This window comes from Pediculus humanus, genomic scaffold, assembly GCF_000006295.1.
Source record: "Pediculus humanus corporis 1103172108194 genomic scaffold, whole genome shotgun sequence".
Taxonomy (NCBI): Eukaryota; Metazoa; Arthropoda; class Insecta; order Psocodea; family Pediculidae; genus Pediculus; species Pediculus humanus.
The window spans coordinates 439,594-504,035 of record NW_002987764.1 but is presented as its reverse complement, the minus strand read 5'-3'; the positions used below and the strand labels follow the sequence as shown (position 1 = coordinate 504,035).

The window sequence follows — 64,442 nt, the reverse complement described above, 5'->3', positions numbered from 1 at the left end:
CGTTTATTTTTCTATGAATATAAGATGGAAAATTCAAAACTTTATTGTTATTATTATTATTGTCATCGTCATCGTCGTCGTCGTCATCGTTGACGTCATCGTCGTCGTCGTCGGTTTATCGTTATTATATTACATTTATTTAAAACGAAAAAAATTTTTTTTTTTTTTTTTGGAAAAAATTCGTTCCAGGTTTTTGATTCCTCCCACCCCGAAAAAAAAAACTTTTCACAACAGTCAAATCTCTACCGTCTTGTTTTTTATCCCCTATGCGGTATGGACCTTATCACCTCCTACCCCCACCTCCTTATTGTTATCACTCACTTTTTTTTATCATTCTATTGTCGTTTTATTTTAATAAAATTTAAAAAGGTTTTCATTTGAGTTTTCGCAACGAGAAAAAGGAGAAAAAAAATGTACGGTTTTAACATAACCTTTTTTTTATTTTCTCTCTTTCTCTCTCTTTTCGGTCTCTCTCACTCTCCTTTAGGTCTCTCTATCGTTTTGGACTCTCACTCATTTTCCTTTTGGTCTTTCCCCCTCTCTCTCTCTCTTTCTTTATCTTTCTCACTAGAATAAACAGTTTCAGTCATGAGGACACCGTTTAAGATAAAGATTATTATTATTATTATTATTAACTTAATATTAGTTTTTAAGAGATTTCAGTACGCTTTAGTGCCATAAAAATTAGCACACTAAGAATAAGATGAAATTAAATTCCTTTTTCTCTCTTTTTCCCTCTCGCTCTCTTCTCTCCCCTCCTCTCTCTCTCTCTTTCTCTCAAGTTTACGACGTTTGCTTGAGTTGCAAAAAAAAAAAAGAAAAAGAATTTTTTTTATTTTGTGTTAAAAAATTTTTTACACGTGAAACATTTTCAAAATACATAAAAAACTCGTCTTTCAACACAATTTAATAAAAAAAAAAAAAGAAAGAAGTTAATTAAATTTTAATTACGATTTTAATAATAATAATAAAAAAAAAGAATAGCAGACGACAACTACGGTTAAATAATAATAATAATAATAAGAATCGGTTAAAGAGTTAACTTACCTTTAAAAAAACTTTGTCATTTTCACGTACGTAAATATTTTACATTTTTTTTTTTAATAAAAAATCTTATTTAACAATTATTATTATTATTATTAAAAAAATTTACACACGCACAGAGATGATGATGATGATGATGATGACGTTACACAAAAAAAATTTTTTTTCTTTTTTTTCTTTTACCACAACGTATTAAATCCGAATAATTCGAAACGTGTAAGTAACACATTCACGTGATTTTATTGCCGGTAGCTAATATAAATAATTAATTTTTTTTTTTAAATAAATAAATAAATAAAACGTTACGAAATAATTGGTTAAAAATGTTTTTTTTGTTTATCCGCCCCCCCTACCCCGACGACAGCAGCAACGGAAACGTCGCGCGAATTTTAAATATCGCGGAAAATTCCCGGAAGAAAAACCGACGACGGTTACGATGAAAAACCTTTTTCTCGACTAAAAGAAATTTTATTAAATGTAAATAAATATTTAAAAGCATGCGCGTTGGTTAGAAAAAGGGAAAAATTTTATTTTTCCGGGGGAGGGGGGGAATCGGTGTAGTAGTTTAAACCCTTGGCGGCGCTAGTGTTTTTGCAACCTTATCAGTACTTTTTTTTTTTTTCCTCTCGTCATCATCCCTCGAGTGTACCCGACGAGGTTATAGTGACAATAATATGCTTTTAGCATTAAATGGTTTGAGTTTTTAAAAAAAATTTTATCTCATAACATTCATTTTTTTCCCCCCATCATTTCCCTCCACCCTTTCTCCCTCTCCTCCCTCTCTCTCTTTACATCGTTTCGTATTTCCATCCTTTTCACCACCCATTAAAAAAAAAAAAAAAAAAATTTTTTTCAACGTATATAAAAACGTTTTTTTGTTGATTTAATTAATTTTTTTTTAAAAAAAATTTTCAATAAATTTTTTTTTATTTTTAAAACATTTTATTAATTAATTAAAAAAAAAAAGCATAACATATCGTACGTTAAACGTATTTTCAGTGTTACCAACATTTTAAAAATAAATTTTTAAAAATTGTTTGTTAAAAAACCCAATTTTTTTTTTCCCTAAGACTATATAATTTCATTTTGTTTGTTTTATTTATTATTATCATTATTATTATCATCATCGCGGATTTTATTTTATATGTTTTTTCTTCCCTTATTCGAATCTGTTTTTTTACGACCTTTTTTTCTTTTTTTTTCGTCTGCTACTATATAACTAACTTTTATCTAACGTTTGTCAATAAAAGGATTATATAATACGTTAACTAAAAAAAAAAAAAAAAAAAAAAAAAAATTGTATGTTTTATGTACATAAAACGCATCCCTTCAACAAAAAAAAAATGGTTTCTTTATAGACTAATATAGCTTATAGACTACATAACTATATTTTTATAGCACGGGGAAAAAAAATAAAATAAAGACGCGAATCGACTTTGGAAAATTTTAATAAAAAAAAAAAACCGAATTACGAATTTGTTTTTTTTTCTTTCGAAATAATTATACTCTCCTAATAAATTAATATTAACGGGAGGGGAAATATTAAACTCCTCCCACTTTATAATACAAATATTTTTTAATTCGTTCTCACTCCCCTTTTTTTTGTCTTCTCTTCTCACTCTAATTTTTATCTTAACCCCAACAACACCCTTTTTACCCCTTTAGTTCTCCTAATTTCATTCGTTCTCTTCATCTTCCCCCACCCTCCCCCTCTTTACATTTCTTCTCATTCTCTTTAAATTTCTCCTCTCATCTTTAACTCACGTATTCTTTTTTTTTTTTATTCTCCTTAACTTTTTTTTTCCAATCCCCTTTTCTTTTTTGATTTTACCCCCTCTCTCCCCCCACCCCCCACATTTCTCTCCTCCTTTAAATTTTTTTTTTTTTTTTTTTTTTTTTAATAGTCAATTTCGGTCGTGAGAGTATTACGTAAAAAAAAAAAAAAAATTTTTTTTTTGTGTCTCTTACCATTTACGAAGCATTTTAATTACATGCAAATTAATGTAACCTTTGGTTTTTTTTTTTTTTATGGAAAAAAAAACACGAATAAGAATTTTTAATTTTTCTGGAAAAATGTCAAAAAAAATTTATATGTATTATCATTCGACCCTGCAATGATAATGATGATTATGACTGTTTGCTTGCTTGCCTGACTGTCTGCAGTCGTATTTGTTGCGAGTGATTTGATGAGTAATTATGACATTTTTCCCGTTGTAATAAAAAAAAAAAAAAAATTTCGATACCTGGATTTCATCCAAATTCACATTTATATTCATATGAATGTATGACAAAAAAAAGTAATAATAATAATAATAATACATATTCCGCATTATGAATAAATAAATTTTTCGTTTTTGTCTTTTTTCGTTATTTTCCAATGGTTATATTAATAATAATAATAATAATAAAGGGCATCGTCATCGTTTTTATAAAAGTACCCATTAATGTATCGAGTTATTGTTTAACCTTAATGTATGTTTTCAACCATTTTTGAGCAGCGAAAAAATCAATGAAACAATAAAAATAAATTTCATTGCAGTCGCATATGGGAAAGGAAAAGGAAGCAATGCCCCATAATTCGTTAAATCTTATCAAAGGACTTCCGGAAACTCCTGGACAAAGGTGCGTTGTAGATTTTGTTTGTCCTAAATCGAAGCAATACATGCTCGGAACGGCTAAAAAATGCCACAAACTAACCATGAAATTTTCGCGTGTTTTTAATGTTAGTTTTGTTTCATCTTTCGTTGAATTGAGCGCGAAATATAATGTCGTGCAATTTCGTAATTCTTTCGTTTTCCCTGAAATCAAATAAATTATTATCATTATATTCTTATCGAATCGGTAATAACTTCCGGTATTAGCGAAACACACATACGCGCACACACGTTAAAAAGAAAATGAATAAAATCGCATTGAAATGGAACCCATATAAATTAATTATATTAACCGGATGTTAAAAAACCGTTACCGGAAACTCATTTCCACAAAATTAATAAACATTCACGCGAAAATCATTTGAGTTTAAAAAACGTAGGAATTTAAAAATTAAATTTGACAGATAGAATGCGGAAAAATAATTTTGACGGTTGTCGTGGTCGTGGTCGTAGTCGTCGTCGTCGTCGTGGAAACAGAAGAATTCAAATGAAAAAGAAATTTGACAAAAAAAGACAATGAGAAGTAACATAATTAAAAACGTAATAAAAATTGAAAACAATCGAAATTAATAATAATAATAAGTATTCCTACAAACTCGCGGGTAGTCGCGGGTATGACGATGATGATGATGATAATTACCATAAGACATTTTGGGTAATTCATTTTCTTTAATGTCAAATGGATGATTCAATTTTATCAATACGAGATCGATATCTTGAACTCTTGCGAGATATTGAGGATGTAAATAATATTCTAAGCTTCTTCTTTCTTCCACGTTCGTCATGTTAACGGATTCCTCGAACGGTTTTTTCAATCTTTCCTTTAAATATTCCGTGAACGAGGACGTGATTTTAACGGCAAGAAATTTTTCATCGTTTCTATTTACTTGTACATCCAAGCAAGATGCCGTACTTATAACCAAATCCGGCATTACTATACATCCCGTACACAAAACCATTTCCTCCGAGAACAGCATGATCAGGTATGGGGGTACGACGTTCGTTTCCATTTCTATTTTACGTAGCGTCGGATGATCTTTCGAATCCGTTTTCGGTGGGAGTTCGTTTACTCTTTTTAAATTTGGCATGACTTGTTTGGATTTACACGATACCAAACAAGTAAATAATGATAATAATAATAAATTAAACGTCATGATTTCGGTTTGTTACTCTACTGTTTTTTTATTTTTCTATTAAAAATTGATAAAATTTGATAATTTTCACTGTGATTAATAAAAACATTAATTTCTACAAAGTCATTTTAAAAAAATTTTTACGTTTATAAAAACAAAACGTGTCTGCCTGTGTTTTTGTGTATGTGAAATACAAGTGTTTGCAAAACTGCGACAAATTTCCCCTTATCGAAAGAAAAAGAGAGGGAAAAAAATTCCCCGTTGAAATATTTGAAAATTTTTCGAATTTATTTGATTAAAAGGAGCATTTTTGTTGTTGTTATTATTATTATTGATTGATTGTGACGTAAATATTTTTTTAAAAAGGTTCAAAGGTCAAGCTTTAACGGGTAAATCGTTAAAATAATGAAAATGATTATAAATAATTAATTAATTAATTTTGTTTTAATGTTTTTTTTCGGTTTATTGTTGTTTGAAATTATTTAAGTTTTTTTTTTTTTTGCACTTTTACGATACTTTGAATTGTTGTTTGTTTGTTTGTTTGTACCGTAAAAAAGAATATGATGTTATTAAAGAAAAATAAAATTTTTTTTTTTTTAAATTTTACGATTTTCCAATAAAATTTTTTTTAAAGAAAATCAAAACGAACGATTGGAAAATTTTTTTTTTTTAAAAAAATTTTATCGATTTTTAATCAAATCTATAAAATTATTATCATTATTATCATCATTATTATTATCATTACTGATTTTTCCCACGTAAAGGAGGAATTTTAAAAAAAAAAATGATTTTATTAAAATTTGTTAATTAAAAGTTAAATTAAAAAAAAAAAAACTTAAATAAAACTAAAATAAGGTTTTTTATATAAAAAAAAAAAAAAATTATTCGTGGCACCATATGACGATGTTTTTAAAACGAATTTTTTTTTACCCACCATCGAAAAAGATTAAAAAAAAAAAAAAAAAGAAAAAATTTGCAATTCAATGTTTTTAAAACAGAAAACACTCGGCAAACAGACCATCAATTAAAATTTTAAAATTAAATTACTCGAAGCCGTTTTGAATTTTTTTTTCCTGTCGTCGTGAATCGAATAAAATTTGATCAAATGCTGTTGTCGTCGTCGTTACTTTATAAAATTTTGATGAGTTTTTTTTTTTTAACCCATACCCCCTATCCCCCCTTTCAACTCCCCATTTAATAACATGGTAACGTTTTATTCAAACACGTGGTGGAACGAGTAAGAGAGAGAAAGAGAGAGAGAGAGAGAAAGGTTAATTATTAAAAATAAAAATTTTTTTTTTTAAAAAAAAAAAAACGAATTTATTTACAGATTCATGTACACGATAATAGAAAGAGTAATAAAAAATAATAATAATAATAAGAGTATTTGGTATTTATGTTTATACAAAATCCTTTTTGATGTGTTGGAATGGCGGCGAAAAAAGTTTAAAAGTTTTTTTTTTTTCAAATGAAAAAAAAATATTTAGAAAAGGAGGTTGAAGTGTGTGAATGTGGGTGTGGGCGCGTATGTATATGACGAAAGTTTGATTGAGAGAAGGAGATCATTCGACGGTTAAAACGGTCGAACAAACGGATGTGCAGTAGTAGTAGTTACCGGGGTAATAAATTACCACCAGCCGCCACCGCCACCACCACCCAATTTCCATCCTCCGCTTCTGTATCCACCACCGCCTCCTCCTAATCTCCATCCTCCGTGACCACCTCCGTAACCACCACCGAAACCGCCACCTCCGTATCCGCCTCCGAAACCACCTCCGTAACCGCCTCCGAATCCACCGCCAGATGATTTAACAACGATTACTTTAACGGGGCCTCCTAAATTAAAAATGAAAATTTTTTTTTAAAATTATTTTTAATCGATTCGTGACTTCTTCTTTTTTAAATATATGTAAATTTTTAATGTTTCGTACCGAAACCGCCTCCACCGAATCCGCCGCCACCATAACCACCATGTCCTCCTCCGAATCCACCGCTGTATCCACCGCTATAACCACCACCGAATCCACCGCTGTAACCGCCTCCTCCGAATCCTCCGCGGTATCCTATTTTTATTTAAAATTTAAAACATATAAATAAAATTGCCGTCTGCGGGGAGGGAAGCTGGGGAACCGGGGGAAGGGAAAAACTTTTTTCTACGGTCAACTTACCACCAAGAGCGACGTCACAGACGACGGCAACAACAACGAGAACGAAAAGACCCTTTAAAAAATAAAAAATAAATAAATAAAAATAAAAACTTTTATATATATATATAATTAAAACAATATTTACAACGATTTATCTAAAACCACGACATTAAAATTGATTAACGTGTAATCAATGAAATCATTCACGACAGAAATCGGATCGCGACCCCGATTTTTTACTTGGATTTTTACCGGTCGAACGAGTTTTTTTTTTTTTTTTTTAATATGATAAAAACCACATTTACCGGTAATGTCAATGTTATTTAAATTTATAACTTTTTTGATAATAAATAACCTACGACACCATTTTGTTTTTTTTTTTTTTTTTTAAAGGAAAACGACGAAAAATGACAAAGGAAACAAGAGAAAATTTTTAAAAAACCAAATCGCGAATTTTTCAAAAAAAAAAAAAATAAAACAAAACGTAAGAATTTAAAAAAGGTCGGAGGGAAAAAAAAAAATGAAAAACAAACGTGGTTTTAGAATTTTTCCCTCATACGACGATTTCGTATTTTCACTTGTTGCTATCTGTTGCCACTAATTCGATTTATTCCCTCTCCCTGCTACTACCGCCACCACCCCAATTTTTTTTTTTTTTTTGCGTAACCATCATGTTTGTCTTTTTAACGAACATTGATACATTTTCCGTCCGTATAAATTTTCCAGGATTTTCCCCCTTCCCTCCCTGCCTTCCTTCTTCCGTCCCTTCCCCTTTTTTTCACTTTATCATTCATCTCGACCTTTCTTTGTTTTTTCATTTCTCCTTCTCCCCGAAAGAGAGAAAGAGAAAACAAAAATTAAAATTCAAATTTTTTTTTTTTTAAAAACGCGCGGCCATTTTTAAAATCGTTATCATTATCGTCGTGCTTATCATTATCATTATTATTATTATTTTTTTTTTAATCGAGAGAGCATAAAAAAAAAAAAAAAACTACGTAAAACACGTGAAAAGCAATTTCTATAAACGAAAGAAAACGAGAATTATTAAATTCTTTAAATTCTTGAAAATTTTCCCTATACTTCTTCTTCCGTTTCCGGCCATTAATTTTCTTTCGATTTTTTTTTCTTACTTTCTTTACCCGTCTTTTATTTTTTCACCTACTCTCTTCCCTCTCCCTTCTTCCCCCTCGTCGTTCGATATTCCCACACTCGTCTTTTATTACCCCTTTTCGACATTTCCGGTCGCGACTGACTACCACCACCACCACCTAGTATCACGTTTAATTTTTTCGAATAAAAAAAAATTCGTGGTAAAAGAAAAAAACAAAAAAAAAAAAATACAAAAATATTAAAAAAAACCCTTTATACTTATGCCTTAAAAAACAAACAAACAAACAAACAAACAAACAAAAAAAAAGAAAAAAAAATAGTTATTAAATAACTAACTAACTACCTTCATGGTTGGTTATCAAATGTTCAACTGATGATCGGAAAATGGTTTCTTGTTTATTTATACCATCGATACCACTCCTGTCTGGGTACCCGAAACCAAACATCATCAACTACCACCACCCATTTCGATGATCCCGCACAAGGACGTTTAAAAAAACAAAAACAACTTTTGCTAACATACAAACGCGCACACACACGTACAAACGGTTTGGGTTTTTTTTTTGTTTCTTTTTTTCGTTTCGGACGACGTTGCGAAAACAAATTAATGATAATGATGATAATAATAATGATGATTAGAGAAAAATAGAAAAACTTTCGTTTTTACCCCTTCCCTCCTTCCTCCTCCGTCTCCTTTCCTCTCCCCTTTATTTTTCATCGTAAACCTATAACCACCCTACGAAAATATTTTCTTCTTCCCTTATTATTATTATTATTTGTTCTCATGCGTGTTCGTGCGTGTCATTTTTACATTTTCTATTATTATTATTATTAAATCGAAAACATTTTTTTTTCACTCTCTCTCTTTTTCTTTTCTTATTGAATATTTATTCGTTTGTTTATTTGTTTGTACGATAGAAATGTCAAATATCATTATTATCTCATTGTAGAGATAAAACAAGTCATTCAGAAAACGTTTTATCGTTTTCACCTGATTTTAGAATGTTCTAGAACGTTTCCTTTTTCTTTCTGAAAATCAACGAGTTTAAATTTTCCAGATATCGTGAAGAAAAATTTTCAAAAATTTTCTTTCTTTTCTTTTTCTTCTTACTAACTATAATAATAATATTCTACTTGATTGATAATAATAATAATAATCGATAAGTTAAAAAAAAATTACGTAATAATTAAAAAAAAAAAAATTTTTTTTTTCAAAAATATCAAAATAATAATTTTGAACGGACGCCATATTGCAAAATCACTTTTTTTTTTTTTAACCATGTCGCATATATGATTTTGGACTCGTTTCCAGGTTTGTTAAAAAAAACCCGTCTTTAAAAAATTACAAAATTCATTGTCAAATCGTTTGTTTTCATAATCATTATCATCATCATCATTTATTTATTCGTATTTCCGGTTATGAATAAGAAGATGAGTTTTTAAACGTTTAAAAGAAAAATTATGCCACCGCCTGCTATGATTGAAAACGTTTTGGAATTTTTTTTTTTTTAACATTTCAATATTGCGCAAATAGCTTATTTAATTATTTTGACACGATTAATCGAGTTTAAAATAAAATTTCCTGGTTTTTTTTTTTTTTTAAATGGCGGACGAACGATTTGAAATTTTTTTTTTTTTTTTAATATTCGAAAAGGTCTTTTGTTTTACTACTATTTCGCCATTTTTTTACTTCTACCTATTTTCCTCCCTCCTCCCACTCACTCCTCGCTCCCTTTTCTCCACCCCCTTTATCTTTTCGGCTTTTCTCTTCACCAATCACCGCACCGCTCTCTCTCTCTGTCTCTCTTCTTTCGCAAAAAAAAGGTTAAATTACGTTTTTTTTTTTTAAAAAATTCAATTTTTACGTGACCCGTGACGTAAAACAACATTTTAATTAAATATAAATTATTTTTTTACAAAAGGGAAAAAAATCCCGATTGCAGAAGAAGGAGAGAGAAGGAGGGGGAGAGGGAAAAGAGGAGAAAGAGAAGAAGAGAAGAGGGGATAAATAATTTTTTATTGTACGTTTGTGTCGTGTGTGCGTGTGTGTATATGTTTGAGTTTGATTACGCATAAAAGTAATACAAAATTTCAATAAATTAACATAAATATAATAATAATAATAATGATAATAATAAAAATCCAAAGACGTAATGATAATAATAATAATATTATAATACAATGAATGAATTACGTGTGTGTATATATATATATATTACGTGGTAAATTTTTTATTATTTTTTTATTTATATGATTTTGTAATTATATAAAAATACACAAAAAAAATTTATGTGATGTTACAAAACGCGTGGAAAAAAACAAAACAAAAAAATAAACAACCAAACAAACGAACAAACAAACAAACAAACAGCCCCGTAGATTTAAAAAAAGAATAATAAAAAAAAAAAAAAGAAAAATTTCTTAATTTTTCTCGCAGCAAACAATATAATTGTTATTAATTTATTTTATTTTATTATTCCTTATTATTATTATTATCGTTTTGAAAACGTCACTAAAACCTAAATAATAATAATGATGATATTTTTGAGTGGAAAACAATTTTTTGTGCATAAGAAACTAAAAAAAAAAAAAATTAATAAATTAATCGATCGATGGATCGATCAAAGAAGGTCGATTAACGTATATAATATAAAATTAATGCCAACGTTTGAAAAAAAAAATAGATAAATAATAGTAATAATAATAATAAAAGTCACGCTTTAATTAGTAATTATCAACCGCGGGGAGGGAAAGGGGGAGAAACAATTTTTTTTTACAAATCGAGGCAAATTTCATTTTACGCTAAATCGAAAAAAAAAAAAAGAAAAAAATAAACGCGAATGATTACGTCATCAACGATGAAAGGGAAAGGATGATAATAATAATAATACTAAACATTTCGAAATATAAAAAAAATAATAATAATAATGTCGGGGAGTAAATGGAAAGAGAGAGAGAAAACCTTAAAAAATTATTCATTTATGTTCGTTCGTGTTTGTTGTTGTTGTTGTTGTTGTTCTCTATAAAAATTTTTTTTATAGACTACAAAAAAAAAAAAAAAAATTTGTATAACGAGTTTAAAAAAAAAACTCCTTTAAGGTATTTTGCCACCGGTTGCCACCGGGTTAAACTCAATAAAAAAACGAAAATCAGGTTTTTATTATCACAACAGGAAATACACGAGAATTACCACCGTCGCTACCACCGCCACCGCCACAACTTTTGTGTCCTAAATAATTAATGCCATCTTGCTCAATTGTCAATTTTTACGCATTTTCTGTTTTTTTAAGTAAAAAAAAAAAAAAAAAAACGATGACGTCATTGATAACATTTATTATTATTAAAACGTTTAAAAAATTTTAATTTTTATCCGTCGACGCCATTTTAAATAATTTTTCGGCTACCGTTTTTTTTTTTTTGTCATATTCTTGCATTTTAACGAAAATCTTGTTTTATTACGCGTAATAAAAAAATTTGTAATTTTTTTTTTAAATTTATTTATTACGTAATAATTTTTTTTTTGTCTTTTTTTTTGCAAATTTGCAAATTTTTCTTAAGTTTTCTTAAGTTTCGTAGATAATTATCATTGTTATTATTATTATTATTATTATTATTATTATTATTATTATTATTATTATTAATTTTATTACGGGTAATTTTACGAGTAATTAAAAATATTTGAGTGCGTATAAGAGTGGGAAGAATGGAGGTGGGAAGAGGAGACGTGGGAAAAGGTGGTTAAAGTTACAAAAAGGGTCCGTGAAAAAATTATTATTACGTAATTAATTTAATAAAATTGATTAATTATTTTTATTAAGTAATTAATATATTTTAAAAAAATTACCGTAAGGATTTTTCCTTTTTTCCGGGGAAAATTTTTTTAAGGTTGGCAAGGGTGATTAAAAAAATTTTTTTTTTTTTTACGTTTTTATTTATGTACTTTTTTCCTTTATGTTTTTTTTTCTTCTCCAGCGTTTTCCATAAATCTATCAACAAAATAGACGAAAAAAAAAAGTTTTTTTTTCCAGAGTTTTTCCAGTTTTTTTTTGTTTTTAATTTAAAATATTGTTGATAAAGAAATAAATAAATAAATAAAACGCCGCGGAGGGTTTTTTGTAACAACAACAAAAAAAAAGTTTTTAAACAATTTTCCTGACAAAATAATAATTTTCCCCCTTTTTTTTTGTCCCATAATTTGCGTTTTATTATCATTTCTTATCATTTTTTTCTCCCCCTATATTTAATAAATATATTTATTTCCGTACCTTCAAATGACATCCGGAATGGAAAAAAAAAACGCGCGAAAAAAAAAATTTTTGAAATTTTTTTTTTTTTTTTTGTTTTAAACTTAATAATAATAGTGAAGATTTAATTATTATTATTATTATTATCAATATCTTTATCATTATCATTATTATTACCATTATTATTATTACTATTATTATTATTATTATTATTTTCCAATCTATTATTTATTATAAAGAAAAAAAATTTTGGAATTTTTTTCGTTTTTGTTTTTTGTTTTTTTTTTTTTTTTAACTTAATAATAATAATAGTAGTGACGATTTTATTATTATTATTATCGTTATTATTATTATTATTATTATTATTATTATTAAAATTATTACTATTATTATTATCATCATCATCACCATTAATTCAAGGTTTCTGGCATCCGTTCTGGCAAATTGGAATCCCATCTTTAAAAACGCACACACGCACACGCACACGCACGTATAAAAATTCTTTATAAATGATTGATTATTAGTACATCGGCGGAATAAACGACGGTCAAAATGGCGGCAAAAATGGCGGCATAAACGGCGGCGTATCAATTAAAAAAAAAAAAAAGGAAATTTACGAAATAATGTTTAAATCCCTCCGAAAAAAAAGAAAGGATATCGTTTTTTTTTTTTTTTTTTTTTTTTAAATTTAGCAACAAAGTTTTGTCATGCAATAATAATAATAATAATAATAATGATAATACCAGTTTTTCTGAAATCGTCAGAGAACGTAAAACAAAAAAAAAAAAAATGGAGGACGCGAAAAAAAAACTAAAAAAAATTATTCATTATTCGCATTCTTTTTTTTTTTTTTTAAATATTTAAAAGTATTTAAAAGAGGTCATAATCATTCAGACTGGACACACACAAAAAAAGGTCAAATTCATTAAAATCATTATTATTACATTATCCTTATCGCACATGTGTTTGTTTGTTATCACGTGATCGACAAAAGAAAAATGACGAAACGATGGTGAGACAAAAATTTGTAAAAGAGACAAAGAAGATTTGATTCCATCGTGACTTCTCCAGGGTAAAAAAATAAAAAAAACTCTTGCGAAATTTTAATAATAATAATAATAATAACCTCCGGGAATCGGTACCGGTTATCGAAACTACCTTCCCTTCCCCTCACTCCCTCCCCTCCCGTACCTGAGTAAACGCCCGATAAGATCCCATTTTTATGTTCGCCACGATGATAACGATGTAAAAAGGAAGTAGGCGGATCCCTTAGAAAGGTTGCAATCGCCATTTTTTTATTTAATAATAATAATAATAATAATAATAATAATAATAATAATAATAATAATAATAATAATAATAATAATAATAATAATAATAATAATAATAATGATGATAATAAATAAATATAGAACTATAAAATAAAAATTGTTTTTTTTTTTTTGTTTTTTACGATTATAGACACAATATTTGATACTAAAAACGAGTTTTATAGCTTACATATATGGTCGCGAATTATTATCATTATTATTATCATCATTATTATTATTATTATAAAATTCGAAAAATCTTATTTAAAAAAAAAAAAATATATATAGGGATTTCGTAAGTTATTTAAAAAGTTTTAATTACGCGTTAAAAATATAGCGCGAGAGCTATAAATTAATTAATTAATTAAATTATATAACAAATTACATGACTCGATTTTACAAAAGACAATTATTTATTATTATTATTAGTATTATTATTATTATTTAATTAAAAATTTTTCTTTTTTTTCTATTAAGAGACGTGTAATTAAATTAATGCATTGCTTTTAAAAAATTAATAATAATGATGATGATAATGACGATGATGATGATGGTGATGGTGATGATGATAATGATGATGGTGATGATGATGGTGATGATGGTGATGACGATGGTGATGATGGTGATGACGATGATGATGGCGATGATGGTGATGATGATGGTGATGGTGATGGTGATGATGATGGTGAGGTTGACGATGACGATGAGGGTGATGATGATGATTTGATTTTTGCCGAATTCTAATGATGATTTTCGTTATGTTTAGCGCTATAAATAAATTTTTTTATAGTTTGTCAGAGTAAAATGATAGACAAAATATAGCGCGTGATAGTTTTTTAATTCTTATTATTATTATTTTCTTTACCGTAGATAATAATAAAATCTATAATTTGTGATAATAAATGAGAATAAAAACTGGAATCGATGAGAAGAGAAATGTATGTATGTGACCGGTCAGTTCAATCGGTTAATGACCTCATTTTTAAAGTTTCTCGTGGTCTTTACGTAACGAAAAAAAAATTGACTGGGCGGTTTAAAAAAAAAAAAAAAATGTTGCAAAACGAAAAATAGCATAATTTTTTTTTTTTTTTGATGACCTGTTGGCGGCGATGGCGGTGGTGGTGGTGGTGGCGGTGGTGATGGTGTCGGTGCTCTTTTGCACTCTCGTGATTTAAATTTAAGAGACCTTGTTTGGCTTTTGTAATCGGAGATAATAACAAAAGAAAAACGAATTTTTTTTTTTTTTTCTTTAATGTGAATCGACGAGGATATCAAAAAAAAAAAAAAAAAAAAAAATGAAGGAGGAAAAGGAAGGTGAAAGGGAACAAAAAAAATTTTCTTCTGACACGACAAAATTAACAATTAAATGGGAAAAAAATTTTGTTCCAAAACTTTTAAAATTATCGTACTGATGATTGACTAAATGATCACGATCGGTAACAATAACTCCCCGTAATAATAATAATAATAATGATATTTTCTAATGAGTAAACGTAAAATCACGAGACGTCATAATACGTTAAACGTGTCACTTTTGTTTTTTTTTTTTTTTTCATTTTTCTAACGTTTTACTTGCCATTAAATTTCCGGCCAAGGTTTTTCTTTCTTTTTTTTTTTTTTTTTTGTTAACCGAAAATTTAATGATAAAAATTACAAAAGATATCGTTTGTTTATTTGTTTGTTTATTCTAAAACCACGAAAAAAAAAAAATCTCATAACGTTTTTTTTATTATTATTATTATTTTTTATTTTTTTATTTTACGTAAATTAAAATAAAATAAAACGAATGAAAAAGGGAAAAAGTCGACGATTTTATTTATTTATGAATAAAAAAAAAAAAAACTTTCATAACTTTTTTTTTTCTTTCTTAACAAATTCAAAAAAAAAAAAATTTTTTTTTCATAAAACTTAAAATGTTTAATGCATGAGAACAAAAAAATGGAGTCAAAAAGTTTTATTTCGCTTTAAAAAAAAAAAAAAACTAAAAAATGTGATGAAAAAAAAAAAAAAATCAACGCCACGAGCTTTCATTTATATATATATATATATATATATTAATAATAAATATTTTCTTCTGCCACGTTTTTCTTTTCCCCCCCTCCTCCAACGCGAAAAACTTTTCTTTTAAAATTTTTAACGTTTAACTTTCATACAAAAGGGATGATGATGACGACGATATTCTCACAATTTTTTTTTTTTTACGCGTTGATTTTTTTATTGCGTGAGTGCGTGCGTGAGTGCGTGAGTGCGTGAGTGTGTGCGTAAGTGAGTGTGTAATTTTATTTTTTAAACTAACGTCTGAATTTTTTTTTTTTTGGGCAAACAATGACCTGGTGTGTGAGAAGACGAAAAAAAACGCACCAAGGATACTCTCAGATACTTTCACGTAATGCTTGCTAATTTTCTTTCATAAAAATTTTCATTATCATTATCATGATAAACCCTCTTAAAAATATTATTATTTTTATTATTATAGCGCTATATTTAATGTAGAGTTATTAAAAAAATATCTCGATATATCCATAATATTTTCATCGTCGTAAATTCGTTATAAAAAAAAATTGAAATAAATTTTCTTTTTTTTTTTTCGTTTGTTTGTTTGTTTGTTGGCCGATTCCTTGGGGGTCATAGCAGACGACGATGAGGGAATCATTTCCAAAAGGGAATGTCACTTAAATTATCCAAAACAAACAAACGGAAATTGAATTATTAATTTTTTTTTTTTTTTTATTTTAAAATCATCGTCCTTGTTTGTTTGTATTATTCTTATCGTCCATCGAATTAACAAAATTTTATTATCGAATAAATAATAATAATAATAATAATAATAATAATAGTAATAATAATAATAACAATAATAATTTTATTTAAAAAAAATATTACGCGGTTATTTGTGATTAAAAAAAAAATTTATTTTATTTTATAGCGCTATAAACGGTAAATTAATAACATAATCAAAGTTCGTTTAGATAATTTTTTCATCACCTTTTATCCTCTCTCTCCCCCCTGTCTCTGTCTCTCTTTTACCTTTCAAAATTAATTTTTTATAATAATAATAATAACTATCCGTGTCGATTTCGAGATTTATAGTTCGAGAAGTAATTTTATAGTTTGAACTTATAACCTTTTTTTTTTTTTAATTTAATAAAATTATAGCAAAAAAAATTTTTTTTTTCTTAACTAATCGTAATAATCGCCGGTGATTGTTTGACAAATAAAAAAAAATATTTTAAAACTATATTATAGCAAACTATACTATAATAATATAGCTCTTTTGATCGAGCCAAATCGAGCTATAAATAAATAAACAAAACGCACGTGCAAAATTTAAAAAAAAAAAAAAAATTTATCGATTTTTAATTTTTGTTTTTATTTGTTTGTCTATTTTACAAAAAAGTCGAAATATTAAAAAAAAATTTTATAGCGCTATAAATTTTATTATTAATAATAATAATAAATAAATAAAAAATTGATCGAGTGATATTCACGAACATTGAGATTTTAACTGGAAACTTACCAATGTGGTCAAGGGAGGTCAACGTAAACCTTGGCCTATGTTTAATTACGTAGGTACCCAATTAAAGCGCCAAAAAAAACATTATCATTATTATTATCATTATTATTATTATTTTATTATTCTTCTGCTTTTTTTCAATTTAAAAAATTTCCATAGAGTAAATAAAAATAAAAAATTTATCACGTTTTATTTATCAATTTCAGAATTTAACGAAAAAAAAAATTATATTTAATACTGGAGAATTATCCAGCGTTCGATACTGGAGAGAAAGAGAGAGAGAGAGAGAGATAAAAACAAAAATCACCCTTAAAAGGATTTTTCGGTCAATAAATTCGTTCCAAAAAAAATTTTAAAAAATCCCCTCGAGGTTAAGCGTGAAAATGTTGATCAATCAACGCGGAAAAAAAAAATATTAAAAAAAACATTCCTTGACCTTTTTTTTCCTTTTTGTTGTTGTTTAATCATTTTGAAATATAGCTCGTTATATAGCGCTATATCGTGTTTACAAAAAAAAAAAAAAAAGTTTATTATAGTTTTAGATAAATTTATAATAAATTAACGGTTAGAGGCCATGAGAGAGTTTTTCCTATAAAACATCATCTTTCGTTTCTTCTATTTTTTTAATTTATAGCGTTAAACTCTATAAAAATATAGATAGAGTTATTTATATAGATGATTCTAATAAAGTTATAGTCATTGTCATTGGGAAAGAAAAAATTGTTTGAAAATACCAAAAAAAAAAAAAAGGAAGTAAAAAAAAAATAATTTTTTTTTCTTCTTCTCCTTTTCCTCCTCTCCTCCTCTTCTCCGCTCTTCCCTTTGTTTCAAGGTAAGATAATTAATTAACGGGTTAACGTGGAAGAAGAATAAATAAAATAAAAAATATGATATGAATCTATCAAGGTTATTCATTCATTCGTTCAATTTTTTTTTTCGAAGTGGTTGTAGATTTAACACAAAAAGAAAAATTGTTATGGTTTAGGAAAAATCGGCGATCGCCATTTTGTTTTTTTTTATGTGTCTGCGGCCACGTTCGCGATAAGAAATTTTTTTTTTTTACGAAATAGATAAAATAATTATCTCTATTGATTAGATAAATTTTTTTTAAATATATATGAAAATCTATATTATATACTCTATATTTATCTGACGCTATATTATAGTTTATTTATAGCATCGTTAAAATTTTTTTAGAATTTTAATGGAAGATAAAATTTTTTATTTTAAATTTTTCCCCGGTAAAATATAAATAATAATAATAATAATTTCGGATGTGAAATCATCGATGCGTTATTCCAGTTATAGCACGATCTATAAAATTTATAGCGTAAAAAAAGTTTTTTTGTTACTTTTCTCCGTTTATTGTAGTTTCGACAAAAAAATAAAATTTTAATTTTAGAGCGTTGTTTTTTGTTTTATTTTAAATTTTTTACTTATAGCTCTATAAAATTTTAAAAAATGTTTAACGAGTAAAAACAAACAACAACAACAACAACAAGGACAACAGAACCAACAACAATACCAACAATAACAACAATACCAACAACAATAATAAAAATAACAACAACAAGAACAACAGAACCAACAGCAAGAAAGCAAAAACTACAACAACAACAACAATAACAACAACAACAACAACAATACCAACAACAACAGAACCAACAGCAAGAAAGCAAAAACTACAACAACAACAACAATAACAACAACAACAACAACAATACCAACAACAACAGAACCAACAGCAAGAAAGCAAAAACTACAACAACAACAACAATAACAACAACAACAACAACAACAACAATACCAACAACAACAAAAAACAGATAAACTTATTTACCAAAAACAAAAAAAAATTAATTTTTTTCATCATAATCATATGAATATCATTGAGTCTAATGACACGACAGCTTTTTTTTTTCAAATCAAAACATTTCACGTTTTCACCTTAAAAACGCTATAAACTAATTTATTACTATTATTAATCAAACACAAAAAAATTATAATTACGTAATATAAATTAATTTAATAAAAAATATATTTATGTTAATTAAATTTTCCCGAGTTTTTTTTTGGGCGTTTTTATTTACTCGTTTATTATAAACCGGATCGTATCATAAGAAACTCGCTATAATAATTATCATTATTATTATTATAATCATTATAGTCGTCGTCAGTCACAAAAGAATAATACGTCAAAACCGTTTTTTCCAAACCGACCCAATTTAATTTATAGTAAACGAACAAAACAAAAAAAACAAAAATTTTCATTCTTGCAAAAGAATTTTATAGCGCGTTAATATCCTCTATAAAAATAAGATTAAATCAAATAATTGAAATTTGATAATCGACTATATATTAAAACATAAGAACAATAAAAACTCTATTTTTTATAGTCTATAATCGATTTTTTTAAAAAAATATATCGAGGAACGTAAACGCGCGTTGACATTTTTCGTTTTATAGCGCAGTAAAAAAAAAAAAATTATAGTTCAATGACGGATTCGAACCCGTGGATTTCTTATCATCATCATTATCATAATTCAAAACAAAAAAACAAAATAATAATGATGATGATAATGATGATTAATTTTTTTTGTGAGAATTTTACTTTCACAATAATCCATACAACTATAACTACTAGTTCACCTCGACTCTCTTGTCTAATAGAAAAAAAAATTTCTCATTGTGAGAAAACTTCTTCTTCTTCCCCATCTTACATTTATAAAAAATGAAACTATATTAAAGGCTATAAAACTATAGAGGATTTTATAGCGCACTACAAAACTTTAGATTTTTTGTAACGAATCCGCGCGGTCAAGTTTTTCTCAATTTTTTAATTAAATTTTTTTAAATAAAATTTTTTTTATAGCTTATAGTTTGTTTGCTTAATAACTATAATTATAGACTATAATTCGCGTTTTTCGAATTTTATATAATCGATTAATAAGAGAAAGAAATTAATCAATGATGATAATAAAACGTTTTTTGTATTTTTTCTTTACAAAAAGTCGAAAATGTTAATCGCTATAATTTTTATAAAGAGTTTATGTCGTGTCGAATGACTATAAACGCTATAAAAATCTATCTCTTTTTCTCTTTTTACCTCTCTCTAAAATTTTAACCTCTATAAATTTATTTTTGTTTATTTTTAGAAAAAAGAAAAAAAAACGGAATCACACGTGAAATAATTTTTTTTTTTTTCGTTCTAGACAAACAACCATTTCCGGTTTGTTTGTTTTCTTATTTTACCTTTCAGACATTTTCCTTTTACTTCACTATAAAACGTCTTTTTCAACTCTTTTTTTCTTCTTCTATTTACGGTTAAAATAATAATTATTATTATTATTTATTTTTTTATTTTTTAACTTCCGGTTTTCAAGTCTTTTAAAATTTTTGTTTTATCGCGATCATTTTAAATTGTACGTTCTACTACCAATTATAGTCTATATAGCGCGTTAAAAAAATTACGTAATAGTTAAAAATAAAACAGGGAAAGGGCCGATTCGTGTCGGAATAAAAGGCTTTTGTAAAAAAAAAATTTAACGTTCTATATAAGCGCTATAAATTAATAACAAATCTCTCTCTTTCTCTCTCGAACGCGCTATAACTATTAATTATAAAAATCACGAATTAAATTTATTTATAGAGATAATTAAACGCCATTTTGAACGTTTTTGAAATGTTTAATTGGGAAAATACGAGGAAAAACTTACGCACGATTTACCATTTAAAAAAAACAAATTCATTTTATAGCAATATATAGCGTATAGTAAAAAAAAAATTTTTTCCTCTCTCTCTCTCTATAGTCGTGTTAAAAGCGTGATATATATTTTTTATTCCGACCGGATTTTATAAAAACCTTCAACCATTTGTATGTTTCATTCAAGAAAAAAAAATTGCATTCTCATTTGATTTCTAGCGCTATAAAACAAGGAAGTAAAAAAAACCATTTATACTATAAAACGAAAATTATTTATTTATTTAATTACGCGTGATGAGAATGAGAATTTTTTTTTTTTTTTACAAATATGAAAAGAAATTTTTTTCTTTTTATTTAATTTCATCATGTAAACTATAATAAAACTCTATAAAATATAGTAAATTCGTCCTTGAAATAAATAAATAAAAATAAAATTAATTAATTTGTCGTATTCGATCGTAAAAAAAAAAAAATCTCAGGATTTCACGTTTGTTCATTTCTTTTGTAAATTATTTGTAATAAAAAGTAAATAAAAGAATGAGAAAAAAAGAGAAAATTATAGTATTTTATAGCGAAGATATTTAAATTGTCGTACGGTGGTTGATTTATAGTCTAAAAAACAAATTTAACGTGTAAATAATTTTTTTTTCTATTTTATTGTACGATATTATTAAGTTTTATATTTAAAAAAACGACAAAGTGGCAGATGAAATGAGAAATTTTTTTTATAGCGCTATAATAACTTTCGATTGAATTTCTTTTACTTTATTTTTTTAACATTTAAAATTTTCGAGTTAAAAAATTATAAATTCATTTATTTCTCTTAATTTAAAAATTAACGATAACTATATCGCGATATAATAACGCTATAATAATTTTTATATAGTTTATATTTACTTTCATTCGTAATAATAAAATCGATTCGATTAATTAATTCAAACTCATTCATTTTTACTATATAATATCTCTGAATAAAATCATTCAATAAAAAAAATTTATAGCAGCTATAGCAAAAAATTATCGCGCTATATAAAATCTCAACCCTAACGGATAAAAATTAATTTATTAAATAAAAAGTGTTTAAAAAAATAAAATTAACCACAAAATTAAAAATTCATTCGTTTGTTTTCATTTATAGATTAACGCTTACTATATCGCGCTATAATGACGCTATAATTATTATTTTATAGTTTATATGTACATTCATTCATAATATTTAATCGATTCGATTAATTAATTCGAATCCATTCATTCTTAATTAAAACTTTAAAATGAAATCTTCCAAAACAAAAAAATTTATAGCAGTTAAAGCAGAAATTATCGCGCTATAAAAAATCTCTACCATAATAAAACAAAAAAAATATTAAAAAGTCCCATCTTAAAAAAAGAAAAAAAATTTATTCACAAAATTAAAAGATTTTCTATAACCTTTATAGTGTGCGCGTGCGCGTGTAACTTACAAATAATAATTATAGCAATTTTAATAATTATAGCATTTATAGTACAACAAATTTCAAAAAAAAAAACCGTTAAAAATTTTTACAACAAACATTTCCATTCAAACGATAACGATTAATTTAAAAGAAAAAAAAGAAAATTGTCATCTTTCTTCGACACTTTATTTTTATAGTCTATAAATTTAAATTTTCTTCCTTTTCAACTAATAGAAAAAGTTGCAAAATTAATATTAAGATATGTCAAAGTGTAATAGTCTCAATAATAGTAATAATAACGATAACAATGATAATAATAATATTAGTAATAAATGACAAACAATTAATTAATAAACTTTCAATTTCCGGGTGCGTCGTGTTAACGAGTTATTATTATCATTATTATTATTATTATTACCGTAACATTTCGATTGAATTAGTGCCACGATTGTCGAGTATTAAATTTAATTTTTAAACGTGAGATTCTATAATTTTATAGCGCTATTATTTATTTATTTTTATTTTTTTTTACAACAACAAATTTGTTGTCCGAGAAAATTTTTTTTATTTATTAAAATATTTATGACGTCATCAAAATAATTTACGTTAATAAAAAAAATAAAGAAATCAATGAAAAAACAAACAAACAAACAAACAAACGTAATAAAATTTAAAACCACAACCATAACAAACAAACAAACAAACGAACGAAAAAAAAAACAAATCGAAAAAAAAATTATTACTCCGCCATTTTTTTTGTAAATTAATTAATTAGTTATTATTATTATCATTTTTTTTGTTAACGTAATTATTACTTAATGATTTTCAACCTCGAACTCGATTTCCGTTTCCTTTTGTTTGATTATTACCCCATTTTTAATAATAATAAAGGTAATAAAAAAAATCTTTTTTATTGAAAATAATAAAAAACAACAAACGAAGGAACAAACCCACCACCACCGCTGCCGCCACCTCCTCCTCTCCCCACACCCCCCCCGTGAAAATCTCATATAAATTTAAAAAAAAAAAAAAAATTATTTATTTATTTATTTACTTTTTCTTACGGGTAATAAAAATAAAAATAATAATAATAATAAATTTTAAATGTTAGTCGGTAATAATTTTTTTTCCCGCCATTTTTTAAAAAACTTTTTTTTTTTTTTTTTACAACGCCTCACGGCAAATAATAAACAAAACTTTTAAATTAAATATATGTATATGCATAAACCCGATTATCTTCTGCTTTATTATCATTATTATCATTATCATTATCATCATCATCATTATTATTATTAACACATAAGTTTATTTAAGAAATAATATTACTTAATAAAATTTTTTTTATTTATTTCCTTTACGTAAAGTTTTCAAACGTGATTTTGTAAAAAAAAATTATTATTATTATTTTTTTTTTTTTATAGAGTAATTCATGAGTATGTTACTATATAGTTGTAGCGTCAAAGAAAAGTGAAGGAGAGAGGGGGGAAGGGGGTAATGGGATATTTATGAAAATTTTGGCGCGCGCGATTTCTTTTTTTTTTTTTAAAAAAAAAAAAAAAAAATTTCGTGACGTAATTTTTCGTTTTTTTTTGGACGTGAAAAATGTTACGAAGTCACGTGGGAAAAAAAGGAAAAAGTTTTTTTTTTGATAAGTGATAAGAAGAGATGAAATGTTTGTTTCGTAAAAAAAAAAAAAAAATTGTTGTTGTTGGTTTGTTGGCAGTAAAACATAAAATAAAAAATAAAAATTCATAACGTGAATCGTGTTTTTTTCCCCCTTTTAATTTATTACTCATGTAATTTAAAAATTTTAATATTAATAATAATAATAATAATAATAATAATAATAATAATAATAATAATAAATACAACAAGGAACATAAAAATTATTATTATTATTATTATTATTTTTTTTTTTTTTAAAGTGGAAGAAGAATTAATTTTGTTTCTCGTTGTTTTAAAAACAATTTAAAAAAAAAAAAAAACTTACCTTTTTTCCCGATCATCTTCGTTTGTTTTCCTCGTTTATTTTTATTTAACAATCAAAACAAAAAAATTTTTTTTTATAAAGTTGGCAATACTAAAAATATTTTCCACCATTTAAAAAAAAAAAACGCGCGAAAAAAATAAACAAACGAATAATGAACGATTTTAATTTTTGTTTTTGTACGACAGGACGCAGGAAAAAAGACAAAAGAAAGGGGGAAAAGGAAAATTTTCATTTTATTTTTTTCTTACGTCGTGGAAATAGATACTTTTGAACGAAATGATAAAAAAAAAAATTTTCTTCTTACACGAAAATTAAAAAAAAAAGAAAAAATCTATTTATAATGTATGACGTGACCTGTTTTTTTTTTCTATTTCTTCTTGGGTCATGCAGAGAAAAATAATGAAATGTCAGAAGCGATACGTGAATTATTATCATTATCATCATCATCATCATCATCATCATCATCATCATCATCATCTTAGACGGTCATGTTTAATATGATGACATAATCTTAGAAAAAAAAAAAGAAGAAAAACCTAAAAGAATATTAATACGATTTTTTTTTTTTTGAATGCAAACTCTTTTTTTTTTATTAAAAATGTTACATTTATGTTATATGCAACCTTTGTCATTTTTCTCTTTGTCCGGATGATGATGATAATAATAATAATAATAATGAAAATATATTATTCTAGAACATTCTTTATTATTACAAAAAAAAAAAAATAAAGAAAAATTCCAGACGACGTGATAGTACTACTACGACGACAAAAAAAATAAAAAATGGACGTCGAGACGAAATTCATTATAAAAATCATAATTTTTTTTTTTTGCGGACGCGCGACAACGCGCGACATCCTACAAAATTCGTGATCGTTTTTAAATAATAATAATAATAATAAAGTAATTATTTTTATTTTCGAAAAAGAAACAAATTAAAGAATAAATTGGAATGGTTGGAAAAATTTATGATGTTAGGTTTATGAAAAAAAAGGGAAAAATTGACCGACGCGTGACCGATCGGGTCGTGACCTTTTTACCAATAAAACGTGATGAAATTTTAAATTATAAAATGATTCACGTGTTGTTAATTAAACAATATCACAACATACAAAAAAAAAAAAAAAAAAATTTTCTCAGGTTAATAATAATAAATCAAGGTACGACACAAGGTCGCCCACACACACAAACACACACCTGATCGTCATCATTGTTATTTCACGATTGTTTATAAGCCAATGACAAAATTTTCATTTGTTTATAATAATTTAAAATGACATCTAACGGATTTTTTCAAAAACTCTTCTGCTAAATAACAAAGCAGAAGAGTTTTTAAAATTGTTTTTCTAAATTTTACTGTTAGATGTCAGTAAAAGAAAAAACAATTTTTTTTTTTAAATTGGAATTTAAATTTTAAATTGAAAATTACAAAATCAAAAATGTTTTATAAGTCGTAATAAATAATAATGATGATGATGATTGTGGTGATTGCAATAATGGAAAATTTTTTAAAATAATTATTTCATAGTATAAAATAAAACTTACAAAATTTTTCTACACATATATAACCCTATAGTCAAACTTGTTTTATTTATTATTAGTTAACAAAAAAAAAAAGTAGAATTAAATTTTGCCGTTGGTTAAACATGGCCGAATGATTGTTAAGGAATTGTTGCAAAACACAAAATAAAAATTAAAATTTTAACAACGTTATAAAAAAAAAAATTTATTTTTTTTCGTCGTCGTCTGTAAAGAAAAAAAAGGATAGTTTTCACTTGACTAAATTGAAATGTCCATCCATCCAACGTATTCCCAAAAGGAACGTAAACCTTTTATTGCTAATTAAAATGATTAATTAATTACTCGGGTAATTTACCTTCTGCCTTCGGTTTAAATTTATTACTTTTACTACGTGCATACACACAACACACAAACACACAGACAGACGTGGAAAAAATTAAAAAAAAAAAAACATTTTTTCTTAAAAGATTTAAAACGTAAATAATTTTTCATTTATATTAAATTTTTAAATGAAATAAATTCTCACGTGTAAATATTATTATTATTATTATTAATGATAAATTACAGAATTATTTTACGTGAAAACAAAACTTTCAAATAAAGAATTTATATGAAAAGAAAAATAGAAATACAAAGAGGGAATGAGGGAGACACAGATAGAAATGGAGACGAAGATAAAGAGTTATAGGGGAAGAAAAAAGGAGGAGAGAAAGAGAAAGGAGGGGGGGGGCAAATAAAAGTGAAAAAGGTGAGAAGGCAGGAATAAACAGAGAGAGAGAGAGAGAGAGATAGGAAGGGGAAGAGAGGGTGAGAAAGAAAAAGGGAGAGACAGAGAGAGGGAAAGAGGGACAGAGAGAGAAAAGGAAGCAAAGATAAAGACTTGTAGAGAAAAAAAAGACTAGAGAAAAAGAGGAGAGGAAAAGAGAGAGGGGGGGAATAAAAGTGAAAAAGGTGAGAGAAGAGAATAAAGGAGAGAGAAAAATATAGAAAATAATAGACAAAGAGACGAAGAGAAAGAGAGATAGAGAGAAAAAGAGGAAAAAAGAGAGGAAGAAAAAAATTGAGAGAAACAGGAATAAAAATAGAAGAGAAGGAAATTAAAGAGAAACAAAGAGGAATAGCCAAAGAGAGAAAATGAAAGAAAAAGAAAGAAAGAAATAGGAAGAAACAGAAATAAGAATTAAAAAGATAGAAAAATAGGAACTGACAGAGAAGAAGAAGGCAAAAAGTAAGGAGAGAAAAATTAAAAGAAACAAAAGGAAAATAAAAAAAGCAGAAAAATAAAGACAAAAATAAAAAGTTAAAAAGAGAGAGAGACAAATAAATATCGGTCAATTATTTATTAAAAAAAATTTTTTAATTTTGTCACAAAGGTAACAGAAAAAAAAATTCAAAGGAAAATTAAAATAAAATAAAAATTAAAAAAAATAAAAATTAAATTTTATTTCTTTTCTTTTTTGTCTTTCTTTCTTTCTTTTTTTTTTCCCATACACAACATAAACATTTAAAAATCAATAAATCAATAAATAATCAATAAATAATTAATAATTTTTTCTTTTTTAAATACAATAAAATAATATATATATATATATATTCGAAAAAAAAACGAAACAATCAACACATTTAATTTTTTTTTTTGTTCCTCTTAAATTTTAAAATTTAAATAACATTTATTTATTTATTTATTTAATAATAATAATAATACATAACATAACATAACACCTATATTTATATATATAAGAAACGTGCTCTTATTTATTTACATAATAATAATATTATTACGATAGTTAAATTATTCACTCAGCAATCACAGAATGAAAAGGTACTCAATCACTCACTCACTCGTCTCTCATATTCTCTCTCTCTCTTTTTCTCTCTTCTATCTATTCCTGTATATAATGATGACGTAATAAATCGTTACGGTATTAAAATGACGTCAGATAATTTTTAAAAAAAAATAATAATAATTTATGGTCCCTTTATAATAAAATTTTTTTTTTTTTTTAAATATTTGTTAATGAGAGTGAGAGAGAGGGAGGGGGAGAGAGAGAACGTTCGTTCGTTCGTTTCGAGTACCCGAAAATAAAAAATAAGTTTTTTAGTAAAGATGACGTCACAAATAAGAAAAATAGTATTGATTGATAAAGGAAATCTATTCGATTAGTTTTCCTTTGAAACTCTACTAAAACGATTGTCTTCCGGCAAATTAATCTAATTATTACTTATTAATTAATTAATTAATTTATTTATTTATTATCATTATTATATAAATATATATTTATTTATTATCCGAGCAATTTTTTTTTTTTTTGCGATGTTGGTATCTCTGTACCGAACCGTTAAAATCAACGACGACATCGCAAAGAAAAAAAATTTACAAGAGAAAATTTCGTCGAATCATAGAGTAAATAAATAAAAATGTCGAACGAACAAATTTTCCTTTCATTTATTTAATATTTATGATTTTTTAAATAAAATGGCGGGAAAATTACATTTTTGCTAAATTGCTACGAAAAATTAAAAAACAAAATGACGGCGGATTTTTATTTATTTACTTATTATTATTATTTTTATTATTTATTTTAACTATATTATTTTTATTATTTAATTATTAATGATTTTACGTATGTGATAAATAATAAAATTAAAATAAAAAATGAGCAAATAATAATAATAATAATAATAATAATAATAATAATAATAATAATAATAATAATAATAATAATAATAATAATAATAATAATAATAATAATAATAATAATAATAATAATAATAATAATAATAATAATAATAATAATAATAATAATAATAATTTTTTATTAATGTTTACGGTTGATAAAATCACAGAGTACAAAAAAAAGGCATATCACGACTAAACTCTCGACACGACTTCATTAATAATAATAATATTAGAAAGGAAAAATTTTTCTTTTTTTTAAACTGTTGTTTTTATTTTAAACTTTGTTATCATTCTTATCATTAATTATTTTGACGAGGTTGTTGTTGTTATTATTATTATTATTAAATTAAAATTTACGAAACTTAATCATAAAAAAAAAGTAAATGAAAGACATATAGAAAAGGTAGCCCGGAGTGGTGGGTGGTGTACTCCGGATTTCTCTCTTTGGAAACTCACAGATTCAACGGAAAAGGTAGGAACGAAGGTGGCAACTTGGGTCTGTCTCTCAAAGGGTAAAAAGAGGAAGTTCCGGGATTTTCCTCGAGTGGGATGGCTTAGGAGAGGATTGTGGCTAAAATGCAGGTTGCACTCCCACTAGTGCCTCTCCCTCCAGGAAAGAGCAGGATGAAACACGCCCAGAAGTTTTAGTTGGGTAGTAGCTTCCGCTAAGTCCCACACTCTCCCTGTTACCGGGTGGAAAATTAGTGCAAAATTCCGCATTTCTCCCGGATTAAAAAAAAAAAAAAAAAACTAATACAAAAGTTGGGAAAAAACGTGGCGGAAGATAAACCTACTTCCGGTGGAAATAAATATATCACGTTACGAATTTTTTAAATAAATTTACGCAAAGTTAAAAAAAAAAAAATGAAAAATTTTATGCTTTTCGTATGCGTAAATTTTCCCTGTTTTTTTTTATTGCGTGATTTGTTTCTACCATTATTATTAATTTTATCATTTTTTTAAAATTCCTCGAGTTGATAATAAAAAAAAAGAGAATTTTTTTGCAAAAATAATAATGATAATAATAAAAGAAAACATATTACGCAAACGCACACGTACGTTATGATATTATCTGTATTAAAAAATTTGTTAACAATTAATTTATTTTATTTTTAAACAAAATATCACGTGTCATAATAGATTGTCGTAAAAAAATTTTCAAAAAAAAAATAATAATAATAATAATAATTTTCAAGTGATTGTCATTGTCACACGCACACACACACGCCTACAGAATCAATACAAATATAAATATTATAATTTTTTTTTTAAAATAATAAAACAAAAAGGTTTCGTTAAACCGGAAATCAAAAAAAAAAAAAAAACAAAACAAAACAATAAAAGAAACAATAATTGTTTTCCTTCAAAAATTCAATAATAATAATAAAAAACAAACAAACAAACGATAGAAAAAATAAAAATCAAATGAAAGTTTTCTTTCATTTTTTTTCTCCTTCTCCTTCTTTTTATCCTCTTCCTTCTCATCCTATTCCTCTTCCTCTTCCTCCTTTTCTTTTTCATTTTCCTTTTTTTTTTGTTTAAAAAATCCAAAAACAATACAAACAATACAATGCAAAAAAAACACACGCAAACAAACAAAAAGTAAAAGTAAAAAAAAATTTATTAAAAACAATTCGATAAAAAAAAAATTTTCATAGAGATATAAAATAAAAATATTTAATAACGAAATCCCCGTTTCCGTTTTCATTTTTTTTTCACGTTTTCAAAAAAAAAAAAACAATTTAAACTTTTTTTTATAAATTTATATATATATATATATATATATATACAAAATAGAAGATGAGAGAAAGAGAGAGAGAGAGAAGAAAAAGATTGTCAGAAAAAAAAAAAAAATTTTCTTCTCATTTATATACATAATTCTTTACTAGGACGCCATATTGTTAAATTCTTAAGTGAAGAGATGTGAGGGGGTTGTGGGGAGTGGGGAAATCGTCTAAATTATAATTTTATTGTTACATAAAGATTGTCTAAATAATTTTGTATATATATATATATATATATATATATATATATAAATAAATATTTTCTATTTACACGTTTACATTTCAATCATTTCGGAAAAAAATTTTTTTTAAAATATTAATATTAATAATAATGATAATAAAACAATTATTATAATTTTTAAATAACAAACAAACGATCTCTTTTCATACATAATTATATATTTTTATGTACATAATTTATTTATTTATTTTTTATTTTAAAACAAAAATAATTTTTTAAAACAAACACCTTCTTTACCGTACAACGGACATTTTTCAAAATATATATATTGTTATGATCCCGTACTCAATATTCACATTTTCAACTTTTTATAAACAAAAGACTGGCGACGAACTCAAATTGTTCTTCTTTAGAAGCGAAGCTTCTAAAGACTCCTTCTTTTATTTTATTTGCAAGTGTTTGCTCGAACATTCGAAACAGTTGACTGACGAAAGACAAAAGTAATATAGGCAAGCTACACAGCTTGGCGTTGGTTCATTTGATTTTTAGTCTAGCTGTAATAAGTTCTTGTTTATTAATATTAGTTTTGTTATAGTGATAGTTTTAAGTGCTTGTTCATTACTTACAAAATAAAGAACGAACCGAATATAACAATATATACAAATAAATAAATAATTTATTATCATTATTATTATCATTATTAATAATGATACACATACATAATCAATAAATAAATAAATAAATATATATATGTATATATATAAATATACAATATTTATAATGATGATTGTACAAACTGGAAAATTCGAAAATAAAATAATAAAAATTTTTTTTTTTTTGGCGACGTGGCAATAGAACAATTTTTTTTTGTTAACGACGTTTCATTCGCGAACGATTCAAGTATGGACGTGCGAGTATATATATATATATATATATATATATACATACATACATATACATCTAAAACAATAAATTTTTTTTTGTTCTTTGGTTTTGTTTTCCATTTTATTCCATTTTTTTTTTCTCAAGTTAAAAACTTATCAAATTATATTAATAATAATAATAATATATATAATATATATGTATTGGAATTCTAAGATCTTCCAGAAAACAGCTGATACTGAAAAAATAATCAAATTAATTATTAGTAAACATATTGAAAATTTTCTAAATAATTAATGCGGTTTAAATTTAATCAAGTTTAACTTTCTCATGTATTCAATAAATAAAAAATTTTAATTTTAATTTTATTACGTTTAGGTTTTTGTTTTATTCGAGCGGGGGAGCGGGTGGGTGGAAGGGCAGGCGGGGGCCTTAATCGTTTACTACGAATAATAATAATAATAATAATAATAAAAGAAATTTTTTTCCGGTGCGATTTGAGAAAAGTGTGTGTACCTGAAGTGTAATTTTTTTTGTTTAAATTTTCCGCTAGTAGTGACATCTATCGTGAGTAATTACAACTAAAGAAAAATTCGAAAAACGAATATTTAAATTTAACGGTAATTTTTTTTTTTTAAATGAATTCGCGAACACATTAAATTTCAATTTATTTCTAAAGTTTTATTTTAAAATTATGATTTTTATACATAAATTTAATTTGTTATTGATTCGATTAATAAGAACAAAATAAATTAAATCAATCGATTTATTTATTTATTTCAAAAAAAAAAATGTCGGTCGGAACGCATAAATGAATAAATAAATAAATAAAAATTTATTCAAAAAGTTTTTTATATTTTTTGCGATAAGAAAATAAATATTGAATTTGATGAATTTCCCCTTTCTCGCCAGCCCCCCATTTATCATAACGCATTAGTGAATTAATTTTTTATTTGTTAAAACCACGACGAAAATTTTCTTATTGACACGAACAAACGCGTTCAATCGCGCCTACGTTTTTAAACGTTCGGGTATATATTTCGATTCGTTTATGTGAAATTTACAAATCGTAAATAATCGACATAAAATGTTGAGAGGCAACAAAAAAACAGGCAGCAACATCCGGAACACAACAGCATTCAAGAGAGGGGAGGGAAGGTGGAGGGAAAACCCGTGATAAAATGATAATAAAAAAACAAACAAACGCATTTCTTAATCCTTTCGGTAAAACGTATTGGGAATATATATATATTTTGTCGTAATTTTTCTTCCGGGAAATCTGTTGCCGACAGGAATAAAATTTTTAAACGAGTCGAAGATATACGATTGATTTCGTTTACGACAGCACAACACAGGCACACACACACACAAGTACGTGTATACACGTAATCGAAATCGAGAAAAAAAAAAAAAATTTTTTTTAAACGACCGACAGCGAAAAAATTCAACAAATGCGTGAAAACGTTTTTGAATGGAGAAGGAGAGGGGAGAGGGGAGGGAGAAAGAGTCAAAAACCATCATTATTGTCATAATTTCTAGAAAATTGAAATCTTTACCGCAAAAGTTCAAAGGATTTGAAATCGTGCGTCAAAGGAAACAGACACCCATCTTGCGTGAAAAGGTCTCGCAAACGCACACGCATACACGCACACACATTTACAGATAAAATTCGGTGAAAACAACCACAGAACATTTCGACAAACGTTTGTACTAAAATTTATTTCTCTCCCCCACTTAAATTCAAAATGACTCTAAAGCCAAAAACCCAAAAAACCTTTTTGAAAATTTTTCCTGTCGGCGACCATTTTTTTTTCCTTTTTTTTAATCCGATGCCGCTGCTGTTGTTTGTTGTCGCGTTTGTTTTATAAGCAATAAATACGACAGGTAAAAAAAAAAAAAATATAATATCGATTACTACTAACGCGAACGACAGGAAAAAAAATTTTTTTTAATTCGTAAAAAGGGTTAACAAAAATTAAAGCTTTTTGTTTTAAAAAATGACACGTCATTGTTATGACGTCACGAATATGTTCCCGCCCCCTCCACTTCCCCGATAAATTATTATTATTATTTATTTTGAAAAAAAAAAAAAATTACCACTTAATTAATTAAGAAAATATCAACTAAATTATAACTCACACTACAGGTATCAAAAAAAAAAATCATCAATAGTAATAATAATAATAAAAATTAAATTTAAAAATAATGATAATAATAATAGGTAGATCATTGAATGAGTGAGAGAGAGAGAGAGATGCAAAAATCACTCAAGTTCACCAATGTAAGGATTTCTCCAACAACAGAATAAAAAAATATATATGTAGTCATAATACAGCGAGAACAAAAAAAAAAAACTGTCTAATAAAGCTTTTTTTTTTTCCTTTTAAATATAGAGCAGCTCAAATAAAATTTTTCTGTCTAAAGCAGCAAAATAATAATAATAATAACAAGCCAAAAGATTTAGAATGAAAGAGAAAGTAAAAAAAAAACAAAAGAAGCAGAAGAAGAAGTAGAAGAAGAATGACTGAATGAATGAAAGGAAAAAACTCAAGGGAAAATTATTAACTTAAAACCGTTGAGAAAGAGAGAGGGGGGGGGGTGTTAAACAACAGCAATTGTCAAATTATTAGAACCTTCTTAAACAGAAAGAGGGGGAAATAGAAAAAGAGAGAGAGAGAGAGGTAGAAAAAATAGATGATAGAGAATAAGAGAAAAAGAAAGAGATGTGAAAGAGGTAGGAAAGAGATGTAATAGAGAAGGAGAAAATGGAGCGAGAGAGAGAGAGAAAGAGAAAAGCACAGAGAGAAAAAGAGAGAAAGATAAAGAAAAATATAATGAGATGAGAAAGAGAAAGAGAGAGAGAGAGAGAGAGTGGCAGAAAAAATAAAAATAAAAAACGAGAAGACGTCAGAAAAAAAAAAAAATTTTGGCAAAATAAAATTTAATAAGCGGATCGTAAAGCTGGACAATTCCTTACATTGCTGTTGGGGAATGACCGAGGCCCGCCACCGGAACCTGGCGGGTGATGGTGAAGTGAGGAACCTGACCCCAGTGTGAGTTGCCTTACCATGCCGGAGCCCAGCTGTTGGAGTAGGCCTGAGCCTTGCGAATTTGTCAAACAGGTCGACGGTCGCCGAGAGCGCAGTGACGTCATGCTCGAATTCAGCAGGAATGGAACGCTGCTGCTGGTATTCGGCATGCTTCCGCCCTAAAATTCGAAAAAAAAAACATTTATGTATTTAAGATTGATTTTTTTCTTTTTTTTTTTAATAAAACCGGAAAAAGAAAACAAAAAAAAAGAGTGGAGGGGAACATTTAAAAAAAAGCGAAAGTGAAACACTGACAACATTAATAATAATAATAATAATAATAATAATAATAATAATAATAAGCAAATTTTTTTTTTAACGTAAAAATTTTCACTTTTTTCTTTTTTACCAAAGGTAATTTAAAAAAAAAAAATTATTAATAATGATAATAATATTAAAAGCAGGCGGAAAATTTTTTTACGTAATAATAATAATAATAATGATAATATTTTTTTTATTAATTAATTAACAAATATGGCGAACATTAATCATGCTTAAATAATAATCGCGATAATGAATATTACAAAAAAAAACAAAATTTTTGTTTTTTCTTTTCTCTTTCTCTCTCTCTCTCTCGCTTTCTTATTTTTAATATTGACGTCATCTAAAAACTTTTAATATATATATGTATACAAACACAAACAAACGCAAACAAACAAACAAAAAAGTAAAAAAAAAAAAACAAGGAGAGAAAAAAAAAGAAAACGTGGGGCGAACCTGACAGGTAATCATTAATCGAAATTAAATGAATTCAAAAAAAAATCGATTAATTAATGATAATGATAATAATGATGATGATGATGATGATGATAATGATAATAATAATAAACAAATTTGACGATACTCACTATCATGCTCCGTGCAAGCTTTGAATGAAAAGAAAAAAAGCGACAATCAGTTAATTACAAAGCGATGATCCTCGCCGAATTATTTAAAATTTTCATAAATTTTTTTGTTTTTTTTTATTCTTTTCATAACTTTTCATAACTTTACACATTTTATTTAAACACTTAAAAATATGTATATATAATATCGATGAATTTTTTTTTTTTTTTGTATTTTTGCGACATAAATTCATAAAAATACAAACAAAGACAAACAAAAAAAAAAAAAACAAATAAATGAGTGACAATTATGTGAAATGTTTTTTGTTGTTGTTTTCTCTCTCTCTTTTTGACGAATCGACTGTAATTGTAATGGTGATAATGATGATAATGATAATACAAAAAGCTGAGGGGGGGAAAGGGGTACGAACGTGATGAGATGAGAGAGAGAAGAAAAAATGTTTGTCTGAAAGTAAGACGTGATTGTTGTTTAATTTTTTAATATCGATCGATCGATCGATAGATCGAAACGCGATTGACCAATAAAAAAAATTTCCAACTGTTGTGTTTGTTGCAATGGGAAAGAATGGAACAACCAACGATGAGGAAAAAAAAACAAAACATAATTTTATATATGAGACGACAGCGAAAGACGAATACACGATATTGTTCGACACAAACAAAACACCGTCAATAGATAATAATAATAATAATAATAAAACAATTAAGGCGAAGCTCCATTAAAAAAAAAAAAAACGGTCTTTCGTAACATTTCTTTATGTCTTGCACGTTCTTTTTAAAAAACGACAACAACCGTCGACATATCGTCGATCATCACCGTTTGTTTAATTTCGCGATATTCGACGGACACGACGGAAAAAATAAAGAAATGTTACAAAAGTTTCTGTTTTTTTTTCTCTCTTTTTTTTTTTTTGTTGTTGTTGTTGTTTGTTAAATTATTTTTAAAACGTGCACATCGAGGGGACTTACATACGCCGATGGCACCGAGAGGGTAGAGCCCTCTTGCGATCCGCCGAGCCGTAGACCGAAACCCTGCAGGGACAAGGAAGACACTTAGCTAAGCTAATCAATCATATTCAAAAAAAAAAAAATTTTTTTTTTTTGTCGTGGTAATAGATAAATACCGGAAATGATAACTATATTTTAAAGAGGGGGAAGAGGTATAAATAAAACTATATAAGTCGTGCTTAAGAGTTTTTTTTTTTTTTTTTAATAATAATGATAATTATAACGATGAAAAGTTTGTTTTTAACTAATAAAAATTTTCATGCCAAAAGCCTAAAAATATTTTTTGGTTTCATTGCCGGTAAAAGGGGAATGATCAATCAATCAATCAATCAATCAATCAATAATAATAATAATAATTACCAGTGGGTTATAAGCGCTGAGCAAAAATATTTAAAAAGCCGGTGACAAAAGAAAAGAAAATTTTTTTTTTTTAATTATTCGGGCGGTTGCGGGGGTGGGTGAATGATAGTAGGGGGGCGGGATGGGGGGGGGTTTGCGTAGCATTAACGTCATGGAAAAATTATCATCGTAAAAATAAAAAGTCTGACTTACGGTCGGTGGTGACAAATTGATCGTCGAACCTCTTCTCTCCTGCGGTCCTATGCTCGAATGACGACGAATCGGAAGACCCCCACCGGGCGTGCCACCGGGTGAACTCGCACAGGACGGAGCTATACGTATCTTCGGCGGCATCATGAGTTGGTTGTCGGACAGACGTCGATTCGGGAATGCGTTATGCACCCGAAGGAAATTACTATCCGGAGACGAGGGACTCGCACCGAACCACCATCCTCCTAACACCCCAGAGTCTGGAGTCAAATTTTAGTAGTTTTTTACGTCACACATAACATTTAACACACTTTAACAAACGACGCCGTTAACGACGAATTTATCGACTTAAAACTTTTTTATTTTATTTTATTTTATTCTTCATCGTAAATTAGTTAAAAAGAAGTTTAAAAAAAAGAAAAATCGCGGAGGCATTCGAAACGAAACGTGGCAGTAGTAGTAGGTCATCAACATGTAAACAACAAAATTCAAAATGTGACAATGTTTTTATTTTTTTTATTTTAATTTTTTTTTTTTAATTTTATGTAACTCCTCGATTTATTTATTAACAACTAAATGTAGATTTTTAAATAATGACGATAAAAACTAGTAAGTAATAATAATAATATTAATATATAATAATAATAATATAATAAAATTATTAACGGTGACGTGTAAATACGATGATAAAAATGATAAGGTGCGGATCGATGAACTATCATCATCGTCATTATTATTATCACAATTATTATTATAACTAATAATAATAATAATAATATGATTGAGGATGGTAGTAAACCAATCACTCACAGGAAGGATTCATCGGAATCCTCGACGACGGCCTCATCATCATCATCGTCGTCGGGTTTTTTAAGATTCAGAAGAACTCCAGATTGCGAAATTATGACGTCGATACAAACGGCCATAAAACAAACGGTTTCTTCCGTCGATTTAAAACCATCCCGTGATTTATTGATCGAAGATTTTATGAATTTCGAAAGTATAATTTTTCAAAACGATGATGGAACGACAACGACAAACACAACAACCACAACAAATTACGGTAAGGAATTTAAATTTTACGATTATGCACCCGTTGCATTTAAATATTTCCGCGGTTTGTTCAACATAAAAACAATCGATTTCATAAGGTCGATGTGTTCGGAACCGTTGAAACAATTGGAAACTTCCGGTTCTTCGGGTTCAATTTTTTACGTCACGCACGACGATACGTTCATATTGAAAACGGCTCAGCAAAGGGAAAGCGATTTCTTACTCAAATTATTACCCGGTTACTATTTGAATCTCACACAAAACCCTAAAACTCTCCTCCCTAAATTTTTCGGATTTTACAATTACAGCGGGGGTAATAAAAACATAAGAATATTAGTCATGAACAATTTGATACCGACAAACGCAATAATACATCAAAAATACGATTTGAAAGGTTCGACGAACAAACGTAAAGCAACGCAATCGGAATTGAGAAAAACATTTCCGACTTATAAGGATTTAGATTTTATCGAACATTATCCCGAGGGTTTACTCCTCGATCGGGATACTTATGCGGAATTTTCCCAAGCATTGCAAAGAGATTGCAGAGTTTTGGAAAGTTTTAAAATCATCGACTATTCCCTTTTACTCGCCGTTTATTACATGGATAGAAACGAATTGAACGCCGCAGAACTCGAAACGGGAATACCCGCGAAAACCCCTTCCGGTGAACCCTTGCTCCTTTTCGTGGGCATAATAGATATTTTACAGAGTTACCAACTTCGTAAAAAATTAGAACACACTCTCAAATCGATTTTTTACGAAAAGGATTCCATATCCGTTCACCGTCCGGATTTTTACTGTCAGAGATTTCAAGATTTCATTTTGCAAACCGTTTTTCAACCCCCTCCCTCATCATCGAACAAAACGAAAATTTTTAACGCGAAAAATAAATTGAAATCCGAACCTTGTTCTTCGTCCCGTAATATTAAACAACACGAAGATCACGAATTGTCTCTCTCGTGGACCGCTTCCAACTCCGTGAAATTTACCAATAAAAAATCGTCGTCGCATTCTCTCACGGATGAGGAAGAGGACGACGACGACGACGACGACGACGATGACGATGATGATGATGATCGGATCAAAGGCGGCGGTGGTAAAAAAATAAAAAAAACGACAAACAGGATGATATCGATCGCGTGTGACAAAATCGACGAAGAAGTTAAAAATGATAATTTGACTAAAACCCTCGTCGTCGTCGGTGATGTCGAGGATAAAAATCCTTTGGATAACGTCAATGAAAATATTTCATCTATCGATTCGAAATTATAATTAAATAATAATAATAATAATAATAATAATGATAATAATGATAATTAATGATAAGGTCAACAGATTATTGTTAGAATTAAAAAAATTTTATATCCGATTAACGACCTCCTCCTGCTTACTAATTTCCGCCCCCTCCTGCCCTCCTCCTCTCACTACAATCAAACGTATTTGCGTTTGGTAATCATTAACAAAATACAATAATAATAATAATAATAAAGATATTTTCCAGTGAAATTTTAAAATAATCGTTACTCATTTTCGGGCGAAAAAAAAAAAAAATTAAGACGGACGGAACGATCCGACCAATCAGAAGAGAGAATTTTTTTTCTACGTAAACAAAAAAATATTTACGCTTGTGAAAACCGCGAGTTAATTTTTTTTTTTTTGTTATCATTCAATAACGAATTATTCCTTATCAAAAAAATTACAGCAGACGACATCGAATCACAAAAGTTTTTACAGCTGACGACGTCGAAATTTTTAACGAAAGTGTAAAAATAAATAAAATAAAACCGAACGTACCGAAAAAAAAAATTTTTCGCAACATGAGAATTTTTTAGAAAAAATCTAAATACGAAATCGTCCGACGTAAAAAAAAAACGATTATAAAATAATAATAATAATAATAATAATACATTCTCACGTTACAATTAAAACGGAAAAAAAATTCACTTTTGTAATTCGAATCCGACGACAACAAAAAAAAAAAAGGAAAAAAAATGTTTGTTCGTAAATAAAATAAAACGACAACGCGAATAACACCGTCGGCGTCGTAATAAACAAACAAACGTAGCAAACAAACAAACAAGCAAACAAACAAACACAACTTACCTGTCGAATTTTTTCTTGCCATGTCTTCCGCGCTCGATGTTTTCCTATGTTCGATTCTCAGATTAGGTATGTTGAAAGGTGGAACGTGCATGTTATCAGAACTCATTTGATGTCTCAAAGGTCTGTGCCTTTCCGGACTCGGCAGCGATAAATTATCCAATTTTAATTTATTCCTTTGATTCCTGACGTGACAACAAGACGATTAATTAATTAAAGTAGTAAAAAAATTTTTCCCGCGCGCACAAAAACAAAATGGCTGCTTTTCTCTCAATTACCTGTCTATGTGATCCAACATTTCTTGTAAGACTTCCAACAATATCGTAAACTGATCGAGATTTAATGATGGATTGACTGTTTGAGGGAGAAGCGACGGCATCACACGTGTTGCCATTAAATTAACGGAAAGACCGTATTTTTTATCGCTCAACATGAGCCTGTATATACCTACAAACAGAAAACAAACACGAAAAACAATTTTTGACATTTATTATCGTGACGACAACTCTTTTCCCACGTTCTCTAATAATTAAATTCCGGGAGATTGTTTGACTATTTTTAATGAGTTATTTGTAACTGAAAAATCATCATTATCATCATCATCATCGTTAGTATAATCATTATCATTATTATTAATTTTTAAATTACAATAAAAAAATGGTAAGAGAAAATGTAATCACTCGAAAGGAAAACCGAATAAAAACAAACAAACGATTACTATTTTTTTTTGTTTTGTTTGTTTGTTTGTTTGAAAACCAAAATTTACGTACATGTGTAAAATAATAATAATAGTAATAATAATGATGATGATAAACAAATATTTAATTTTCGATTAAAAAAACATATAAAAAAAAAAAAAAAATTTATGAGGGCTTTTAAGTTTGAATAGCAAAAAAAAGCATAAAAAAATTTTATTTTTTATACGAATTTTAACGATTCAATAATAATAAAAAGGAAAGAAAAAAAATTTATGTCTGTTTGTTTGTTTGTTTGTTCGTACTTATATATAACAATTTTTAAAAAAAAATTGTTTATAAATAAAATAACAACAACAACAACGACAACAATCGTGTGACGTAGTTTTATTTTATTTATTTATTTTTTGTCGTCTTTTATTACTCGCGGCAAATTTTTTTTTTTTGCGGGTTGAGAAATGGAGGGAGGGGGTGCGCGGAAGGTAAACAAACTAAAAACAATTTTTTAATCATTGTTATCATTATCAAACGCGAATCGAATCGAATTGAAAAAAAAATCGATAATTAATTAATAAAATAAATAAATAAATAAATTTTTCATTTATTTATTTTATTTAAAAAATAAAAAATAAAATAAATAAAGATGGCGGATGATATTAAAAAAAAATAAAAAATAAAACTGAAAATTGTTGTTTGTTTGTTTGTTCGTTCGTAAAAAATAATAATAATAATAAAAGTTTTTTTTTTTTTATGCGGAAACGTGACTTATACGTATACTTACAGGTTTAAACCCCCTCCCCCCGCCTTTTTGTAACTGTTTGTTAAGTCAACACGTTTGTTTGTATGTTTTTCGCCGTGAGAATTTTCTCAGGCATTGTGTTTTAGAAAAACACAAAAAAACACGGTGAAGGTTAAGGATAATGTAAGAAAAACGAAAATATTGTTTTCTTTTTGGTTTGTTTGTTTGTTTAAACAAACCCCCCTATTTTTTTTTTTTTTGTAAAATTTTTTTCACCGTCGGAAAATAAAAGTTTAAAAATTTTTTCATTTTCTTTTTTCTTTTTTAAACAAAATGAAGGGTTTAAAAAAAAAAAACAAAAAACAAACAAACAAATTCGACAACGGAAATGAATTTATTGTTGTAACAACACTTACTTCCGGTTTAGTAAAAAAAAAAAAAAAGCGTACATGAAAATTTAATTAAAAACAAATCCATTTAAAAATTTTTTAACAATCACGGATTCGATAGGTGTTTGTTTGTTCGTATTTTCGTTTGTATGTTTGTTCGTTTGTTTGTTCGTTTGTTTGTTCGGGTGTTTGTCGTATGTGCGAAACATTCGAATTATTATTTATTTTATTTATTTAATCTTAAAATGTAATTTGAAAAAAAAAAAAAAACGATTAATGCCCGGAAAAAGTTACTTTCGAAAAAAAGGAAATAACCCCCCCCCAAAAAAAAAACACATGAATGATGACGTCACAAACAAACACAACCACAAAATTTTAAACGATAGAAAAAAAAAATTTTAATTAAAATGTTTAAATTCTAAAATCATTTCCGGTTAATTTTTTCGTTAATTAATTTTCCGACGTTCGCGAGATTTTTCCGTGGGAAAAATGTAAAAAAAAAAAAAAAAAATACCAACATAACAAAAAAAAAAAAAGAGATTTAAAAATCACTTACTTACAACCCTGAGTATTATCTCTGGGTCCTGGAGTCGTACATCCCAGAGCAATGGAAGAACTTCATCGATTATCATCGTTCTGTCCAGTCTGTTGAGACATTTTTCCAGGCAGAGAAGAACGTTCAATACGATTTTTATATCCGTTGAATTTTTTTCGTAAACGAGTTTTGTTTTGGGTAAAACCATTCTTTTAATTGCTGTTTCGTCTAAATATTCCGACACGTGGGTCACGGCCACCAAAGCTGAACTCTGGAGAAAACAAAAAAAAAAAACGCGCGTAAATTTAATTGCTGGAAAAATTTTTTTTTTTTAAATTCGAAACAGTGCAAAAAAATAAAATAAATAAAAACATCATCTCGCCATTTTATTTTTTTAACCCCCTTCCCCATTTTTTTTTTTTTTAATTTTAATCTCGACGGATATAAATTCCATTAAATTTTTTTTTCCAGGATCGACCCTTTCTCCTTTTCCCCTTTTCCCTTTCTTTTCCTACCTTCTCCTTCTCCTTTTCGATTTTCCAAAACAAAATGAAAAAATAAAAATTAAAAAAAAATTAAAAGTAAATAAATATCAAAAAGGAAAACGACATCGATACCTTATAAAGTTTAATAACAATAATAATAATAATAATAATAATAATTTCCAGCTGTCTCCAAAACTCCTCCTCTCGTTTAACTTTTCCAAAAGTTAATAAAAAAAAAAAAAAAACTGACAACGAAACACAAAAAAAAAATAAATAAATAAAAGAAAAAGATTAATAAGAAATAAATAAAGTCGGAATTATTTCCCAGTTTTTTTTTTTGTGTCGTTTGTAGGAGAGACTGGAGAGAGAGTGAGAGAGAAAGAGGAAGGGAAAATGGGGGGGGGGGGGCAAAGTGAAATACTGGAGAAATCGAAGCGAAAAAAGGTTACAAAAACAAAAAAAAAAACAAAAAAAATGTAAAAGAAAAAATTGAAAAAAATGTTTTTTCTATTTCTCTTTTTCTCTCTCCTTTCCGCTTCCGTTTCGAAATTTTTTTCTTGTCGCAGACCAAAAAAAAATGGCGGGCGCATGATTTTCATGACAAAATGTAAATAATTTAACCGTCGGTAATTAAAAATATAAAACACTCCACTATTTTTTCTTTTACATCCATACCGACTTCCGTCGGATTAAGAGTGAGGGGGGGAGATTTTCTCCCCGGAAAAACAAATACCTGAACTTGAATGGTGGCGCTCTCGAAGGCATTATACAACATTGGCAACACTTCCGACCTTATGTCGTCTCTTGGAGTTTTTTCTAAAATCACGTGAAGATTTTCCAAAAGCGTTACCGTCGCCTGTATCGATTTCGGTATCGAAAAAACCGTTCTGAACAAAACAAAAAAAAAATTTAAAAAAAAAGGCGGGAAAAAAATTTGAATTGAGGGGGGGGGGTAAAATTTTTTTATACTCTACCTGAAATAAGGCAATATGATTGTTTCGTATTCTTCCAACGTCGTTTCCTGTACGAGAAAAATGATCGGTTGGAGAACCGCCGCTAAAACTTCTTGAGTTTTCATTTCCTGTTGCAAACACGGCCAAACGTGTTGAAACCAAAGTTTCTAAACAAACAAACAAACGTAACGTTAAACAAAAATTAAAAATTTTTATCCGACGATTTAATTTAATAACAAAATGGCGTATTTTCCGTGCCGTCGCCGACACCGTAGACGTCGCAACCGCCGTCAACCGGAAGTGATGAAATTTTTTAGTTAAAAAAAAGGCGCGAAATCGAAAAAATTTAAACGACGATAAACATTAGAAATGTTTAAAAAACAAAACAAAAAAAAATTATAAAATTTTCGCGGGAATTTCGTTTGCTACCTGATTACTCGAAAAACGAACAAAAAAAATATTAATAATGATGATGATGATAATGATAATAATAATAATAATAAAAACGTTAAAGTTTTTTGTAATTTAAATATAAATCATTGATTTTGATTGGTTGACGTTTTTTGACAATGAAAAATTGTTTTTTTTTTTTTAAATTCAAAAGTATAAATATTAATTTTTAATGTTTTCTCTCAAAGGTTTGAAATGTTTTTGTTTGTTATTTATTTCTTAAATAAATAATTTTTTCCGCGCATGAATATACGGTTAAGTTTTATAAATAAAAAGAAAATACACAAAGGAAACGAATTAAGGGAAAAAGGAAAGGAATAAAAGGAAAATCAAATGAATTTTTTTTTTTGTTTAAATACGAAAAAAATTAATTAACGGTTTTTTTTATTATTTTAAATTATTTAAAATAAAAGAGTCTTTCGAATTTAAAAAAAAAAAATTTCCTTTGTGGTTGAAGTAAAAAAAGGAAAAAAAAATAAAAAAGGAAATGATGAAGGTAATTGATTTATTTTGCCATATCAATCAAAGGTTTTTTTTTTTTTATTGTTTATGTTGGTTCATTGACAATTATGTGTATATATATATATGGGTATTTAATGAAGTGAATTCATTCGAATGTTCCTCGAAGCTCCTCGGAAAAAAAAAAAATTTCCTTTTTTTTCTTTCCTTTTTTTTTTTTACTGGGGGGCAATTACAGAAAAAGGAAAAAAAGAAAAAAAAAAGTTTTTTAATGAGGACACCTTCTCGTTTCTTTTTTTCCTACATCTCTATCTCTTTACTGTCTCTTGTTCCGTTTCTATCTCTTTTAGTTTTTTTTTTTTCATTCTCCCCTCCCCTCTCCCGCCCTCTCTCTTTCTCTTTTTTCGTCGCTATTTTCCTCCCAATTTTTCTTTCTATCTCTCTCTTTCTCTTTTTTATTTCGTTTATATTTTTTTTTTAGATTCCTTTTTTTCCTCCCTATTCTCTCTCTTCGTCTGTTTTTTTTTTTTCAATCTCTCTCTCTCTTTCTCTCTGCCTTCCATTTTCAATCCAGTCGCTATTTTCCTTTCAGTTTCTCTCTCTCTCTCTCTCTTTTTCTTCAGTCTGCCCTCCTCTTTCTATTCATTCCTCTTTCTCTTTCTTTTTTCCCGTTTGTATCTTTTGCACTTTCTCTCTCTTTATTTTTCTTTTCCTTACAGTATTTCTCTCTTTCTCTCTTTTTCTCTCTCAGAATATTTTTTTTTTCTCTCAATCTCATCCTTATCTTTTTTATTTTTTTCATTTTTTTTTTTTTAATGGAACTATCAGAGAAAAAAAAACTTGTTGATAAATGCCTCCTCCTCTTTCGCTTCTCTCTCTCTCTCTTCCCCTCATTCTCTTTTTTATAAAAAAGAAAAAATTTTAATTAGTTTAAAAATGTTTTTTTTTTTTTTTGAAAGAAACCCATGTCATTAAATAATAATAATTATAATAATAATAAAATGTATTAATTATTTTTTTAAAGAAATATTTTCAATAAAGACGACGATGTCGACGACGACGACGACAATGATGATGATGATGATGATGATGATGATGATGATGATGATGATGATGATGATGATAATAATAATAATAATAATAATAATAATAATAATAATAATAATAATAATAATAATAATAATAATATTAATATTAATAATAATAATAATAATAATAATAATAATAATTAAAGGTTAATTCATACGTAAAATTTATTATGTAAAAAAAAAATATTAATGACGTTTATTTAAAAAATTTAACTTAATTATTATTTTTAATAATAATAATAACTTTTCCTTCTTAATTCATCATCATCATCATCATCATCATTATTATCGTTCCTTTATTATTATTATTATTATTATTAGTATTAAACGTAAAAATTCATAAAAATAAAATTTTTCGGTAAATTACGTCACAGGAAACGAAATTAAATTTCATCATCATCATCATTATCATTATTATTATTATTATCATTATTATTATTATTATCATTATTGGTATTAAAAAATTAACAAATGAATCTTCTTTGACTTTTCTTTTTTCTAAACTTTCCTTCTCGTTTTTCTATTTCACTTCTTTTAATAAAGTAAAATAATATCCTTCATTTCCAAACATGTATAGTAATAATAATAATGATAATAATATTAATAATAATAATAATAATAATGATTTAGTAAAAAGTAACGAATTGCAACAAAAAAAAAAACGTGTATTAAAAATTAATCTTAAGAAAATTAAACGAAAGGTAAAGCGCGACCCCTTCCTTTTCCTTTCTTCCTCCCTCCCCCCAATTTTTTTTTTCAAATTTAACTTTAAAACTTTTAGAGAAAAATAAAAAAAAAAAATTTTTTTATTTCGTTTTAATCTTACGCAAAAAAAAAAAAAATGAAAATTTTAAATTAAACGTGATATTATTATTATTATTATCATCATCATCGTCATTATTATTATCATCATTATTATTATTACGATTTTTATTAAAAAAAGAAAAAAAAGAAAAAGTTTAAAGAGATTTCGAAAAAGAATATTTTTTTTTTTTTTTTTAATTTACGCCCTCGCTTTTTTTTTTTTATTCACTTTTAAAAATTATTATTATTATTATTATTGTTAATAAATAAAAATGGCGGACGCGTTTCCGGTTTTGACGTAAGTAAAAAAAAAAAAAAAAAAAAAATTTTTTTTCTTACCTTCGGAATGTAAGGAAGCATTTCCTTTAACGTATTCCTATAAAAATGTGATTTTTGCGATGGATCTTTCATCTTGATCACGTCTAAAAATTGGAGAGCGTGAACGGCAGGATCGCTGAAAAAAATTTTTTTTTTAAATCGTGAATGATTGAATGATTGATTGAATGAATGAATGAATGAATAAAAAAATTAAATACCTGAAATATTTAATGAGTGATAATAATTGAGCTGTTGGACGTTGTCGGGAATCTTTACTCGCCAATCTTAATGCCGCTTCCTGTAGCGGAATCGGAATTTTTGGTAAAATGTTTCTTATTTGTTCTTCGATCTGCACACGATAAAATAATAATAATAATAATAAAATTACGACGCCATTTTGTTTTTTTTTTTAAATAAATAAATTACGTTATAATATTTTCCAATTTCGTTACATAATTTTTTTTTTTTTTTCATTTTTAAACTTTTTCCATCTTCTTTCATTTTTTTTTCTTTTCAAAATGAACGCCTTAATAATAATAATAATAATGATTCGTTTTTTTAAAAACCTGTTTCAAGAAAAGCAGAAGAAAATTTCCTTCTTTTTTTTTGCGGGGAAAAAAATTTAGCGGCGTATTTAAAAATTTTTTTTTTTTTTTTGTAAAATTTAATCCTTAACTGCAGCAAACATCAGCAAATATTTAATCCTCTTCCGTTTCCGTCCTCTCCTTGCCCCCCCCCCCCGTTTCTCCTCCACTTCCTCTTCCTGAAGAATAATCTAAGTAATGTATAATTTTTCACAAAAAAAAATGTTTTTGACAATTAAAAGAAAAAATAACGACGCGACTCGTATTTAAAAAATTAAACAATTCCGACGCCATTTTGTTTTTTTTTTTAATTCTTTTGAAAATATAAAAATCGCAGGTAGGAAAATAAAAAATTTTTCATTCCATCGTTGACTACATCGGGGCACTTTCCTCCCCCCGATAATAATCTCATTCATAATTTTAAAATCCGAACAAAAAACAAAAAAATGTTTGAAAATTTTTTAAATTTAACCTTTTCTGACTTCTACATCAAATGGGTGGGGAGAGGAGGAAATGGAAGAAGGATGAAAAAGTAGGAGGAGTGCGAAAGGTAAAAAGGCGAAAGGGAGAAGGGGAAAAAAGAGAGGAGGAAAAAAAAATATTAAAAATAAAAATCCATCTCACAATTTCCGGGTTTTTTTCAAAAAAAAAAAAAATGTCTAATGTGATGACGTCATAATGTTAAACGTCATTTTTTTTTTGAAACGATAAAAACCGTTCGTTGACGTTAATAAAAAATGACCGAAAAATTTAAAAAAAAAACCGTGGAAAAACATTTTTTTTTGTAATAACGATAAGAGTAACGTGTTCGAATTGAAAGGAAGGGGAAAATATCGAACAATGAGCGAAACATTCGAAGATAAACAACAAACGTTGACAAAGATGGAGGAAGTGGGGTTGTTGTCAATTTCAACTTACCGGAGAACAGTCCAAAGAAATTAAAAAACGATAGTAAAAAAACGAACGAAGGTTTCTGAACATAAATAAGAAGGTCAAGGACAGTTGGGAAAGTGTCGTGGGAAGTCGATAAGTACGACGATACCTCCCAAGACCCATCACGACATACAACCGACCCAACGTTCTCACATCCAATATGACTCAAACCGTTAAAATGACTTAAACGAATTACAGGGCAGGAAACGAAAAACGAAGTGGAAAAACATTATATGAAACCGGAAATGAAATATCAAAACGTGACAAAGTAAAAACGGAAATCATTTCTTTCTTACACTCACCACATCGAGTTGTTTTAAATAAGTTGAAGTGCTGTGATTAGCTTGTATGATTGCACGTCCCTGATTAAAAATGGCGCAGATGACCATCCCGAGGGAAAACATGTCGCTTAATATGCTGCAAATTGATTGATTTTGAACTTCCGGAGCTGGAAACATACAAAAAAAAACATAAATCATAAAACAAACAAACAAACAAAACGTTTTTTTTTTTAATATTAAATTACCATTTCGATAATAAAAGGTTATCATCATTAGATTAATATACGTATAAACAAAAAGGTCACCACCACGGGTGAGTGTACAAGGTCACGAAAACCGTTACGCTTTTGTTTTAAATCAACCGACCGTAAAATTATATTAATAGACAACAAAACCAAATACGTATACACGTCAATTAATCGTGTTTGTCGACATTTTGTTTTTTTTTTTTTTTTTCGGTTTCGATTCACGAAAAGTTTTATTTATTATTATTAGTATTACGCCGGGTCGTGATTAGTCGTTTATCATCATTATTATTATGACTATATCGGAAGTAAAAGAAAATAAGGAAAAAAAATAAAAACGAATAAATAAATAAAATATAAAAAAGAAGAGTAAAGAAATGAAATGAAAAAAAAAAAAAAAAACGCGGGAAATTTAAAAAGAATAATAATAATAATAACGAAGAATAATTTTAGCAGTAGACGAATTCAAAAAAAAAAAAACGAAACGAAAAATTAATTAAAAAAAAAAAATTAATTTCGAAAGGATTAAAAATTAACTGGTAAAAAATAAATTAATACATCAAATCGGAGGTTAAATGCGCGCGCATACTCGCGGAGGGAGTGTGAAAAAAGAAAAGCGGAAATGACGTCATTAAAAATTTTTAATTATAATTCCGGAAAATTTAAAAAAAAAAAAAAATTATTATTTATTCGGTTAAATAACGAAATGTGCGTGAAAATGTCGAAAAAAAAAAAATTTTCTCTCTCTCTCTTTTTTTTTCAATTTTTCGGGGCCCCCTAAATTTTTGAGACCCAAAAAATTTTTTTTAATTTTAATTTTAAAATTCGAATTGCAAAAAAAAAAAAATTAACAAATTTTCCTCTCCCTCTCCTATCCCCCCGCCGCCTTTTTCCAGCGTGAAATTTTTTTTTAATCGATTTCCATCTTTCGATCGAGTGATCGGATTAATTTCAAATAACTTTTTTTTTTTTTTTAAATGACGTCACCATTAACGTGACAATTTTGTGAATGATTTTCAATTGGTCGGATCGTTGAGAACCTCGACGTCAATTAATTATTATTATTATTATTACAAACATTATTATTATCTTTAAAAAACTTTAATAAAAGTTTGAAGAACTGGAAATTTTTTTTTTTTTTTTTTTTTTTTTTGACTTTTAAAGAAGTCTTCGTGTAAAAAGAAATAATAAGGAAGTGGAATGTGAGAAACGGGGGAAAAAAAAATTATTATTTAAAGTGTAACAAACGTAATAATATAAATGATTTTTTTTTATTCGTTTCCCTAGTGACACGACAAAATATAAAATGAAGAGGAAAAAAATAAAAAAAAAGGGAAATTTTTTTTTTTTTTTTATAAACTTCCCCCTCTTCGCCTATGATTTTTATTACACGTGCAGGAAAAAAAAATATTCAATTGCTTTCTATTTACACGTTCACGCACACGCACACGCACACGCACGCAATTCATTTTATGCCTACGCGATAAAACATTTACAACCCCCCCCCCTAAAAAAAAAACAAATTTTTAACAATTTTTGTTTGTTGATTTACCGATTAGGAGATTTTTTTTTTCTTTTGCCACGACAAAAAAAAAATAAATAAATAAACGAAAAAAAAGATATAAAGAGAGAGAGAGAGAGATTTTTCCTATCCGATTTCGCTATTATCGTTTTACATTATTTTCAAATTTTTTTCTTTATTTTTATTTTTTTTTATTTTTTTTTTTGTTCGAGAACGTTCGATTTCTTTTTTCCATTTGCAAATTTTTCGAGAGATAATTTAACAAATCATCGACATTTTTTCCATTTTTCCTTTTTTTTGCGTCACATTCGAATATTATTCGTAATAACGTTAAGCATAAGAAATTTATTTTTTTCCTTCCCAAAAAAAAAAGGAAATGACGTCACGTGTTTAAACAAAAAAAAATTTTTTTTCGTTTGTCGTTGTTGTCATGTTTCGTCGAGTACTCGTTTTAATTATATGTCCACATAATTTTACATTGTTATATATTATTATTATTATTATTAACAAAATGATTTTTTTTTTTTTATTGAAATACGACATGTTGTTTGTTGTCTCTTGTGAATAAAGAAACCGGAAGTACAAGTGCTCTCTCAATGCGGTCGAACGAATTATGTTTACACAGTTGAAAAAAAATTTTTTTTTTTCTTCTCCTTCAAAAAAAAAAAAAAAAAAAAAAAACCGGAAAAGAATTTTGTAAAGACTTTTAAATAATAATGATGATGATGATAAGTGAGCAGAAGAATTTAATAATAATAATAATTATGTTTTTTTTTCCGGGGAAGGAGGAGTGGGCGAGGGTAGGAGGAAAAAAAAAACGTGTACGTTCGATAACAAAATACGAACGATACACCTATCAAATTTTTCAAAAAAAAAAAGAAAAAAGCAATATGGCGTCTCTCTTTCTCTTTCTCTCTCACTCTCCCACGTATTTTCATTTACATTTATTTACCTGACGTGAGTTTATATGACTTGCGTCAAAACCAAAAACCTTTTGTAAAACTTTTTTGTTTTTGTTTTTGTTTTTTTTTTTTTTTTATTTATAGTCATTATTCTCTTGTTTTGTTTTTACGTCAGTTTCGTAATAAAATTTTATTTTTTCTCTATCTTTTTTTTCTTTTTTTCTTTTTTTTTATTTTCTTATTGAAACTTTAAAAACAAAACGACGACGATGATAACGATAACGACAGGAGCAACAGCAAGAGAAAATCTTAAAATACGTCAGAATTTTCAAATTTATCCGATTTCGATTGATTTTTTTCGTCTTATTCTTCTTCAGCTTCTCCATTTTTCAATAATGTAAAACGGTTATTATTATTATTATTTCCACTATTAAACACGACAAGGCTCTTATTTGTCGGGGTTTTATTATTATTATTATTATTATTATTATTATTATTATTATTATTATTATTATTATTATTATTATCATCATCACAAGTTATTTAATAGCGATATGAGTTTTTTTTTTAAAAAGATTTATTAGTTCTTTTTGAAATTTTTTGGTTTTTCATCATCGAAGAATTTGGAAAAGCGTTTCACATATTCCGGCTATTTCCTGTTTTTTTTTTTTTCAAAACGTGGCACGTTTCACTTCCGGTTTTGAATTGTTTTGTAAATTTTAGTTTTCCGGAAGGAGGAGCGTTTGGGGAAGTACAGCCTGCATTTCAGGCCCAACTCCCTCCTTAACCAGAACCACACTCGGGAAAGTGGGAAGATCCCGTTACTGCCTCCTTTTTATCCTTAGTGGGTCAGTGTCGATCTGTTCCTATCGTTCCTTCCTCTTCCCCATAATATGCGAGTTTTCAGAGAGAGAGAGAGATGTCCGGGGAGTCGCAAATCCCGTCGATCGTTCACTTGTCTTCTTTTCAAATCGCAGCCTCGTATTTTTCCTATTTTAGACTCAATTTTGTTATTTCCGGCTCCCTCAAGGCATCCAAATTGAAGGTTTACCCCTAGCGGACGCTTAGTCAACGTGGAAAATCCAATCCCAGAACACCCCAACAGTGGTGGTGTACTCCTGTACACCACCACTTCCGGCTAACTCCCCATAAACCCCATTTCAACATTTTTTATTCCCAATTCTCCTTTAGTTTCTTTTTTTGGATCTTCTCTATCTTTCTCATTCCATTCCCTATTTTCTATTTTTACTTTTCGATTCGTCGTACATTTCCTTGCATCAAATATCCGCTTTTATGCATCCTTTCACATTTTCCAAAATTTTCTTTTACATCCAATCGAAATCACCAAAAAATTTCATTTTCCATTCGCTTCCGGTATATTTGTCTTATTATTATTAATAAAAAAAAAAAAAAAATTGAATCAATTTATCAATTTAAATTTTTCGTTTCCGTTTTTTTTATTTTACTTTTAAAAAAAAAAAAAAATCCTCTTTTTCACGCACGCACGCACACCCAGGCACACATATATATATATTTATTATTACGTCATATTACGTCATAGTTAAAATAAATGACAGACAGACGTTGTTTAAAATGTAAAAAAAAAAAAAAAAACTTGCTGACACGTATTATTAATTTTTTTTCTTTTCCCCCGCCCCCGCTCCCTCCCTCTTTCCCTTTCCTTTCCTTTTTTGTGCCTGTTGGTCGGTTGACTGAACAAAATGAGAAATAAATTTTTATTTAATTGGATAATTTAAAAAAAAAAAGATGACGAGAGCGAGAAAAAATACTTAGACCAAGTATGAATCCTAAAATTATTATTATTATTATTATTATTTTTCCTTGACTTTACGACGACGGCGATGATGATGATGATGATGAGATTCACGGTATAAAAACATTCATAATTACACTTTCTTCTTATTATTATTATTATTTTTTTTTTTAATAACTACGAGTTGATTAATAATAACAACAATAATAATAATAATAATAAATTTTTTATACTTTTAAACACTTTTTACTACTTTTCATCTCACATCTAATATTATCCACGTGTTAAGTAAAAAATCATTATTATTATTATTATTTAACAATTTAAAAAGTAAAGATGAAAAAAAAGTGAATAAATGAATGAATGAATGAATGAAAAGTTTTTGTTTTTGTTTTTTTTTTTTTAACGGTTTTAATTAATTAACGCGAGAGAGAAGAGAGAGAGAAAGAGGTTTTTAAATTATCATCTCAAGATTTAATTATCATTATTATTATTATTATTATTATTATTATTATTATTATTATTATTATTAAAATGGTTTTAATGTGAAATCAGAAAAATTAATAAACCGAGTGTGAAAATTTTAATTTTTTTTTTTAATTTTAATTATTATTATTATTATTATTTTTTATTATAATAAAATAACGTGGAAGCAGACGACGACGACGACGACGACATATTTTTTTTCTCCCTCTCTCTCTCAAAAGAATGAAAAAATATTAATTTTATTTAATTGTAATTTATTTTTTTTTTACGTTTGGTAAAAATAATAATAATAAAAAAAATTAAGCTGTGACAACCATTTTCCAACCATTGGATGTTGAGATTGGATAATGAGAGTGTGACGTCATTATTGAAAAAACGTTTCTGATTGGTTGATCGTTGAGTACGTTAACGGAAAAAATATTTCGGAAGTGAATGGATCGTCGTCGTCATTGGATTTCATTTTATTTTTTATTTTTAAACTTTCGCGCGTTTTTTTTTTTTTTTTTCAAAAATAAATATTTATTAAAGAGCAGACGACTTTATTGATGATAATAATAATAATAATAAATTTTATGTAATTATAATAAATGCTTATCCCTGAAGTGAATAAAAATAATAAAAATAATGAAAAAAAAAAAAAAGTTAACGAGTGGGGAGTAAGGGGAGGAGGGAAAAGAGAAAAAGGAAAAAAAAGAACTCGAATTAAATAATTATCGTCAAGTACAAAATATATATAGAAAAGTTTAGGAGTAAAAAGAGGGAAAAAGAAGGAAAAAAGGAAAAAAAATTAAAAGGAAAAAGTCTTGAATGAAGTTTTTAAAAGTGGATTTTTTTTTTTTGTTCAAAAAAAAAAAAAAATTTAATTTTTATTCTTTTTTTTTTCCTTTCCTTTTATTCTTTTCCTTTTTTTTCTCTTTCCTTTTTTTTGTTTTTTTTTTTTTCAACAGTTAAAATCCCTTTTTTTTAAAAAAAAAAAAAAAAAGTATGGGGGGTACGAATTAAAAGAAGAAAACAAAAAAAAAAAAAAAAAAAGAAAAAAATGTCAGATTAAATGTGGCAGCCATTTTTTTTTTCATTCGACTGACGTAGATAAAAAAAAAAAAGAAAATTTTTTGAAATTAAAACCTCAAAAAAAAAAAAGTAAAAAAAAAAATGGCACAAAGGATTTTTATTTATTTATTATTTTTTTTTTCTTTAATATATTCGAGATTACTGTTTTTTTTTTCCTTTGTTTTTGTTCTTAGAAAAAAAAAAATCTTATTATAAATATTGATGATAATAATTTTCAATCATCATCATCATCATTATCATCATGGCCGTCGTCGTCATCATCGTCATTATTAATTAATAAATTAATTTTTTTTTTTTTTTTTAATTCCGAAAAGAAATTAAATTTTAAAGAATTTTCCCTCTCTCTCTCTCTGTCTCTCTCTGACACTCTCTCTCTCTCTGACACTCTCTCTCTCTCTGTTTCACTCTCTGTCTCTTTCTCTCTCTTTTCTTCCTCTCTTCCTCTCCCTCTCTTCCTCTTTCTCTCTTTCATCTCAATATAATAATTTAAAATTCTATTAAAAATGCAATGGACGATAATCTCGTAAAAGGATACAAACAATTTTTTTTCTTTTTTTTTTTTCGAAAAGGATTTAAATTCTTACACGCATTCACGCACTCACGCGTTTGCATATTTGCGCACTCACATACTTACACACTCACGCACTTACGCACTTACTTAAAACTTTTCCGAATCATTTTTCATTTAAAAATTTCATTTCCCCCCCAAAAAAAAAAATTATTATTACTAATTTAATTAACAACAACAACAATGTTTACTCTTCGTTGCCACGTGAATACTTAACAAAATAATAATAATAATATTAATAAATCCGTTGGGAGAGGGGGAAGAGGGGAAGGAAGGAAGGGGAAGGAGGAATCTGTCATAATTGCAAGAGATCATCCCCATCATCAAAGCGTGTGACAGTCTCGCGTTAAATTTATCCGTTTATTCGATACGGAAACGATCATCGTACCAGACAATAAATCGGCCGTTATCAGTTTTTTTTGTTTTTCAAAATGGCGGAAATCAATTTAAAATATCTCCGAGTGATAAAATTATATACGAAGGAATGCCCGAAAAAATGATATCGACCGAAGCACGACACTTTAAAAAATATGTGACGGTTTACGTTACGTTCCTCAAAAAGGAATCCAGTTAAAATCAGAGAAAATCCCTCCGAATGAACGGGAAAAAAATTTAATAATAATAATGATGATAAACTTACCAATATAATCTAAATCCGGTTGTGCCATTTTAGGAAGTCGTGATGTCCACGGCGTACACGAAACCGGTTCCAAACCATCAGCATCATTCATTCTTTCTGAAAGTGAAGAATAAAAATAAAAAAACAGTCATGATAATGATAATGATAATAATAATTTTTTTTCGTCTTCATAAATAATTCTTTCGTAAATCTCGTAATCTTCTTTTCGTGAGAAAAGTGAAAAAAAAAAAAAAAAAATTTTTTTCCTTAACCTTTTTTTTATTTTTTAACGCGTCATTCGTTAAATCGAAATAAGGGAAACACCAGAATTGTTATCGATAATAATAAAAACGTTTTTCCTTTTTTTCCAACGGTTTTTTTCCAATTTATAACAAACGGAAGAAGAAAAAGAAAATTTAACCGTATTCGTTATAAACATTCCGCGTGTGACGTAAATAGTACATCAGCGCGACCTTTCGGAATTTTCCTAAACTAACAAATTCCACCATTAAAAATTTTCTCCCCTGTCGTATCAACAAACTTTTTCTTTTATAGAATTTTCTCGAAATTTCTTTCATATCATCATCATCATCATTTTTTTTATTAAATCGTATCTAAAATAATTTGAAAATAATAATAATAATAAGAGGATTCGATCGTTTTATTTTATTTTTTTTTTTTTTATAAATCGATCATCCAATTAAACGAAAGAATTTAAAAAAAAAAAAAAAACGACATTAAAAACTTATTTATTTATTACTTATCGTAAATTTACATCTTCTTTAAAGTATTTTCGTAGAAGCAAAAACAGCAGACGACAAATTACTAATAATAATAATAAACGGTAAAAATTCGACGGCTGCTCTTCGGAAAAAAAAAACGACGGTTAAAAATTTGTTTTTTTTTTGACGCACGCGGACACGCGCGTCGGTGATAATTTTTTCTTCTGCTTTTCAGGTATAAAAAAAAACGGTAATAAGGTAAACAGATGTTTGAATTGAATTATTAAAAATCCATATTTTTCCTTTTTTTTTTTTTATTAATAAAAATAACAACTTTTAAATAAAAAAAAATAAAAAATTTTTTATTGTGACATTTTTACCCGTATAAATTTTTATTACGCACACACGCGTGCGTACATACACGCGTGTGCGTGTACGCGCGTGTTGCTCGTAAATAAATATTTTTTTTTTTTATGGAGATTGTAAAATAAAAAAAAATTTCTTACCCGTGAATTCCAATCCGGAAAGTTTCCACGTTCCTTTTTTAGTGACCAATATCGAACTTGGACAAACGTTACGGTGAAGGACATGTCCCGAATAATGTAAAAAAGACAAAGCTTCCGTTATCTGTAACCAAAAAAAAAAAAAAAAATGAAATAAATCTGAAAATTTTTTCGAAATGATAAACCGGAAATGGATATTTATAAACGTCTCGAGGATATCGACTAAAAGTTTTTTTTTTGTATCATCATTATCGTCATCGCCACCTGTAGAAAATTTTACGAATAAATGTTTATATACAATTCGGTTTAACCAAGGTCAAATTTTTTTTTTGTGAATTCATATATGTGTTATTATTATTATTATTATTTTAAAATGGAATTGAACGTCAAAAGAAAATTACGGCAGGTAAGGAAAAAAAAGAAAACATAGATGATAATGAAAAGTTTTTATAAAAGTATAAATTCAAATTATAAGTTAAGTTATTAAAAATGTCTTGAGGGGATTTTACCCTTAAAAACAAACATTTTATTAAATATTTTTAAATATTTATAAACGAAGTCAAAGAAAGAAAAAGAGAGAGAGATTCAACGAAAAATATGGGATGAAAAAATGAAAATGAGAAAGAGAAAAGAAAGGGAAAAACTGAAACAGACAAAGAAAAAAGAGTAAGGAAAAGAGAAAAATTGAAAAAATAAAAAATGGAGAAAGGCTGAAGAGAGAAGAGAGAAAAAGAGAGAGAGAAAGAAAAAAAAATAGAAAAAGAGAAAGTGAAAATGATAAAATGAGAAAGAGAAAAAAAAATAGAAAGAAACAGAGAAACAAAGAAAGAAAAAAAGAGAGAAGGAAGGAAAAATAGACAAAGGGAGAGAGAAAGGGGAGTAACAGAATGAGAGAGAAAAAGGAAAGAGAAATAGGCAAAGGGGGACAAAGAGAGGGGAGGATAAGAATGAGAGAGAAAAAGGAAAAAGAAATAGGCAAAGAGAGAGTGAAAATAAGAAAAAGAGAGAGAGAAAAAAATAGAGAGGAAGGGAAAAACAGAGAGAGAAAAATGACAATGAAAATGAGAAAGACAATGCAAGAGAAAAGAGAGAGATAAATAAAAATAGACAAAAGAGAGAGAAAGAGAGAAGAAAAAAATAGACAAAGGAAAAGAAGGGAAAGATAAAGAAAGAAAGAGAAAAATAGAGAAAAAAAATAGAATTAAATAGGGATGTATAGAGACAGAGAGAGAGAGAGGTAGAAGAAATTTTTAAAAAAATGATAAATCAATGAAAAAGGGAATCGATCTAATCCCACGTATCTTAAAAATTAATTTAAGTTTCCACATTTAAAATCACGTTAAAGAAATAAAATTTACACAAAAAAAAAGTTTTTTAAACAAAACATTTTTGAATCTATGAAAGCCCTCCCCCCTCTCCTTCCTTTCTTTCTTTCTTCCTTCCTTCTTTCCCCGCAACTACCATAATAATAATAATAATTGTTAAAAAATTTTTAAACTCTCGTAAAATATATAAAATTCAATATGGCGAATCTATTGATTTTTCCTAAAATTTTCATTTTTCTTTTTTTTTGCCTCCCTTCCTTTAACTTGAACTTGTCGATTATTTAAATTATAAATTTTATACAAATTTAAAAATAAAAAAAAGAATAAGAAAAGAAAGAAGGAGAAAAAAAGAAAAAGTTAAATTTTTTCCTTTGACGTCTACCTTTGACAGATAATAATATTGAAAATAAAAAAAAAAACTGAAAAAAAAAAAAATTTAAAGATTTTCTCCAGGTCGGGTAGAAAAATCTATTTTTAAAATATGGAACACGAAAGCCTTTTTTCGATTTCTCTTTCCTCTTTCTTCTCTTCTCCGTCTTTCCCTCTTCTTTTTCCACGATGATTTTCTTCTGACACGAAACTCAAATCGAGTCCGAAATAGGAAAAATTCGTGCGTATAAATTTAGCAAAAAAAAAAAAAAATTTTTCTTTCTTTTTTTTTCTTCTTTTCATCTTCTTCTTTTTCATCGTTTCATATTTCCGTTTTTCCACGTCAAAAAAAAATTTATCTAATTACACGTTCAAGTTAAAATAATAATGATAATAATTTTTTATCGAGTCTTTTGCTTCGGAGAGAACACGAACGAACATGAACGCACTCGCGCGCGAATGCATCCGACCCGACGATGCAAAAATTTTACCAGACATCAAATATACCAAAAAAAAAAATTTGCCTCGAGGAAAAACATAGAGTGACGTCACAGAGTCACGTGATTCTATATACATTTACATCGAATTGAAATTTAAAAAAAAAACATCGTCGCTCGAGGCAATGCATCCTTTGTTTACCCGGAAAACAAACGGAAATGCAATAACAGACACACACAAACAGGATATCGAGTGAATAATATTTATAAAATGCGAAAAATAAACGGGAAAGGGGGGAGTAGTAGAAGGAGAAGGGCAATAGGGGGAGAAAAGAAAAAGAAAGACGGGAAAAAGGTCACGAGGTCAAGGTAATAAATTATGATAATAAAAATAAAATAAATACAATTTTTACATTTAAAAACAGAAGAAGAAGAAGAAGAAAAAGAAGAAAAAAAATTTTTTTTTTTTATTTTAACGGATTCGTAACCCAAAAAAAACTTTTCCTTTTTTTCCCTTTTTTTTTATTCCTTCTAATTTTATCAATTAAATTTTCCACTAAATTGATTCTCTAAACTTCCTTCATCTTTTCCCTTTACCCTTTTTTTTTGTTCTTTTGGATTTAATTCGCTTTTTGATTTTTTACACAAAAAAAAAAGGAAAAAAAAATTTTTTTTCCTTTGATGTTTTCCTTTTTTTTTCTTCTTTTTTTTCCTTTTTTATTGGATATACGAGTGCGTTTTAATTTATTTACTCTTTTTACGAGAGAGAGAAAAAAAAAGAAAATATTTTTTTAAATTTTCATCGAATAATCGAAAAAGAAAACTAAAAATTTGTTTTCCATATTTAAAAATATTTTTTTTTTATTTAAAGAATGATTGATTGAATGAATGAGTGAATGATTGATTGATTGAATGAATTAAATAAAAAATTTAAATTTTTTTCATATTTTTTTTTAATAAATTTTTTGTATCAAACGTGCGTCGATTTCTATCGAATTTTAATTTTAATAATTTTTTTTGATTGAAATTTTTATTAACGATGATTTAACGTACCGGAAGTAAGTAACCGGAAGTAAGTAACCGGAAGTAAGTGACCGGAAGTCGGCGGAAAAAAAAACGAATTCATCTCCAACGGTTCGGTCGTTATTAAAAAAAAAAATTTTTAATAACGACCGAACTAATATAATATTAATATTAATTTCCAAAAAAAAAAAAAAAAAAAACTTATAAAAAATTTAAAAAAACTTTTTTTTCGTTTCGCGCTGCCAACTGTTGAATTTAAAAAAAAAAAATTCAATTTCGAATCAGTTAAAATCATATTTTTTATTCAAAAAAAAAAAACCGAAACGAAATTTTTTTTTTTAAAAAAAGGGGAAAAAGCAGTGAAAAATTGTAATATGTCGCGGAATTAAAAAGTGACGGGTATAAAATTTTTTAACTTTGGCGACATTTTTTTTTAAAAACCTTCGGTTTACCGCGTTTGTCGGTTTTTTAAAGTTAATCTCTCTTTCACTGCCTCCGGAGTTCATAAAACAAACGGCTAATTTTAACTCTCTGACAACTAACAACCCCTTAATACTTTTCACCCCATCGACAAAAAACACGGAGGAGAAAAGAAGGGGTGAGAAATATGTTCTAGAATATTCGAAAACAATTTTTTTTTTTGTAATAAATAAAAACTTAAACGTTAATAGTGAAAAATTATTATCATTTCCGGTTCTTTTCAACCAATCAATACAACCCGATGTCAGTTTTGTCGTGTCACAAAAAAAATTATCGAACTTTATAGAAAAAGCAAAAAACGAAAAACAAAAAAAAAATAGCGACGTAAAATTGATTCGAAAGTTTAATAAATAAAAATTACTAAAATATTAATGATGATGATAATAACGGAAATGGTGAAACTATTGTCTAATAAATAAAGAAAAAAACTTTTTTTTTTTTTCAAATCAAAAAGTTTTTAACATTCGACCAATTAATAATAATAATGATAATAATCGAAATTTGAAAAATTATAAGTTTTTAATGATTTCGAAACGTTGCAACGAACGACAAAACTAAAAACAATATGGCGACAATTATTCGAATTCGAATTCGACATGGGAAAAAAAAAAAAATTTTTTTTTTTTCTATTCGATCGTTTGCTCTGTTTAAATTAAAGAGAAAAAAAATACCATCCGATCGTTGTACGCTAATAAATAAAAATTAAATTTTAAAATTTTAAAAAAAAAATTTTCTTCTTCCACGACAAAATTAAAATCAAAAAAAAAAAAAAAAGAAGAAAATATAATCAGTCATTTTCAGATGATGAATTTTTTTCTTTTTCTTTTTTTTTTGTTAACTTTCTGGAGTCTGAGCTCGTAATGATAATAGATAATTTTAAAGGAGTAAAAGTGGATTATCTTATAAATCATTATTATTATCATCATCATTATCATCATTATTATCATCATTATTATTATTATCATCATTATCTCGTTTTCATCATTATCATTATCGTTATTATCATCGTAATAAAAAATATTCCAGTAGGCGTTTTATTTATCCATGCATATATCTATCTTTCTTAACACTTTTCACGTCTGTTTTTCCTTTTTCCTTTTTTTTTTTTACTTATTCATTCATTCATTCATTCATTCATTCATTCATTCATTCATTCATTCATTCGTTCGTTCGTTCGTTCATTCATTCATTGAATAGATTTTGTAAACAGTCATCGTAATTCGACTTCATTCTTTGTGTTGCCTTCTGAGCCTTATTTTTTTTTTTTTCATCAGGGAATTTTTTTAATGAACATTAAATTAATTAAATTTAACGGGCGTCGAGGAGAAGGAGAAGAGGGGGAGGGAGAAGAAGATGAGAGGGATGGGAAAAGGAAAACGAATGAAAAATAATTTGCTGAGAAAATTTCATAAAAATTAATGATAATAATGATAAATACAACCGTACACTCATCGAGTAGAAAATAAAAAAAAACTAAAAAAAATTTAAATTCGACCGTTTAATTCGAAAACAAATAACGACAAAAGAAACGATGATAATGATGATAATAGTAATGATAATAATAATAATGATAATGATGATAATAATAATAATATAGATAATAATAATAATACAGATAATAATAATAATACAGATAATATTTCGTTTGATTTACTTTGGAAGAAATGGTTAAAAATCAAAAAAAATCGATCGATTCACGGTTCTTGAATTTATTTTTTATGTAAATAAACGAATCACGTGACAATTGAATTGCGGTGGTGTAGGAAGGCGTGGCTGTTCGATTATAAGAAATACTGAACGATAAATGATAGGAGAAGATGAAGAGAGATTTCAAATTAAAAAAAGATTTGGAAAAATAAAAATAAAAAAATAAAAACCATCAAATCCGACATTTTGAAATTTAAAACTTTCTCTCTCTCTCTCTCTCTCTCTTTTTCCCGAACGGACATTTCCGGTTCGTAGAAAAATGTTGCTTTGAACTTTTTGAATGTTTAAAATTTTGATTTGTTGTTGAAGTCCTTTTTTTTTTACGAAAAAGACCAAGAAAAAGATTTTTCAAGACGTTCACGAATGAATCGTCACGAAGAACATCGTGGGTCATTATATAATGATAAAGTTGAGAGAAGAAAAAAAAAAAAAAAAACCAACGACTTTACAAAAAACTTTTTCGTTCTAAAGACACTACCGAACGTACGTACACTTTTACCTGTTTTATTAAAGACAAAACCTCACGGGAAAAATCATTTGAATAAAGTTTTTTAAAAAAAAAAAAATCATACTCCATCTTCTTCTTCTTCTAACGTCATCTCAAAAATTTTATCATTATTATTATTTCTCTCTCTTTCTTTTTTTTTTGGCTTTAAAGAGAATTGAAAATATCATCCGGATATAAAAAAAAAGAAATTGATGTCGTCGTCGTACGTACAATCGTCTGTATATTAAATTCAAAATGGCGGAAATGCCAAGTTTTTATTTTTAAACGTCGGAATAATTTCGTTAAAAAAAAATAAAAAAAAAAAAATTACGATGTAAAAAAAAAAGGTACGTTCGTTAAATATTAAATGAAAGAACGAAAAAAAAAAAAAAAAATGAAATTTTAAAAAGATCGTGGCATAGGAGTCAGGAAAAGAAAACCGCCGCTCCGGAGGGAAAGCTTTTTAAAAAAAAAAAAAAAAATTTTTTTTTTTTTTTTGTGAATCATTAATGAAATTTTAATGATCCCTTCAAAATTTTTCTTCCCTCCCCTCTCCTCCCTCTCCTTCCTCACCAAAAAAAGTTTAATAAAAAATGAAATTTGCGTGTGTGTGTGTGTATGTGCGTGCGCGCCAGGAACGAAAAATTACAAATTTGAAAATGAATAAACAAAAAAAAAAAAAAAAAAAAGAAAAACGGAAATAAAATGTAAAAAAAAGGAAAATAGGAAAACAAAGGAGGGAAAAAAACCGCAACTTAATTTAGTTTGACTAAATTCAAAATGGCGTCGTCTAAATATTTTTGAAAGCAGTAGACGTGAAAAATTAGGTCAAAATAAAAAAAAAATTTTTTTTTTTTTTTTTTTGTTTTCCCTCACCTGAAGAATTCCATACTTGAGCTCGATATCTAAAAAATTATATTCTCTCGCGTGCGCAGGCCTTGTCTGCGGCACCTGTTGCGAAGCTCCAGTTGCCGGTGGTCCGACACCACCACCACCGCCACTTCCGCTGCTACCGCCACCGCCTTCTTGATAAGCGAGAACGTTTGCCAGACTCGCGAAAACGGGTTCGGCGGCAAATGCGAGCGTCTCGTTGCATTCTTCGACCGGATGTAAAACCTGTAAAATTTTCGGATGACGAAAACGTTCCAACTGACGAACGCTTCCTCTTAGTATTTCCGTAACCGTTTCCTTTCTTTTAGGCTTGTGTAATTTTTCCGCCGTTTTTTTTTCAAATATGAATATCCAAACTTCCTGTAAAAAAAAAAAAAATTTATAAAAATTATATGTAAAAGAAATTTTTTTTCATTTAAATTTTCCGCCATTTTTCTTTTTTCAACGTAAACAAACATTTTGTTTTTTTTTTTTTTATCAAACAAGGCGGTGCTTTTTAAATAAAACTCTCCTGATGAAAATTCTTTCTATTTCTGTTCGATAAACGTTCGTTTCGTTTGTCACATATTCGTTTTTGCGGTTGTTTTTTCCAAAAAAAAAAATTTTATTTTATCATTTCCC

The 64,442-nt window shown here is 27.2% G+C and overlaps 4 protein-coding genes across 4 annotated transcripts; 1 reads left to right on the top strand and 3 right to left on the bottom strand.

The window, feature by feature from the left end:
• Positions 1-3,498: 3,498 nt before the first annotated feature.
• On the bottom strand, positions 3,499-4,786 carry Phum_PHUM427060 (uncharacterized protein; the record flags this gene model as incomplete). Its single annotated transcript, XM_002429254.1, has 2 exons — positions 3,499-3,842; positions 4,339-4,786. The coding sequence occupies 2 exons, from the start codon at positions 4,784-4,786 to the stop codon at positions 3,499-3,501; spliced, it is 792 nt and encodes a 263-aa protein (XP_002429299.1).
• A 31,408-nt stretch (positions 4,787-36,194) lies between these two features.
• Positions 36,195-36,965, bottom strand: Phum_PHUM427050 (uncharacterized protein; the record flags this gene model as incomplete). The annotated part of the gene is made up of 2 exons (XM_002429253.1): positions 36,195-36,296; positions 36,825-36,965. 2 exons carry the CDS (start codon positions 36,963-36,965, stop codon positions 36,195-36,197), a joined length of 243 nt encoding a protein of 80 aa, XP_002429298.1.
• Position 36,966: 1 nt separating this feature from the next.
• Phum_PHUM427040 (phosphatidylinositol-4-phosphate 5-kinase type I, putative) lies at positions 36,967-39,149 on the top strand (the record flags this gene model as incomplete). Its single annotated transcript, XM_002429252.1, has 2 exons — positions 36,967-37,086; positions 37,608-39,149. The coding sequence occupies 2 exons, from the start codon at positions 36,967-36,969 to the stop codon at positions 39,147-39,149; spliced, it is 1,662 nt and encodes a 553-aa protein (XP_002429297.1).
• Positions 39,150-39,705: 556 nt separating this feature from the next.
• Phum_PHUM427030 (uncharacterized protein) lies at positions 39,706-46,985 on the bottom strand (the record flags this gene model as incomplete). The annotated part of the gene is made up of 6 exons (XM_002429251.1): positions 39,706-40,162; positions 40,256-40,424; positions 42,357-42,606; positions 43,554-43,707; positions 43,795-43,940; positions 46,914-46,985. The coding sequence occupies 6 exons, from the start codon at positions 46,983-46,985 to the stop codon at positions 39,706-39,708; spliced, it is 1,248 nt and encodes a 415-aa protein (XP_002429296.1).
• Between the last annotated feature and the right edge of the window lie 17,457 nt (positions 46,986-64,442).